The 72,089-nt window shown below is 43.0% G+C and overlaps 4 protein-coding genes across 5 annotated transcripts in view; 1 reads left to right on the top strand and 3 right to left on the bottom strand.

The window, feature by feature from the left end:
- Positions 1-13,711, bottom strand: part of LOC307081199 (alpha-1,3-mannosyl-glycoprotein 4-beta-N-acetylglucosaminyltransferase B) — a gene marked incomplete at its 3' end in the record, with an annotated part of 19,020 nt that extends 5,309 nt beyond the window's left edge. The window contains exons 1-12 of the mRNA XM_079744289.1: positions 13,582-13,711; positions 10,760-10,903; positions 9,730-9,870; positions 8,477-8,610; positions 8,293-8,339; positions 7,476-7,589; positions 7,030-7,105; positions 6,650-6,764; positions 6,406-6,536; positions 5,744-5,851; positions 5,423-5,616; positions 4,640-4,718 (exon numbers count right to left, since the gene is read on the bottom strand). Of these exons, the coding sequence (XP_079600415.1) occupies positions 4,640-4,718; positions 5,423-5,616; positions 5,744-5,851; positions 6,406-6,536; positions 6,650-6,764; positions 7,030-7,105; positions 7,476-7,589; positions 8,293-8,339; positions 8,477-8,610; positions 9,730-9,870; positions 10,760-10,903; positions 13,582-13,672 (1,374 nt within the window). The 5' untranslated portion in view covers positions 13,673-13,711. The remainder of the gene's footprint in view (positions 1-4,639; positions 4,719-5,422; positions 5,617-5,743; positions 5,852-6,405; positions 6,537-6,649; positions 6,765-7,029; positions 7,106-7,475; positions 7,590-8,292; positions 8,340-8,476; positions 8,611-9,729; positions 9,871-10,759; positions 10,904-13,581) is intronic.
- A 12,616-nt stretch (positions 13,712-26,327) lies between these two features.
- On the bottom strand, positions 26,328-35,142 carry mmp17b (matrix metallopeptidase 17b; the record flags this gene model as incomplete). Its single annotated transcript, XM_079744915.1, has 11 exons — positions 26,328-26,704; positions 27,316-27,552; positions 28,932-29,076; positions 29,398-29,476; positions 30,045-30,129; positions 31,218-31,394; positions 31,858-32,035; positions 33,107-33,215; positions 34,027-34,189; positions 34,634-34,766; positions 34,984-35,142. The coding sequence occupies 11 exons, from the start codon at positions 35,140-35,142 to the stop codon at positions 26,328-26,330; spliced, it is 1,842 nt and encodes a 613-aa protein (XP_079601041.1).
- Positions 35,143-45,337: 10,195 nt separating this feature from the next.
- Positions 45,338-57,687, top strand: hars (histidyl-tRNA synthetase). Of its 2 annotated transcripts, XM_079745046.1 has the most exons (14): positions 45,367-45,505; positions 46,902-47,343; positions 47,450-47,539; positions 48,038-48,157; positions 48,240-48,335; positions 48,424-48,549; positions 48,883-48,990; positions 49,081-49,179; positions 52,086-52,179; positions 52,478-52,605; positions 53,865-54,134; positions 54,231-54,341; positions 54,426-54,572; positions 57,272-57,687. In XM_079745046.1, exons 2-14 carry the CDS (start codon positions 47,236-47,238, stop codon positions 57,329-57,331), a joined length of 1,557 nt encoding a protein of 518 aa, XP_079601172.1. In that variant the 5' UTR covers positions 45,367-45,505; positions 46,902-47,235; the 3' UTR covers positions 57,332-57,687. The 2 variants fall into 2 exon arrangements, with proteins under 2 accessions (XP_079601173.1, XP_079601172.1); XM_079745047.1 differs by lacking the exon at positions 46,902-47,343 and having other exon boundaries at positions 45,338-45,505.
- Positions 57,688-59,021: 1,334 nt separating this feature from the next.
- On the bottom strand, positions 59,022-70,592 carry dnd1 (DND microRNA-mediated repression inhibitor 1; the record flags this gene model as incomplete). Its single annotated transcript, XM_079745283.1, has 4 exons — positions 59,022-59,497; positions 59,703-59,835; positions 60,472-60,797; positions 70,487-70,592. The coding sequence occupies 4 exons, from the start codon at positions 70,590-70,592 to the stop codon at positions 59,022-59,024; spliced, it is 1,041 nt and encodes a 346-aa protein (XP_079601409.1).
- Between the last annotated feature and the right edge of the window lie 1,497 nt (positions 70,593-72,089).

Raw genomic sequence — 72,089 nt, 5'->3', positions numbered from 1 at the left:
GGTTATATATAGTTGAAATCAGAAAATAATCAGGGTTAGAGTCAGAGTAGCCCAGACTGGTGTACATTTAGGTATGCTGCTATTGCTGAGTTTACTGACACTTGAAATAGCACCTGAACGTAACAGTATACCTAGCATATTATGATTTTAATATATGCCGTTTTTATTATGATCTGAAATATCAATAACACAATACGCCTTTCACTAATCTAATGGTAATAATATATGGTTCATATAAATGGTCAAAAGAACTCGTCCGGGATGTAAAGCCGAGATTCATCGTCCATATATGGGCTCCCCGCTTTATGACAGAACCCATCGACCCGGCAAAACGTCTCACTAAATTACTGATCTTGCCTTAGGAACATTGCAGAACTTTGATTTGTGGTGATTCTGAGATGGCACCCTTGAGTTGTTGTAGTTTTGGAATGAAACTAATACTTGATACTTTTTTTGAGTGCCTGGGTACTTTTAAAAAACGTTGTACAACCTATCTTAACAATGTCAATTTATTTTAGGCCGTAGTTCATCATATCTGATTGTGTTTGCTTAAGAATGACAGACAAGGCGCCTGGCCCGGACGGGAACCCTGGCAGAGAACTCAAGGCCTGTGCAGACCAACTGGCAGGTGTTTCAGGACAGTTTAAACACATCCCTGCTCGAGTTTGTAGTCCCCACATGTTGCAAAAGGACCACCAATGTTCCTGTCCCCAAGACAACCAACTCCCTCGATTTAAATGATTCCCGCCCGTAGCATTCACATCTGTCATCATGAAGTGCTTCGAACAGCTGGTCAAAAACCACATCCCCTCTTCCCTGCCAACTCCCTGGACACATTTCAGCTCGCCTATTGCCATCACCGCCTGCTGGGGCAATTGCTCCTACCTGACCGTTATGTGTAGGCCACAACATAAACATTCCTCTCCATAGCATCGGTGCTACAAGACAATGTTTACTTGCACTGCGTTACGTGAACATAGGTTGCTTTGGATAAAATGATGTGTGCAGTTTATTTTTGGATACCAAAAATAAATACCATACCATTTTTGGAGAGTGAAACACACTCTACCTCACAGCCAGGAGAGTGAAACACACTCTACCTCACAGCCAGGAGAGTGAAACAAACTCTACCTAACAGCCAGGAGAGTGAAACACACTCTACCTCACAGCCAGGAGAGTGAAACACACTCTACCTCACAGCCAGGAGAGTGAAACACACTCTACCTAACAGTCTGGAGAGTGAAACACACTACCTAACAGCCAGGAGAGTGAAACACGCTCTACCTCACAGCAAGGAGAGTGAAACACACTCTACCTAACAGCCAGGAGAGTGAAACACACTCTACCTAACACCCAGGAGAGTGAAACACACTCTACCTACAGCCAGGAGAGTGAAACACACTCTACCTAACAGCCAGGAGAGTGAAACACACTCTACCTAACAGCCAGGAGAGTGAAACACACTCTACCTCACAGCCAGGAGAGTGAAACACACTCTACCTCACAGCCAGGAGAGTGAAACACACTCTACCTCACAGCCAGGAGAGTGAAACACACTCTACCTAACAACCAGGAGAGTGAAACACACTCTACCTCACAGCCAAGAGAGTGAAACACACTCTACCTAACAACCAGGAGAGTGAAACACACTCTACCTCACAGCCAAGAGAGTGAAACACACTCTACCTCACAGCCAGAAGAGTGAAACACACTCTACCTCACAGCCAGGAGAGTGAAACACACTCTACCTAACAGCCAGGAGAGTGAAACACGCTCTACCTCACAGCAAGGAGAGTGAAACACACTCTACCTAACAGCCAGGAGAGTGAAACACACTCTACCTAACAGCCAGGAGAGTGAAACACACTCTACCTAACAGCCAGGAGAGTGAAACACACTCTACCTAACAGCCAGGAGAGTGAAACACACTCTACCTAACAGCCAAGAGAGTGAAACACACTCTACCTAACAGCCAGGAGAGTGAAACACACTCTACCTAACAGCCAAGAGAGTGAAACACACTCTACCTAACAGCCAGGAGAGTGAAACACACTCTACCTAACAGCCAGGAGAGTGAAACACACTCTACCTAACAGCCAGGAGAGTGAAACACACTCTACCTAACAGCCAGGAGAGTGAAACACACTCTACCTAACAGCCAAGAGAGTGAAACACACTCTACCTAACAGCCAAGAGAGTGAAACACACTCTACCTAACAGCCAGGAGAGTGAAACACACTCTACCTAACAGCCAGGAGAGTGAAACACACTCTACCTAACAGCCAAGTGAGTGAAACACACTCTACCTAACAGCCAGGAGAGTGAAACACACTCTACCTAACAGCCAGGAGAGTGAAACACACTCTACCTAACAGCCAGAAGAGTGAAACACGCTCTACCTAACAGCCAGAAGAGTGAAACACGCTCTACCTCACAGCAAGGAGAGTGAAACACACTCTACCTAACAGCCAGGAGAGTGAAACACACTCTACCTAACAGCCAGGAGAGTGAAACACACTCTACCTAACAGCCAGGAGAGTGAAACACACTCTACCTAACAGCCAGGAGAGATAAAGCCAAGAGTTAGTTTTGGTGGGAGCTCACAAGTACGTTGTGACACACAAGTAACACTTGAGGCTGAAATGAAGACCAGCACTGTACCAACTGTCACACACACACACACACATACCCCCCCCCCCCCACACACACACACACACACACACACACACACACACACACACACACACACACACACACACACACACACACACACACACACACACACACAGGCCACTTACTTTGTCCGAAAGAATAATGCCTTACTTTTAGTTATTGAAAAGGGAAACCTCCTCCAAAAGAAGAGTGTTTGTTTTGTTCAAAGTTGATGTGCAGGTCATATATCAGACACCATCATATTTCTTTGCAGCATTTCCTCCGGTACCAGTTAACTGAGTGGTGCAGAATGGTGTAGCCCTAGAGCGCAGCAGTTTGTGGCAGCAGGTGTTCGGGTAGAGGCAGCTGGATGCGTACAAAGATGGATGAAGTAGTGTTATATTATTGATTTGGTCTTAATTAGGCGCACTTAGTTATAATAAAAACTATATTTCCGTTTTTTGCATTTAAAAACTGTCCTGTGTTTTATGATGCATGTGACCTACAAATTGACAGTGGAGAGCAATGGGCTTGCTGCATACATGCTTCTGTTGGGCATCACACCCGGGTCTTACGGGTGGCAATTCTATTCTACCATTCACCTTACAATGATTGATCAGTGGCGTATCAATGGTCGTAAAAATGTAGTTTTGATCATGCCTCATAAATCATGGCAAAACCAGTGCCCGGTCCGGGAACCAGTGCCCCGGCCGGGAACCAGCACGTGCGGAGGGTGGAGTTAAGCAGTGTTTCCTGTTGTTACGGAGATATTCTTGTCCGTCTTCAGTGGCAACTCTATTCAACAGGCTTGTCTAACTTGTGAGACAATGAATGAAGAAACTCTCTAGCCTGTTAGAACCAGAATATCCAGTCTCAACCGGGACAATAATGCTATAGAAGCATGGGCTGGTCACATCTTGTGGGAATTAATGGGAGGTTACGGTTGATTATCAGTATAGAATTGACATGATAAAGTACAACATTATTTTGCCCCAGTGCCATTGGTTGGCTTTTCTATAGTGCTTTACCATAATGAGACACTTTTGCTAAAAATATTGGTTCTCCGCATATTCATCAAAGTAAAAAAAAAAAGGCTCTTCATATCACTCTATGAATAGTTAGGGTCACGGTTAGGTCTGTTTTCATCGGCTTGGCATTAGCCTTGATGTGTCATGCTCTGCACATTGTTATTTTGTGTGCAAATGGCTAGCATCACTCCTACCAACACCTTTCCCTTTGAATGGAGGACGGGTCACATGACATCAGCACACAAACCAAAACACACTCAATCTGCAGCAGCCAGGAGAGTGAAACACACTTTACCTGCAGCAGCCAGGAGAGTGAAACACACTCTACCTAACAGCCAGGAGAGTGAAACACACTTTACCTGCAGCAGCCAGGAGAGTGAAACACACTCTACCTAACAGCCAGGAGAGTGAAACACACTCTACTTGCAGCAGCCAGGAGAGTAAAACACACTCTACCTAACAGCCAGGAGAGTGAAACACACTCTACCTAACAGCCAGGAGAGTGAAACACACTCTACCTAACAGCAAGGAGAGTGAAACACACTCTACCTGCAGCAGTCAAGAGAGTGAAACACACTCTACCTAACAACCAGGAGAGTGAAACACACTCTACCTAACAACCAGGAGAGTGAAACACACTCTACCTAACAGCCAGGAGAGTGAAACACACTCTACCTAACAGCCAGGAGAGTGAAACACACTCTACCTAACAGCCAGGAGAGTGAAACACACTCTACCTAACAGCCAGGAGAGATAAAGCGAAGAGTTAGTTTTGGTGGGAGCTCACAAGTACGTTGTGACACACAAGTAACACTTGAGGCTGAAATGAAGACCAGCACTGTACCAACTGTCACACACACACACACACACACACACACACACACACACACACACACACACACACACACACACACACACACACACACACACACACACACACACACACACAGGCCACTTACATTTCTGGGCAGCACTTCGACCGTGGTGTTGTAGAATTTGTCGAAATTAAACTCAAAATTGCCGCTTCGGAACAGGTATCTAGAATGTAAATACAAATGATGTTAAGGAATGACCAAAAATATATTTCTGATATCAACCTGGTCGATATGTAATAGGTATACAATGAATGGTAGGGATGATAATGTTATTGATAAAAAAAAAAGTGTAGATATTTGATAGGCCAACTATGGCTGAGTAAAGCCTGGAGGTGTTTAGGGCATAATTCAAACTTGGACTCTCATACACACACACTATCAAAATCTTCCATATATAAACTCTCCAAAACCTTACCAATCAGAATCAGTTTTAAGAGAGATATGTATCCAGATAACTGTATATTTATGTTTCGCTTCAAGTTTCACTTCAGTTCTCAGATAAGTTCGCAGCATTTCAAAAGCCAAGTCATTCTGACATTTATGTACACATAAATATATAGAGCTATATCCATATATAGATAATAATATATAGATATGATATATTTAAATATCTAGATATACGAACAGTTTGTATATATATATATATATATATATATATATATATATTGGGCGATATCATCCATGCACACTTAAAACAAGCAACTAAACACATCCTTTGTTCTGTGACCTTTAATATTAAAATATCTATATATTTGTGTTAGAATGTAAAAGTGTATCTCAAATGGTTAAGTGGGTTTGTGTGCGAGTACAATGGTTTACTGTATGTTAGGCCTGCAGTAGGCCTGCATTAGGCCAGCTCACACTGACCGTTTGATGTGGGTGGGCTGGGCCAAGTGGATGGTGACATGGTCCCCTCGGATGGGCGTGAGCCCCCAGAAGAAGCCCTGTCCCAGGTAGAGGCTCTCCAGGCTGTGCTCCTTGTAGTGGGCCAGGCTGGTGGACACTTTGGCTGGGGGATTACTGTGGGCCCTGAACAGGACCTGCTGACCGAAGTCCTCATCCTGCTCCAAGAGAGAAGAGATTGGGGGGGGGGGGGGGGGGGGGGGTCATGTCAGACACATCAGTATTCATTCACTGTTGAACAATAACTTGTTGTTCAACTTTAAAAGGAGAAGTAGGCGAGCCCACCTTGAGACTCTGAACTTTTCCAGACAGAGAAGAGTGCAGGCCCACATGTTGAAAGAGAGATGGCTTGTGTCGGTGTTTGATTAAGGATTTCTGTGCATTGCAGTGTTTCTGAATGAGGGAGCGTATCAACATGAATATTGGTTAGTTTGAATAATAACAGTTCATATTATTCATTGTTGGTTCATTTAGAAGACACAACTGATTTATTTGTTCACAATGTGTACCTAAGGAGCAGGTAGTGTTAGGCATTATGAAGCAACTCCTCAGATAGACAATGGACATTGAGGTTCCTAACACTAAATATATTTATACATAAAGCTTAAATGGTGTGTTCACAGACCAAATGGCCGGTTAACCAAACTTTGTTGGTTAAATAAACTCTGTTCTTTTCAAGATGAACCAGTTCAAAGCAAGACTTTTTGAGATTGTGAGTGATTATAAAAAAACATTTGAAAACCCATTCAAAGAATAAAATGTAGAGTTTGTGAACATCTAAGAAGATCAGAACAAGACGACAGAACTCCCACAGCATAGTTATTGTATATGTCATAGTTGGATCCTCTCGATGCAACTCATGTGTGACTTCATACTATTTGAAAACCTGTGTCTATATCTCATGTATTTGTGCCACGACAGGAGTTAAGTTATGCCAACATGCTCACCTCATCTCGCTCTGGATTACAGACTTTTACCCACAGGATGTGGTCTAGCAGCCAATCAATGGGCTTGTCTTTGTGGAACATCAGAAAGAACTCAGCTATCATCGTGAGGTCTTGGGTGTGGAACATCTTGCCTTGAACATTTTCACAAAACATTAAAACATGTTAGAGAAACAAACATGTCTGTGGAAATGGGGAATAAAAATAATGAACACACTCACACACACACACACACACACACACCTACCTATGAAACCAAGCTGTGAGAATTCCAGGAACAGCCATGGGTGTGCCTCTTGCTGCAGGGCATATCTCTGCATCATGTCATAGTAGTCGGTCGTCGCGACAATGTCATCTTCAAGCTGAACCAGAAACACAGCCATGAGGAAGTCAGACATGTACTGCAGGCATGGAAATGTACCACAGTTCTTACAGCAGTGTAGCGATGCCTGCGGTACTCTGACGTGTAACCTTTGCCTTGAAAATAATACATGATATGATTATGCTGCAGTTGATAAGGAGATTGAGGTACATTTCTCATTCACCACTCTGCTCACAATGATGTGACAGCTCAAGCATGTGTGTGTGTGGCTGTGGATGTGAGTGTGTGTGTATTTGCTTGAGAACCTGAAGATAGTATCTTCCTTTATCCTGAGCATAAAGCATGAGGTAGCTGTAGTCCAAAGTCTGCTTAGTTCTCCATCTACAAACAGACAAGTGTTGACATTTACAACATTCAGTCCTCCCGATTCATATTTATCATTTCCTTATTACATAGTAGGTTAGTTACAAGCAGTCAAACACTGTTTACCAAACTGTACAATGTATTTTGCTGTTTGTTGCCTTTGCCCACAACCAACATGCCATCACATTATGCAGCTGTCAGAAAGTATTTTGGGTCTATTTCTAGGCACGGAAATGACAAGCGCACTAATTCTTTCTTTTAAAACCCTTCTAATCAGTTTGAATATTCACAGTGCGATGGCCACATTTGACAAACTTTCAGCAAGTGGACATTTGGCCAATGTCCATTTGACACACTGCTGGTCTTCTCTCTATCGTATTTTTCGTACTTGACTCTGTCCTTGGAGTCCCCGAGGGTCTCGTGCAGCGTGCTGAAGTCTGGGTAGAAGGACTGAGATGGGGACACCACCTCCAGCAGCCCTGAGCCGGCCTCTGTGGGGAAACTGGGAGAAGGAAACAAAGAAAGTGTGAGAAGATCCCCGGTCCTCTATTACAGAGACAGCACCTCAGGCCACAGTGTAAGTTACTTCTAAAATGCACATTTACAAACAAAACTCAACAAAAACACAACCCAAACCCCCACTGCCACCACCAACAGCACCGTCGCCAGTCATGCCCCATTTCAACAGTTGATAAGAACAGATATATAGAATAGACTAGAAGAGGTGAACCTTTTTATATCATTTGTTAATAACATCAGGTTTCGAAAATGGAAACCTCTGAAACTTCTGTATGCAGTAAGCAGAAAATGTTGCTCAGGTGTATGATTCCAGGTCTGTTTCAGTCTAACAGTTTACATCCCTGCAGGAGGACTAACCAATTTGCCACACTAATTAGCATTGCCTCCATGTAAAGATAGGTGTGCTGGGATGGTGCTGGAATACATCTTCTTGCAGCCACAATAGTAAGCTAGTTAAACCTGTGCTGAAAGTAGTTCCTGTTTTCGATATATACTTTGTAAACATTCCAATGCAAATGTTTGACAAATTGCAATTGGCATCCAAATGTATCTACGGCTGTATAAATGTGATTTTTTTTTCCACAATCTGCTGTGTGTGTGAAACAGATAAAAAGCTGTTCATCACATATCGCAGTAATACTCTGAGCCCCCAACAGGCTGGGAGACGAACAAGGATCCCTTCCCACCTCTTGATGAGGAGGTCGGCCACAGTCTGCACGTACGCCAGGTCCGTCTGGGACGGACAGGGAGGAGGAGGATTATCAGGAGGGCAGATGTAACTGTGGTCATAAACATTTGCATTTTTCGATGCAAAGATATTTTTGCGTGTGTGTGTGTGTGTGCGTTTGTGTGTGTGTGTGCAAGTTTCACTTCTGCAACAAAGATGATGATGAGGAGGTCTTTGCACTGTGAGGGAGTCAGGCTGAAGAGTAGAGAGCTCAAAGTGTTGATCAGGTAGCTTTGCTTTTCCCGCCTTACTGTTGGCACGCCTAGGACCAAGGAAACTGGCACACACATCCATACACATATATACATATGTATACACACATGCATACACATATATACATATGTATACACACATCCATACACATATATACATATGTGTACATTCATACATACAAGCACATGGCTAGGGGAACTACAGAGCAAGATGTCCTTGTTTTACTGCATCATAAACATCAGCTAAGGATGAAGTGTAGGATACCAGGTCACAGATACAAGGAAGTAATACCAGGTAACAGATACTATGAAGTGTAGGATACCAGGTAAAATATAAAATATAAAAATGTAATATGGTTACGGATAACGTGCAATGGAGACGTAAAATGCTTAACGCTGTAGCATCGAAGTGGCATGATAATAAAATAGTATATTAAAGAGTATAACGAAAGAGTATACTAGTGTACTAAATCGTATACTATTGTACTATACTGTTTCACATGATAGTAGATAGTATACTATTGTACTATACTGTTTCACAACATAAGTGCTGAACAACATACAATGAGGAAAATAGTAACACAAATTCTGACCTACCAGGTGCATGTAACTTCAGATTGCCCAACAAAAACTCCTTGGAGCTCAGACAGTAAGTTATGGTTTGTTTGAGTTACGGTTTGTTTGAGTTACGGGTTGTTTGTCTGCGTTTGAATTACCTGGCCAGATTTGTGATCGGATCCCTTGTTCCCCCTAATCATTTATAGGGGTGTTATCATGCATTTTTGCCTTTTCAAAGAATAATAAGGGGTATTATTAACATACAGGAATGTAACCCTATTCTAGTAGTACCCCCAAGCGCAATTATTTACCCTAAAAAAAACATAATATGGGATCTTTACTAGTCAAAGGCTGTTGACTAAAATGGAGGAATGTTGAATGGTTTTATTGTGGCTACACTAAGCTGATCCCGATCAGAAAGTGGCCTGGACTGCCTCAGGACACGTCTTGGGGCGATCCTAAAGACTTATTCACGAGGGTCCACACTTGACAAGAAATGCATCCTGCCGCGATCGGGCCGCAGAGGTCGCATTGAAAAGACAAGTGTAACGGAGGCCGGCGAGAGCGGAAGGGGAAAGCGTAGTAAGAGAGTGTTTGTGTGTGATCTTATGAGTTAGCTCCATTACCCCCGCGCCGCCCCTGTCCCAGGACGATGTTGGGGGTCAGGCCGTCCACGTGCTCCTTTAGGTGAGGCAGGAAGCTGAAGATGTTGGGCAGGTGAAGAGTATTGGGCAGATCTGAAGAAGCCAGCTCCTGTCTTGACTGGCCTAAACAGAGATCACCAAAAGAAGAGGACAAGAAAGGTGTGTAGCTTACTTGTTGCAGTGACATAAAGATAGAAATGGTGTAATTTTGGCCTGTTGGTGGCTCTCTTTCCAATGTTGCTTCTCTGTGTATGCAATTTGCATGCTGCCAAGCAAATATGTACATTTGCATCTTGCTGGAGTCACTTGCTAAAGATATGATCAGATGTATTATCTAATTGTTGTGGACAGTACAATACTTCAACTCATACTTTATTTGTTGGTTTCCTGATCTTTCCTTGTTAAAGAATTGTAATAACTTTAACATAGTAGTATAAAAGCTGAGCTGGTCTGCAGAACACCTGCTTTTCCAGTTTCAGCACATCGTTTTAATACCCTTTATCAGTCATGTTACAGCGTTAGCTTTAGGCGAAACAAAGCAGGAACTGTAGAATATGTAAATGGTAGGCTACACCAACTATCCACATTTTATCTTGTGGTGTTTTTGAGTGCAAGGTAATAAAGTCTTGTCTGTAGGTAGGGATATGTGACACCTAATACACCTTATCACAGAGAGTTGGAGAAGCGGGTGATTTCATAACAAATATGTAGTTAAGTTAACGCTTTACAAAAAGGTTAAAATAACTTGGAGGTTACTTTTTCCCAAGTGCAATTTGCCGTTGAGACAGCCGTTTGCTTTATTTACAATAACCATAGCTCTATTGACCTGGCAGTATGTTTCATACCAAAGCAAAGCCTGAAATGATCACGGTTTTACTTTCGTTATAACTGGTAGGATATAAGAACGACTAAGGAAAAACAACCATGCTATGAAATTGAAGTTTATTTTCTGCAAACAGATAATGGGTCTATAAAAGGCCTTTAGCACCACTAACAGCTTGTAGACACTGACCTGAGGGAGTGATGGGCACCTTGGTGGTTGAGGAGCAGTTAGCGAGGTGTTCCAGAGCCCTTTGCAGCTCAAGGTTGACCTGCACTCCCGCTGCTTCAACCTTCAGCAAACGTTTGTAAAGACTCTGTATTTCCACATATGAATCTACAGGAACATTAAATAAAAGAGATTGTGAGAAAAAAAAAAGATGTTAAAGGATAATACCGGTCTTGTGATGAAACCATCGTAACCTACTTTCCTGCAGAGCAGCACGTTGTCACTTGTACCCATTTGGGTTGTAGCGCTTCCTTCAGCTTCCTCTGCGGCCTGCACTCTCAAGTGTTACCAATGAAGCAACAAGTATGTTGGAATTAATGTAGGAACCAGCGGGCTACTGGATTGAGCCAAGGAAACCCAGATGTTATTGGTATTTTTTACATTTGTTGCCAGGGCACATGCGCGTTAAATGCTCTTCAGCAGAACCAAGTTACTTTGTCAAATTATATTTACCATGGCTCTAGCGGAGCCAAAGGGACTGTTAGGGTCATGGTTAGGAGTTAGGGGTGAGAGGCGCCCCGTCGGCTCACCGGGTAGAGCGGTACCGCTAAGGCTCAGTCCTGATCCCAGCGACCCGGGCTCGATGTCCTCCCCTCTATCTCTCATACCCTCCTGTTTTCTCACTATAAAAATGCATACAAATAAAATCTTTAGCGGTTAGGGGTTAGACGTGAGGGTTAGGGGTTGGGGTTCAGGGTTAATCCGGTTAAGGTTACAGGGTCAGGGTTAGAGCTAAAACTAGGGTTAAAGCTAAAACAGTAACACTGCCAGCCATGGGTGCTCACTGCAATGATCTCATGCAACAATGAGTAATATGCAAATCCAATAGCCGTTTGGTGTGTTATTGTGATAATGCGTCCAAGAATGAGGTGCGCCTGAGCACAACGGACTGTGAGGGCGGGATGCATTCTCACCATTCTTAAGTGTTTCTTTGAATAACTAAAACTCATAAGGTTAGGCTCATCCCTCAATTATACAAAGCACACACATCTTGGATTGTGTTTTGCTTATATTTGTCTCTTGTAATATATTATATTATGTCGATTTAAATGCAGAATAATTACAACTGACGTGACGGTACTTAACGTGTTTGCAAATATTATGTTTGTACACACAAACACACACACAGACACACACACACACACACACACACACACACACACACACACACACACACACATGCAGTCATATACATGAGAAAAAATAGCCAAATTTTACACTAACTTTATGACACAACCGAGTGTATGCCTCGCATTTTTTGCTTGTCTTGTGGAAAGTGTTCCCGTTTCTTTCTGTCCATTCATGCAATTTGCATTATACACTATAGGGATTGAAGCAAATATATAAATAAATGCAATAAATGTAATGGAAAATAGCGACATTGGTCCGACCTGGTTATGTTCTACTATGGATTTGAAATTGAGAAATGTTGTGGGCGTCATATCACATTAGAGTGTGATCTCCCTTTCACAGAAGTACTATTAGGGTATTATATATATATATACAGGGTGCGATTTGTGAAAAAACCAGAGGGGGGGATAATTTTGAGAAACATTTTAAAATGTTTCAAAATGAAGACGGACCCTGTGTATTTTGGTTGTTAATTATTACGATGTAATGGTGAAAATACTTTGGGTGGGGGGGATAATTTTTATCCCCACCGAGGATAAAAATAATTCAGCAGAGGGTAGGACGTGTAAACCAGAGGGGGGATAATCCCCACCATCCCCACCGGCAAATCGCACCCTGTATATATATATATATATATATATATATATATATATATATATATATATATATATATATATATACTGGTAACTATGGAATGTATTAATTCAATTCAGAATTCTAGAAGTGATAAAATGATTCTAGTCGCTAATTAAATAATAAATAATATATAAATAATTAAGTAAACAGCCTACTGACGCCACTGTTTACCAGTATACAACGTTTAAAACTGAGCAAAGTCATGCCAAAAGAGGTTACAACGTCAATTGTCCAGATTTAGAAAAATACTAAAATAGCCGCGACTCGCAAGCCAACATCCGATAGGAAAACATTTTCCCACTACCTGTTATTCCGACATGGAATCGAAGCTCAAAATAATTTTCGAGTCCCTGGATCATGTGTCCACCATCGCGGACGTTTGGTCCGCCAAAAACAAAAGTTACTTAGGGATGACAGTGCACTGGATAGATGGCATTAGTTTTAAACGTGAGAAGGCTCTTGCCTGCAAGAGGGTGAGAGGAAGACTCGATGCCATAGCTTGCGAAATAGATCTGGTTCATTCAGCCTTTGGACTATCACATAAAGTAACAGCATGTGACACCGCCGCTTAAGTACATTTCTATTTGAATTTTATGGGATAAAGTTACCTTTATTTTTATATTTTTCATTGACCACTTCATTTTTGTTCTCATGTTTCCCAACGCCTGTTGTTTGTGGGTTTTACCGTGAGGCATATTTCTTTGTGCAGACAGGGATATTGTTCTTTCATATGGTTTTATATGCCATTTTGTATACATTTATACAATCAACACTAAGTGATGATATGGCTATGATGTTTGTCCATGTATCTACAGTACATTAAGAAACGGGAAAGTAAAGTAATAAGTAGTGAAGTTACTCTTCAAATGCAGTAACCAGTAAAGTAATTTCATTACAATTTACAGAAGTAACTAGTAATAAGTAACTTATTACTTTTTTTGTGTAACTAACCCAACACTGTTATTAGGTTATTAGGCTACTATGACTATATTCTGGTCCGTGTTTAACGGGTTAATTACCTGTCTCATTTGGGATCGAATTAATCCAAGTAAATAAGAATAAAAATCCAAGAGGGATAAGGAACACAAGCTGAATAGGGTGAAACTTCATCTCATCTCCAGCAAACTTCTGGTGATCTCCGTTTAGACGTGATCCGCAACTCAGGCTATAATCTCCAAACAGGTAGGCTTATCAACATGGAAACTCGCCTCCCTATTACTATAGCTGGTTGGTATATGTGTAATCTCCGCCCTGAGTAGGTGTCAGACTATAGCGTAAAGACCGCAGTGTTGATTCTCCTGGACGTCTTACGACGCCCACTACAGGGCAGACGAGGACGTGCAGCAATAAGGTGAATTCATAGGAGCGTGTATTACAAAGTTTATTACAATATTTACAATGGCCAACGTTTGTTTATACAAATGATTAAAACAAACAAGACATATATTAATAATTAATGACAACGTTTCAAATACCATAAGATGTAGGCCTACATACCTATTATTATATCATTAAACAATGACTTAGGCCGTTACCAATATTCGGTCATATAACAAAAAAAGTATATTTAAAAGTTATTATTCAACATGACATGAATAATCATCTTCATGTCATGTCTGTAGACTTAATCAACCTACATCGGCGTGTGACATTAAAGAGGTGAAAGTGGTAAATTAGCCTAATAAGTATGGGTTAAGTTTAAATATTGTCATGAGCAGCAGAACATTTCTTCATCGGTGGAGAAGTGAGGTTGGGTTGCTTTTCTGAGGTTTGGTTAAAATAGGAAATAAAAACGTTAAATAATTTGGTATTCATTCAAGGCATTGGACACAATCCAGGCAACATAATGGAAGAAAAATACCAAAGCTGATATCCACTCGCTTGTCACCAGCATAACTGGTTCTGTCACCAAGACAAGAAACAGTATAAAGTTCTCTACCCGTCGGTTTGAAACATTAGCTCAGCAGAACACATACCATAACCAACCATAATCCATTCACCAAAAGGTCTACTGAAGATATTCGACTGAATGATTGCCTCCACTGGCTAAGACTGGTCATACTTTTTGATTTCATGTATTTAATAAAATTTGTTTACATCATTGTTTTCTTAAATCAAAGCCTTACATTATAGACAGTAATATGTCTACCATGGGTTGTGTTGTGTTGTATTGTGTTGGTCGGGATGTGTTGGTTTTGTTGTGATTTGTTGTGTTGTGTTGTGTTGTATGGGTTGTGTTGTATTGGTTGTGTTGTGTTGGGTTATATTGTCTTTGGTTGGGTTGAGTATTGGTGTGTTGTGTTGTGTTGCATTGGTTGGGTTGTGTTGTGTTTGGTTGTGTTGGGTTGTGTTAGTTTGTGTTGTGTTGGGTTGTGTTGTGTTGGTTGGGTTGTGTTGTGTTTGGTTTGGTTGTTGGGTTGTGTTGAGTTGTGTTGGTTGGGTTGTGTTGTGTTCGGTTTGGTTGTTGGGTTGTGTTGTGTTGGCTTGGGATGGGTTGTGATGGGTTGTGTTGTTTTGGGTTGTGTTGTATTGGTTGGGTTGTGTTGTTTTGGTTGTGTTGTGTTGGCTTGTGTTATATTGGTTGTGTTGTGTTGGTTGTGTTGTGTTGGTTGGGTTGTGGTGTGTTGGGTTGTGTTGTGTTGGTTGGGTTGTGTTGTGTCGGGTTGTGTTGTATTGGTTGGGTTGGGTTGTGTAGGGTTTGGTTGGGTTGTATGTTGTGTTGTGTTGTGTTGGGTTTTGTGTTGTTGGGTTGTGTTGGTTGTGTTGTGTTGGTTGTGTTGTGTTGGGTTGTGTTGGGTTGGTTTGTGTTGGGTTGTGTTCTGTTGGGTTGTGTTGTGTTGGGTTGTGTTGGTTGTGTTGTGTTGGTTTGTATTGGGTTGTGTTGGTTGGTTTGTGTTGGGTTGTGTTCTGTTGTGTTGGGTTGTGTTGGTTGGTTTGTGTTGGGTTGTGTTCTGTTGGGTTGTGTTGTGTTGGGTTGTGTTGGTTGTGTTGTGTTGGTTTGTATTGGGTTTTGTTTGTTGGTTTGTGTTGGGTTGTGTTGTGTTGTGTCGTAAAGGAATTAAGCCGCATGGGGAAACTGGAGGCATGCAGCTTGCTTTTTGAAAGTATTGAAGTTTTCCAACCTTGATGGGCCCATACGTCCTATCTGGGAAACAAAGAGGAGTCATAGAAGGAAGAGGCCCATCCAAGACGTAGCTTAACAAGGCTGTGGGTGTTTGATGCACTATATTGTTAAGGTGCATGAGCAGTCAGGTGGCCCCTTGAGAATGTGGAGCAGACCCTAGTGTTTGGAGGTCAAGGGTCCGGCAGCTGGCCCTGATGGTGTCCCATGACGCGTCTAAAGGGCCTGTGCTGAGCAGCTGACTGAGGTCTAGACTGACATTTTCAACCTGTCACTAGCCCAAGGAGTTGTCCCTGAGTGAATTAAGTCCACCATCATCTGCCTAAACACTCTGCAGTGAGCCTAAATGACTTCTGCCCAGTTGCACTTACCCCCACCGGCACGAAGTGCTTCGAGAGGCTGGTCCTGGCTCAGATCAAAATGCCTTCCACCCACACTGGACCCCTTTCAATTTGCCTACCGCCAGAATAGGAGTACGGAGGATGCCATTTCCACGGCACTACACTCCGCCCACTCCTACCTTGATATACGCAACACTTTTGTGAGAATACTATTATGTGAGTTCATTGTTCAATAACATCAAACCCTCCCAACTGATCACTAAACTCGGTGATCTTGACATTGACCCATCCCTCCGCTATTGGATATTAGACTTCCTGACCAACAGAACGCAGTCTGGTAGGATTAATGATCACACCTCCTCCGCCCTCACCCGGAACACTGGCGTCCCGCAGGGCTGTGTGCTGAGCCCTCTCCTGCACCCCCTCCTCACCCACGACTGCACACCTATATGAGGTTCAAACACCCATTGTTAAGTTTGCATATGACACAATGTAGATAGGTCTCATCAGCGACAATGATGAGTCAGCGTACCAGGAGGTGGACCAGCACCTTACTGCGTGGTGTTCCGACTAGAACCTGTCACTCAACACCAAGAGGACCAAAGAGATCATAGAGGATTACAGAAGGTCTAAAGGTGGCCCACACCCCCCCCTCCACATCAACGGGACAGAGATTGAGCGTGCCACCACCTTGAGGTTTTCTCGGGGACCACATCTCTGAGGACCTCTCCTGGTCCATCAACACCTCCGCCCTGATCAATAAGGCTCAACGACGTCTCTTCTTCCTGAGGAGACCCAACTTTTGCCTCAGATCCTGGTGAACTTCTACCGCGGCACCATTGAGTGCATGCTGACCAACTGTGTCACAGTGTGGTGTGGTAACTGCTCCGCCTCTGACGGGAAAGCACTGCAGAGGGTGGTGAAAATGGCACAACGCATCACTGGTTCCCCTCTCCCCTCCATCAAGGCTGTCCAGAGAAGGCGGTGCCTGCGTAAGGCGCGCAGCATCGCAAAGGACAATTTTCATCCCAACCATAGACTTCACCCTCCTCCACTCTGGAAAGCGCTTACCGGTCTCTCGGCACCCAGACCAACAGGTTCAGGGGAAGCTTTTTCTTATTTTTATTTTATTTATTTTTTTACCTTTATTTTCCAGATAAAACATTAAGAACAGTTTCTTATTTACAATATTGATCTGGTCAAAGAGGCCCCACCAGGAATAAAGGTACAAATAACAAATACACAAGCATCACTCATTTAGACAAATATAAAACGGATGTACAAATGCACAGCCTATGTACAGAAAGAAAATAGAAAACACAAATGCACTAAAACTAGTCAGGGGACGGGTATAAAGGTCTGGACAGGGTGTAATTAATAAGAGACAACAGTTACCCTACTGAACTCCACATCCAGGTGAACTTTGCACTATCCCACCATATTATTTACACTATACTTCTATTGCACTATATGACAATATTGTTCAAAGCGCACCTTAACTGCGCTTTTGACCTTCTGTTTAAATCTCCAACCACATTTCACTTTTTCTATACTTGTACTCTGCACAATGACAATAGAGTTGATCTGAATCTGGATCAGACACGTCTCGTAATATTGTTATATAAATGATGTACCCTTAATCATTTTGCATTCCAGGTAAGTAATGCATATGTGTGTATATATATATATATATATATATATATATATATATATATGTGTGTGTGTGTGTATATATATATATATATATATATATGAGTGTATATATATGAGTGTGTATATATATATATATATATATATATATATATATATATATATATATATATATATATATATATGTGTGTATGTGTGTTTATTACACAGCTCTTCTTAATGCTGTAAAATGCCACATTCACTTGAATGGGCCTACCCAACGTTCGGTGGTCAATTATTTTTGCATAATTGACCATTGCTAATTACATCTTTCATAGTACTCCAAAAGTAGTCCAGTAACTTATCAACCCCAGCATATTCAGTTGCTAAGAGGCGTCAACGTCTTTGGCAAACTATATTTCTGCTGATCAAAACTACGAATTGTAACAAATAAATGATAAATAAATGTTTACTCTGGTCTGGATTTCACGGGTGTTAAAGGAACTTCTCAGTCTTCTACAGGTGAAGCAGCTGAGATCCTCTGTGTACCACCGCTTAAGCCATGAAGGCCATAGAGACTGATGGGAAGAACTGGGACCTCCCCTTGGTCCTGGTCGCCGGGCAAGGCGTACCTTAGGTCCCGGTGGGAGAGGAGTCTCACCAAGTTACCGTGAGGCATATTTCTTTGTGCAGACAGGGATATTGTTCTTTCATATGGTCAAGTCTAGCCCAGTCGTCCTGGTCCCAAAACCAGACGCATCACTCCGACTTCAGGAGGCTCCAGAGTTTGACGCCTATCCCATACCCCAGGTCGATGAACTGATCACCACCCTCACGACCCTCGACCTCACCAAGGGATATTTGCAGGTCCCCCTCACCAAAGACGGCGTTCGCAAACCCAGGGGGTCTGTATCAGTACACCGTACTCCCCTTCGGCGTCCATGGTGCCCCCCGCCACCTTCCAGTGCACGATGGACCGGCTCCTGCGACCACACCAGGCCTACGCCACTGCCTATATTGATGACATCGTAATTCATAGTGCCAGCTGGGACGTCCACCTACGGGCGGTCCGGGGGGAGCTGAGGAAGACCCAGCCAAGTGCCGTCTAGGCCTAGAAGAGGCCTCCTACCTGGGCTACCGATTCGGACAAGGGAATGTCCGACCACAGGAGTCCAAGGTCAAGGCCATCCTTGACTGGCCCCACCCACCTCCAAGAAGCAGGTGATGTCCTTTCTAGGTCTGGAAGGTTACCACAAGAGATTTATTCCCAGTTTGGCAAGCCCCCTGCATGATCTAAGAATAGTAATAATACTTTTATTTTAAATAGCGCCTTTCTCACACTCAAAGTCGCTTTACAGATTCATGAGGGCACGCGCAGAGCAAGACAATAAGCACGACATTAAGTAAAATAACACAAATGAAATTTCAAATAAATAATATATACAGGGGATCTATGCAGTGGTGGTAGAAGAAGAAGTGTTCTTGTAACAGAAAGGTCTTGAGATGATCTTTAAAGAGAAGGAAGGAGGGACAAGGGAATTCCAGGGGACAAGGGGGAGATTGTGATTACATGATCTGAGGGAGCAGGATGGAGTATTAGGGGTCAGAAGGTCACAGAGGTAAGGAGGAGCAAGGTCATGGGGGGCTTTGAAGGTGAGAAGTAGAATTTGCCTTTACGGCTTTAACAGACCGAAACGTGTGCTTTTTGGGAGGAGGCGGGTCACTCATAGAGCTGGGTTACACATACATACATACATATATATATATATATATATATGTATGTATGTATGTATGTATGTATGTATGTATGTATGTATGTATGTATATCTTTTTTAGTGAATGTAACATACATAATTCACGTTTAATTAAGTGTGGTTCTACACACACATTATAGACGCAGCACTTTGATAGCGTAGTTCTTCGCAGCGCAGTTGTAGACTTAATTGGTTGTATACTTATAATTGACTGTCCTATACTCACTTCATGTTAGTATGGATGTTCAGGGATCACGGTCCCTTTAAACGATAGGATTGTGTCATGACGTAGAGCCCCATGCAGGTTTTGCTGCTGGACAGCGCCTTTTCACTTCCTGGTTCTATTTCATGTAGGGTACGCCATCCAGGCTTCTTCTTATCGGCTTGTCCCGTAAGTGCACTGAAAATTTCAGCTATGCAGCAAATCGATGTGGGCACCGCCCACATTCCCCACGGTACTGTGTATATAATGTGGTGCAGAGCAGCGTTCGTCCTCCCTTTTCTTTCAGCAATTGCTGAAACCAGTCAACTACTTCGATTATCTACGATGAAGAAACGCAGCGGCGGCGTGACGGAGCCCACAGAGGTAAGGCCTCTCTGCTCCTTCTGCCCGGCGATGCTTCCAGCAGCAAGCCTTATGTTGCTTCTGCGCCCTGGCGGGGCCATGCCAGTCGCTTTGATGGTGCCAGGCATCATAGAAGAATACCTAACAAGGTGGAGGAAAAAACCCTAAAAGTGGGCTTCTGCCCAGACACCGGATGGCGTCCGAGCGTACTGCCGCTTACTCCCACTGTCCCCAAACAGCTCGCTGCTCTGTGTGATAGACATGTGTCTGTGCCTCACTTTAATCCGCGTTGCGGATCTTACGAAAATAACCTCTGCCTGTCGGCCTTGACAGTCTCCAGCCAGATGATGTGGAAAACGCTGTCGTCATCGCTACGTCGAGGGGGACAAGACCGCGGAAGGACCGACCTGTTTTATCTTTCTTTCCACACATTATATGATATATATGTTGTATATATAAATTTTGGAAAGTTATAAAGTCACACTTTACATAATCACGTGTAGAATTGTCGCCCTCCCTTCAGCCCAGTGGTTGTAGTGAGGCGTAGTATAGCCCTTGTTCGTCCGCCTCCATACGGCGACCCCTTGTGCTTCATTAGCAGGCTGGGGACTAGTCGCATGTTGCCGCAAGTACGGCCTTGTGTACCAGTCCCCTATACCCCGACATTTTTCCCCTTTTCTCCCTACAGTCGGTTCACTGTAAGGAGAAGTCGTGCTCGTGGCACGTTCCTCTATCGCCAGACTCTTCGACCTGCCTCTGCTTGCAGACGAGCCAGACATCACACACGATGTGAAGATGGGAGGGGCCAGAAGGCTTTTATCTGCCGTCTGCTCGCCCTCTCCCCGAGCGCTTTGCGTGTTGGCCAGAACAAGGTTATTTCTCAACATGGATGGATAACACACTGAGGTCGGGACCTCAGCGGGTTTTTTCCGCTTGCAGACAAGCAACTCAATCCCACACACAGTGTGAAGACGCCCTCCGTTGCGGTTGTAGGGCGGCGTAGTATAGCCGCGGTTCTCCCATCTCCGTGCAGCGCTCGCGTGTGCTTCATGAGCGGGCTGGGACTCATCGCCTAACGCCGTTTGTACACCCTCATGTACCATTCCCCTAGACCCTGACTTTCCCCGCTTTCTCGCTCTGCAGTCGGTTTGCTGCATGGAGAAGACGGAGCTGCCCCTTAGGCTCGTGGACCGGTCCTCTGTTGCTCCGGCCTGCCCTGCAGGGGTATTCTCTGCCTGTAGTCGAGCAATTCCATCAATCCGCTCGTCTCGTTGGGAGCGGATGTTAGAAGGGCCGTGTTGCTCGCCTTAGATGGCGTTTTCAGTTTTTTCCTAGCTCCGCCCCCAGTGGCGGACGTAGGAGAAGCTTTTTTGCTCTGCATCGCCCCTTTTTTCATAGATTCTATGAAATTGGGTTGACTGAGAAATAAAAGACTTGCTCTATTCTCCTGATCATCGCTTTGCCTGTTCTTCTGAGAATTTATGGTTATTAATATAGCCATTGTGATTTGCACTCGGCCTAGCTAATTTGCGGGAACCCCCTGCGAGCATGGTATGGAAGAAATTAACCCTATATTCTATGGCAAACTATGATCATCAGGCCTACATATCATATAAATACATTAATGGTGGAAAATAGCTAGTCACCTTTCCCCTATAAGTGGGGTTTGACACGAGTCGGCCCTAAAATGCTGATTCCATGTGGAGGGTCCAAGGGGTCAGGAACTGCACCATAAACAAAGGACTTTGAACCAATCTATTCTCTATACGTTATCTTTATGGTCTGAAAAAAAAAAAAAAAAAAAAAGTGAAAATAATATTGGGTATATACGGAGCAGGACGAGAATCATTCTGCAGTGTGTTTTACAAACTACGAGAAACATCTGGCAGTGTGTTTTGCAAGCCACTTGGCTTTGTTGTCGCCTGTTGGTGGGTAGCAATAAAGTCTTCTGTCATACTTGCTCGGACTCCTCCATTCCTCACGCTCTCTTATTTAGTTGAACTGATAGAATTTGGTTATTTTCTACCACAATGGCTCTGCAGCAGAGGTGGCTGGAGCTTGTGTCTCCCACTAATCAGTTGTTATACAGAAAAATTATCATCACCAAGGTGTTGCTCCGAAAGAGCTGTGTGCGAGGGGGCGCTTGGTTCACATCCTTGGATCTGAAGGATGTTTTTCTTCCCCGTTCCTATTCACAAGGCTCACAGGAGATTTCCCTGTGTTGGTGCCGCTCAGGGCGTAAAGGGATAAAAATACTATTTTATATCTCGACGACCTGCTTATCCTGATCCACTCAGAGGGAGCTGTGAGACGTGACACCATGACGGTGATAAACCATTTACATTTTCATTTAGGGCATTTAGCAGACTAGCCGACGGCTAGTCTGCTAGTCTGCTAAATGCATAGCTCTTCCTTGGGTTTAGCATCAAGTGGGAAGAGCTCACTGCTCCCCAGCCGTCAGCTAGTCTACATGGGAGTTTCCCTAGACTCGGCTAGGATGACAACTAGGCTCTAGCCTCCTCTGTGGGATGCAGTCCTTTTTGCCCTCTCCCGCTTTCGCAGGAGCATGACCGCACTGTCCATCATGCACCTGTTGGGGCTGATGGCAGCTGCCCACCCTGTGGTTCCCCTGTGTCTGCCCCTTTTTGTTTTGACTACAGCATTGGCTACCCAGAGGTTGGATCCCCAGGCAACATAAGCTCAGGGTACTCTCCGTACCGGCTCTGTGTTGCCAGATATTGGGGAAGCCCCCTGGGACTTCTCAAGGGGATTCCCTTTGAATGACGTCTTACCTGGTGGTCTTTACAGACACCTCGTCTACGCATTTGAGAGGGAGTTACCTCCCCGACATGGTCGGAGGCGAGTGGCCGGCGCTCACCACTGCACGCTGTATTATTTTTTTAATATATTTATATATTATTTTTTTTGTCAAGGAAATCGTAACATGCCTGCACTTAACATAATAAGCCAGACTATGAGTTTAAATAAATACTACTACAATTAGAAGTTGTCTTTAATTTGGATTAAAATTGTTTCCGAGAGCACTGGCGGGAGGGGCTAGGGGCGAGGGGTCATTTAACGTTACATTTTCTGAAGGGTCGGGTTAGCAACTTGGCACTCGGTGGGAAGAGTTAAGAAATAGGAGACAAAAGAGGTTTGGCAGAACACAAAGTGAAATTGCAAGTAGGTTCTAATGTGAAATTGCCTGAGGTCTACTTAAGGGAAAGAAAAGGCTATATCTACTGTAATTTTAGAGTAGCCGCCCTAGACTGAAGGTGTGTTCCTGAATCCTTGGATGCCAGGCTTCCGAGTTGCATTTATAGCATTCCCGTTCGTCTTTGTGATTGTGTCATGAAATTGGCTAGTCGTTGTTTGTTGTTAGCTACATTAGTCTCTTAAGACAACCAGCCCGAAAACAAACAACACAACTTTAAATTGTATTCAACATTAAAATGACCAACGTGATACAAATACAAAGAAAATAAATCTCTTCACGTGCGCAGCCATTTTTGTTGAGAGCGTCATCACTGCTATCGGTCTACTCTCAGAATTTGAGAGTTGAAGACAAAAAGGGGGCATGTCTCAGAGAAATGCCGCAAGAAAGCTGGGAGATCTTCCGACTTCCGAAGGCGGCGTCCGAGGACTCAGGAACACAGCACAAGTTCAACAACGTAGCTGCTAGCCTATGACAGCTATCAGTCCCTGCAGATTGGCTTGGTGTCACTAATGGTATATCATTCAACTCATTGACTAGATGGATATACAAAGGTACTTGACGAGTGTGAGGGAAAAGAAGCAGAGCATGGTGAGTGGCAGAGGAGCTGGGGCTGACAGAGCCTGCAAAGTCAGTCAAGATCTACTAGGTATACAGGCCGAGTTTGTTTTACGTTATTCCAACAAGGGGTCTTCTTGTGTCCATGAAATAACGACCAGCCCAAACTACTGTTTATTATTTCATTGTAAAATTTCATTAGGGCTTGAACTAAGTACAAGCGACTAAACTAATTCAGGGATGCACCACACCATTATGTTACCCTCTGTTCAATGTATAGACTGTTTTCAGACACAATAGAGAAGTATCAGTGGCAGGCAGGAATAGAGAGGAAAGAAGGAAGTCTTACGGCAGGTAGAGAAAAGAGAGTGAGCCAGAAAACTGGCCCTGATAGATGCTCTGCTATACTCTCTACTGTAATAAATGATGAATTAAAGAACCACTTTAAAGATGAGATGAAAAAATTTTGGCTTGCATTTCGGAAACTGCTAGGGGCTAAGGCCCCCCAGCCTCTAAATCCTAGTGACGTCCCTGGTTTGCCGTGGGTCTGCCTGGCACAAATGCTCCTGTTGAGCTGATCTTTTCCATAATGAGCAATACTTGTACTGATGAGAGGCACCGCATGACCGTTCCCACCTTAAAGGTGTTGCTTGTTACAAAGGCCAATATTGATGAAACCTGTCCACAATTCCACAGCAGGAAAAAAACAGGAAATAAACATTATAAAGAGAGTATTTTAGCAGCAATCACTACATTGTCAACCTTGTTTGGGTGCAAGTTGATTTTACGGTGAAATATCCACCATCTGGCAGCCAGGATGCCAAAGCGCTCTCCACCGTCCTCCTTGCCCCTGGACAGTCTATAATTGTAGATTTTCTTGGGATGGGTCAGATTCTGCCCAGGGTAGGGTCTCATGAGGTGTGGCTTCAGTGGTAATGCTGGGTCACCAACCATGACGAATGGTACATCGCCCAATTGAGCTGCTCAAGGCAGAGAGAGATTAGGGGGCACATGAAGGGTTTTGCTTTCCATTCCCCTTCCTAAATCTGAATTGGCATATACCCCACCATCACTTGTGCGTCCAAAACCCCCCACTTGAATCTAAACCGGCAGTAGGCATCCACTAGTGCAAAGAGTACTATTGAGAAAGATCTCTTGTAATTGAAATACTGACTCCAGAGGTGGTGGTGCTTGAATTGTGACGTGTTTTCCGTCAATTGCCCCGATGCAGTTTGGAAATTGTGGTTTTCTTAGTATTGTGTTTTGTGAAAGACTTAATTCATATTGTGTGCATGATTCGTTTTACATCACTTGTTTCTCTAATTCTGTATTTATTTAGTTGGTTTTTTGTTTCTAAATTACAGAACATTTTGAACTCATTTTGAACAATATATTATCTAATCATTTATATTGCTAAAAGCAGCTACAAATTTATTTTTCCTTTTTATTATCTTGGTATCTGTGTTGGGAATTCCATTACACTTTCTATTGTATTATTAGCTATGATCCAATTTGAAAAGTAACTGGCACTGAAGGATGATACAGGTTGAAAGATATGAAGACAAAGGGAAAATTATGTTGATCTATTTACAACCATTTACTCAGCAGAAACAATATATACATATATGCAACATAGATTTAGTTCAATTGTATTGCCTAGTTGATCTGAAAAGTTTGTGTACAATTGTTACCATAACACATAACACATATTCTCCACATCTATATAGTTTACACATACCTCTGTTTATTGTTTTCCTACCATTCCACAATGTACAACATGCGAGCATCCTCCAACACAAACCAAAGCCTTTTCTTTAGTTTGTTTACTTGATGGTGCAACTTGGACATGACAAGTTGTCATATTTATGGAGATTCTCTTGACATCCTTACAGCATTAATAATTAAAATGCTCTGACAAAAAATGAACAAATCTGCTTTCTATGGCTAGCTGTCATAAGCTGTCAATCATTACTTTCTGCCCAATCAATCATTGAATGGCCTTTCTGTCTGTGTGTCTACCTACCTGTCTTCCTGTCTGTCTGTCTGTCTACCTACCTGTCTGTTTACCTTTCTGTCTGTCTACCTAGTTGTCAGTCAACCTGTCTGTCTTTCTACCTACCTGTCTATCTCCCTACCTGTCTATCTACCTAGGGTTAGGGTTGAGGGCCCTTCAATTCTTGTTCATGACTCTTCCTCCAGGGGGCAGACCTGCTGCTGAAGCTGAGTCATTTGATAAGGAGGAGTGTCCTGGATGGATGGAGGCCTAAAGGCCCTCAGTCCCTCAGGTCTGGCTGGTTCCTCCAAATTTACAACCCTAGCTTTAGGACTTGACACGGAATTGAGTTTCATTACAATTTGTCGAGGCAAGAGTACTGGTCCAGTAGAAGCTCAGAGACCAGTTCAATCATGCCTCAATTCAGATCCCCCCACTACCTCTACTTTAACCGTAACCTCTCCCTTCCCCTCTTTCTTTACCTTAACCCCAGCTGTTACCTTGTATACCTATAGTTGAACTCACAAAGTCTATTAACTGCCACAGGCTGGTTTTAAACGGTCTCTGAGAACTTTCACTAACGGCCATCATTACATAGCGGACAGGATCCAAGTTCCTAGGAGTAAGGCCATACTGAGGGCGGCGGTCCTGGCCGCTGGCGCTGTACTGCAGATACAGGCGCGGAGCTGTGGTCTGCTCCTTTCTCCGTCTCCATATTTGACCCTGTTTTGATATTCCTTGTCTTTTCCTTCTGCCACATGTCCGACTCTCTCCTCTCTCCATTTCTCTTGGACCCCTTGGCGTCCGACGGGATGAAATGACAGAGATGCGTCGCCTGGCATGGGTGAGGAGGTGTCAGGGCAGTCGAGCCAATCAGTGGCCATCGGTCGTGGGTACCCCGGCTCTGGGGAGGACCCAGGGAACAGGAACTTCCAGTAGCGGTCACCTTTGAAGAGGAAGATGGAATCTAAACAGATGGAAGGTAAAGTGCCAGTTTTGTTTATGTTTCGTATGTCTTCTAGGATTTTGAACATTGTATTCCATGCCATTTTGGCACACTGAATTAATATTATTGCCAAAAACTGGATTTAACTCATCTGTTTCGGCCAGTCTTTGCCAAACTCAGACCTCAGGTTCTTCTTAGGACATGTAAAAGTGGTTCATGGTATTTTGAAGTCACAATGACACATTGCGTCTGAGAGATACTTTAACTATAAGGCCTTTATTATAAATATACCAAGGGCCAATGGGGATAGCAAGTCCCCCCTCCTTCCTAAATCTCTACGCCAAAATTGCAATTATTTTTTATCTCATTGTTTGAATTGGAGCTGAAACAAGGGGTTCACTAACCCCATCAAGACTCGATGGGTGGTAATTTTAAAGGAGCGTTCATAAATAACAACAAACTCATGGATGCTGTAGTCCATCGCTTCTCCTGCAGTGGTCCATACTCACTAACCACTTACTATGTCCCTCATTTCAACTAGTATTGTCATTTCTCTGAATTATTGTGTTGCTCCCCATGCCAGCTCCCCAACATAGGACACAGGACATAGGCCACCGGACATAGTGTCTCACCGCCCGTATCCGTGGTGATGCCGTTGACGCCCGCCTGGAGGAGGCTAGCCCAGGTGTCGTTCTCCTTCTCTGCTGGTTCCCTCATCACCCCCCACACAGGCCCTTCTTCAGAGTCCCACACCAGACCCTTCAGCCCAGGGGTCGTTTCCCCATCCCTGGTGTCCAGGCTGAGCTCTGAGAGGGGTCTAGGGTAGCCCTCCTGCAGAGACAGGTCCTGGAACAGCCAAACCCTGGAATCTGCAGCCAGCAGAGGAGGGAATGTGATCTGAGTATGTTCTACTATGGTTTTCTGTAGAGATATTTGTATTAATTCAACGTATTGCTTAAAGCAGGGGTGTTCAATGTTTTCCAGGTCAAAGACCTCCAAACTGATGGAGAGATGGAGCTGGGACCCCCTACTTAAACATTGTATAAAATTGTGTTTTATATTAAACTGGTCCTATAGTGCCATGTATTATTATTATAAATGTACCTTGTTATTTTGCATTCAATACTAAGATGTTCAAATAATACACAGGTTCATATATTCATGTTTTTATTTCAAACATGTGCAAGGTACAGTGAGTAGGGTGGCCATGCCACTGCCACTCATAAACATAACTTAATAAACTGATACCTGCCAAGATCAACAATGTCTGTCAATTGCATGTAATCATGCAATCATACATTCAAATAGACATTTTTAAAACATAAATGTGGAAACGAAAATTAGTGATGTTTGTTTGTTGTTTGTATTATTGAGAAAGTATTTCTCTGCTGATCGCTTATTTTCCCGATAATAGCCGGCGTTCTGTACATTAACCCTTGCATAACAGCACTCTCTCTCTCCCAACAGTCTTGGCTGCGCACTCTCATCCAAATACGTATTGTTTGCGGCTGAGGAGGGGGTAGATATAAAGACCGGACGAGAAACTGACGTTGCCGTGCTGTCCTTCTTCTTAATTGAAGGAGCAGGCAGAGAAAAGCTCTCCCTGCTGAGCTTTCATTAAAATCAAATGCATAAAAATGTCACAGCCAGTCCTGATATTTCAGGTGTGCGCGAGGGACATGCGAACGTACGCTTACCACTTTTGTAAATGCCATATATATAGTACATTCGGATCGCATGATAGTAATACATCTATTCCGATTATTAATCTGATCAAAAATGTCCGTGTAGACGCGGCTAGTGTGTTGGATTCATGTTAATGTGTATTTAAAGACATTTCAATTTGTGGAAAAAATTGCGGGGGGAATATAAAAAAAATGATTCAAAATCAACCAAAGCTTTCGCGACCCCCCCTGCTGTACCTCTGCGGACCCCCTGTTGCAAACAGACAAACAGTAAGAAACCATACACTCCTGACTTAATCAGCCCATTGATAGTCTTTTCTCCACATGCATTCTGTGGCACCAGAATCTGGACGCATCCCTCATGCAGAGGGGGATAACATGGATGAGAGGACCACCCTTTCTCCTCTTTTAATAGCTGTTTCAAAAGCTGGATAGCTCTTATTATTATTCATCATTTAAAATAAGAATTCAGAACAAAAGAGTTTAGCAAGTGCCTTTTTGCCTTAAAAGCCATTTGTTTAAGGTTAGGGGTTAGTGGAGCCAGTAGGAGTGTACAGGCTTACCGCTGATGAACATAATGCCATGGTCCCATTTCCTCTCCAACACAGCCTGGAGGGTGGGCAGGGGATCAGGTAGGCTGGCCCACAGCCTCCTAATGGGGGCTCCATGGCCTGAGACCAGGCCTCCGCTGCTGACCCTCCACATGCTCTGCCCTGAAGCACCCGGCACAGAGAGGGTTCAGAGGGAGGAAGGAGAAGGGCGTACCTTGAAGGTTGGACACCTATGCTTCAAATCTTTACTCTGAGGCGATCACACATTTGCCCAAAATAATTTCAAAGGGTACTTCATGGACAATCGTTCCAGAGTTGCCCTTAATTCATTTCAATAAAATAATCGATTGAAAGTTTTATTGCCACTTGACGAGCCATATATTTTGGCTAGCGATCACTATAAAAGAAGCCCAAATTGCCCAACAAATGGAGTGTGAGGAGAACATAATAAGTAATTCTCTAGAAAGTAGTGTACAAGCTGACCTTTGAAGAAAAATGTCTCTCCTCTGAGCTTGGCTACTGCGTCGAAACTGGTGTTGCAACGATCAATGAAATCACTTGGGTAAAGATAGAAATGAACAGTAATGTTAAGTCATAGTTAACCTTCAAGAAGTGTGTGTATGTATCTATACACATAGGCCTCTCTTTCTCTAACACTCACTCACTCACTCAGTCACTCAGTCACTCACTCACTCACACACACACACACAATTGGTAGCTCACATATAGGCAAAAAATATAACTTCCAGATGCTGTTCTTCTCATGATTGTTGGAGGTTTAACATTCAGGTCGAGGTTGGTGGAAAGGTGAAGGTCAGTGAGTCTCTTTGAACCAGGGGGAGACTGGAGGCCAGATAACCAGGGTGGTAAACTACTCAAAAGTCTGTGAACAGGACTAAGGTCTAAGACTTAGACTTAGAACACCATTGAGGCCTATTGTGGTACAGCACAGAGAAAATACACGCATCACAAGAACATCACACACATTTTGATTGGAGAGGGCAAAATCTAAATGGGAGGACCACAGTGTGCACTCTGGTGTTATCGATATGTGAAGATGTTTGTGATGGGTTAAACCCTCTATGTCTGACCTGTGTGTGTGATGATAATAATGTTTGGGGGTACCCATGTCTGCCTGGTCCTCTGTGGCGCAGGCGGGGGTAAGGACTGAGATGAGGTGCGTCTGTAGTCAGCAGGTCAGCTCTCTTTCCTAGGAAGCACCGGAATGGGGGACAATACACCCAAACACACACACACACTCACACAAAAACACACAAACACAGATATACACGCACATGCACACACAGACACAACATGTGGAACATCTAAATTCAGATTACTTTGAATAGCCATTCTGCACAACCTATTTTTGTGAGTTTCTGCCTCAAACTGATGAGGTCAGTTTGTCATATACTGCATGGATAACAGCAATCAATAGACTGAGGATATGCTTGATAATCAACATGAATTCACACTTTATAAAAAGGCTTTTACTTAGGTGATTGGTCGTCCTAAATTTAATTTGTATGCAAAAGCAAGGAGTACTGTGTGTATACATATATATTCTACACAGGAGCAGAGGGGTAGGAAGGAGCAGTGTTGGTCGTGTTCAATCTATTTAAACACTCCATTGAACATATGGCACTTAGGCCTGCTGCCCAATAGTGCCAGCTGCCCCTGGAGGTAGGACCAGCCAATCAGCTCTCAGAGCCTCATTACTTAAAGAGCTCCTTGCAATTTGGCTTCTCCTGTTAAGTATCAGGTGGGGAAGTAAAGCGCATACATTTTAAAGCGATTTGGTTTAAATATAAATTCAAGTATTTTTGGTCTGCGTGTGCATAAAAAAATTAAATAAAAATAATGAATCAACCCCATTAATTAACCAGTGATTCAAACCTGCTAGTTACCCATACAAAATGCCAAGCAGAACCCGTGGGACCCTTGGGTGCAACAGAAAACAACAAGCGCAGAGTTTGGGTTCTGCCTTTATATGATCTTTAAATTATCTTTAAATGATCTTTAAATGATCATTAAATTATCTTTAAATGCTACTGAAACTACTTGGAAAAATTATCCAGAATATTGGCTCTAAACATAAGAGCAACCACATAGTTATTGGTTGTTTATTTATTGGTTATTAGGTCTTGGTTGTTAGTTATTGGTTAAGGGGGAAGCAGCCAACCCGGTCTCGGGTTGAGGGCATTCAGGATACAGGATGAGGATCACGCTAGAGGCGGACTAGGATCCATCCTGAAGTGTCTCTATCTGGCTGACCTCAGATCACATTGGGCTATTTACCGTAGAGGTTTGTGATGTGCTCCCGGTCGCGGGGCCCCAGGCTGTAGTGCAGCGGGTCCCCCGCGGGGCCCAGATAATACGGCCTCATGACAGAGTGGCGGTCGGAGGAGTGGGCCAGGCCCAGGGCGTGGCCCAACTCATGTACCAGTACGGTGAACAGGTCCGTCCCCTCTGACTCTGCACGAGGGGGGAAGGAGGGGTGGCCAGTGTTAGATACAATAAGTAGATAAGGGAGGGAAAGAAGGTCATTAAGGGCATAAGTTACTGATGCTTTGTTTCTGTCGTTCCTGAGCTCCTATTATTATCAATATATCATTACTTTACCTTACTTACATTCAATTATTTTTATATCCAAACGCTATAAGTACAATTACTTTCTAAATACATTTCTAAATTGATGAACACTTCAGACTAAAAAGAGCTTCTATGATCTGGCTTGGTGTTGATGCTGCAACCGTGCCTGCCCATTCCTGGGGCTATTTCTGCCTTCCTCCCCCAGGCCTCTTCCCTGATCATTCTGGGAGTTCTTGTCCTTAGAGGGCCCAGGGTTAGGGGGTGTTGGTAATGTGGGCCTGTGAATCCCTTCGAGGTGGGACCTGTGGTTGAGGGCTGAACTAAAGAGTGTGCTGAGAGAAGCTACCTGGTTCCCTGAAGGACCAGTCCTCCTCTGAGTCCAGATGAACGACGCCCGCCCTCCTGGGATCTGAGGGGAAGAAGGCGTGGCCGACGGCACCGCCTGGCCCTTCAAAAGGGTAACTATCCCCATGGTGACCATGGAGGAAGTCCACCTGCAGGTCAGCTCCATCTGGGCCTGCCACCTGGAGGAGAGAGGCTTGTTAAAACAAGGATGGACCATTATAAACTATCTGTGCCACCAGTCAGCAGCAAGCCAGGAGAATATTTGCAAAACGTTGGTCATGTCATAGTTTCCCCAAATGTACATAACTGCATTAAAAACTATTCTGGGATTCGTCTGTGTATTGAGATGTTTTACTTAGATGCTTACTGTGTTTCTAGGGTTTACCAGAATTAGATGAAAACATTGACGCTTGCATATGCTTTCTGGCAACGACAGAAATGCATTTAAATTATTAGCAGTAATTAATAACTCCTCATTTGTACACTCTCTTTGTATTTAGCTATGCACAAGAGTTTTTCAATTCATTTGATTGTTGACATTATGATCATTGTTCTACATTTTTCCTGGTGAATCCATTTGTGGTTTGGCTAACTTCCACATTATACCTGTTCTTTTTATATAGACAGAATCAATCAATCCAAAAATATGTTTGGATGCCAAGGTTTTCAATGTCTCACAGAAGCACAGATTGTGGGAAGACAGACAGACTGAAGACAAACAGACTGAAGATAGGCTGAAGACAGACAGACAGCCTGATGACAGCCTGACTGAAGACAGACAGACTGAAAACAGACAGACTGAAGGCAGAAGGACTGAAGACAGACGGACAGAAGGCAGACAGACTAAAGAGACAGGCAGTCTCAAGACAGACTGAAGACAGACAGAAGGCAGAAGGACTGTAGACAGACAGACTGAAGAGACAGGCAGTCTCAAGACAGACTGAAGACAGACAGAAGGCAGAAGGACTGTAGACAGACAGACTGAAGGCAGACAGACTGAAGAGAGACAGACTGCAGACAGACTGGAGAAAGACAGACAGACAGACTGAAGACTGAGGGCAGATTAAAGACAGTGAGACTGAAGGAAGACAGACAGACTGAAGACAGGCTGAAGAACGACAGACTGGATGCAGACTGAAGACAGACTGCAGACCGACTGAAGATGGACAGACTGAACACAAGCTGAAGACAGACAGACAAACTGAAGGCAGACTGAAGACAGACTGCAGGAAGACAGCAGACAGACTGACCTCATGGAACTCTAAGGAGGTTGGCTCCGCCCAGACCCTCAAGGCGTAGTAAACCAGCGACCGGATGGTCTCCCGGGAGAGATCAGAGGAGAAGGGGTAGGACCGCAACCTGCCAGATATTGAGTTTAATATTAGTGTCCATGTGTGTCCAATGTATGGCTGATAATAGGCATGATGATGGACAGGCGAGATTTGAACCCCAGTCGCTGGCATTAGGGTCTTATACTAATCCACTACGCCACCGACGCTACATCTCAGTAGTTGAAAACATATGCTATACATTTCTTACATAGGGTGTATTTAAAGTGAATTCCCTAAATTATAGAATAAAGCAGGTTGGACTTTGCTTTTGCATTTTGAAATCATCATCACTCTATTGAGATTAATGGCGAAAAATTTTGCATTTGCCATAGATATTTTTTAGCCAATATGCAGAATCTTTTCAGTTACGAATTCAAACGATCAGCTATTTTTATGCCAACACGCCTCCCTTGCCTTATTATGTGCAACTGTGTTTCCTCTAGCTGTTCTTGAACTGCTCATTGGAGTTCATTATGAGTATCTGTTCCTCTTGATTGAAATATACTGCTCTTGATCTATCCATTGGTAAAGGTGAGTGAATCTATGCGATAAACGCCTCATTTATGGGCACACGCATTGAATCTAAAGCGGAAAACCTAGCTTGACAAATTGACTTAAGTAAGTGAGCTTTGTGTTACCATTTAACTCTGATTGCAAGTTTCGTATTTGTCTATCCAGTTTTTTCCAAAGAAAGCCTGGGTATGTTCAGCGCGCTTCGTAGTATCCCACATGTCTGAGTTTAGGTTGTGCCAGGTTATGTTAGGTTGTGACCATGTCTACTCAGTTTAGGTTGTGCTAGGTAAGGTAAGGTTGTGACCGTCTACTGAGTTTAGGTCCACCTCCAGTTGATGCTCCGCCGGGTCCATGTCGAACCAGCCGTCCTCCTCTTCCTCTTCCGCAAGCTCCTCCCTCCTTGGTGCTGATTGGCTGGCTGTCCAGGTGGCTCCTCCTGGTCAGGTAGAGAGCACCGTGGTGACTTCATCAAGGCAGTCGTCTCCTGGTCTGACGATGTCCAAGGTGAACAGCAGAATGCAGTCAAACAGAATTAGGTATATAGTCATTCAACCCAAAAATTATAAATGTAGGCTTAATGCTTTCCGTCTACTGAAATACACCATTTGTCCACAGATGTTAAGAGTAAACAAACACAGAATACCGGATCTGCGACTGCTCTCATTTATTAGATAAAATGATCAGGTGGTGTCTCTTGCTATAGTTAGTTTGTATAATAATCACCCAAATGTGAGCCAATCATTAACAGCAATCGCAACAAAACGTAAAAGTTGCTGTTCCCATGGTGTACATTTATGTTGGATTCCCCTATAATTGAAAAACGAATTCACATCTTTTGTGTACCAACCGAATCATGGGCCAAATAACAATGTTTTCAGTGGTGAAAAATAGCTATCGTATAAAACCATCGTGAGGGGCTTCTGTCATTCTCACCCACTACTCCAGTTTCCATTAGGCCAGCAAACCTTTGCATGGATTTCACTGCATGAGTGACAGCTGTCCAGGCCTGTAGCTGCCCAGTGGATGGATCTGGGGGCGGGAGGTATCCATATCTCATCAGCCAATCCTAACATAAGAGAAGAGAATAAGCTCGAGGAAATCCTGTATTTTTGTATCATCAGCTAATTCTCTGGACCCAACTGCCCTTTCGTTGCGGCTAAAACACACCAGAGCCCACAATATAAGCTGAAAGTTAAATTCAAAATTGTCAGGGACAGTTGACTGGATGGGATGCCTCAAGTATAGGCTCAGGTTCATGCATGCTGAAGGAGAGTTGATCTTACCACAAGTTCACTGCTTTCGTCTTCAACCGGCGCCAAAGACACGGGTGGTTTTGTTGAGGGGGAATTCTTAGGGACGGTCAAACTTGGACCACTGTTGCTTGACACCATTTTGGTACATTTGCAAAACAGGCACAAAATGAGAACGCTCCTAAACGCCATCTCCTGTTCATGTTCATACGTCCATCTGCTGAGCCAACGGTTCTTCAGTAGGGGGGGAACCGTCCACTGTCCACTGAGCCAACCGTTCTTCAGTAGCGGGGGGAACCGTCCACCGAGCAAACGGTTCTTTAGTAGGGGGGAAATGTCCACTGTCCACCGAGCAAACGATTCTTCAGTAGGGGGTACTCCCAACGTTCTTCAGTAGGGGGAACTCAATGGGAGGACGGGGGCTCTAAAACAGCCGGATCCTGGGTGTTATTTGTTTCAAGGTCTGTGGGCCAATCACAGAACATTGCCTCAAGTCAAGGTGTCAAGGAAATCATGGTATCACAATAAGTTAAAGTAAGCGAGTGGGCCTTGGACTAATTCAAATGGAAACGGTTTGAGACGCAACAAAACGCAGATCATTGTCTTTGCCACGTGTTTTTATCTAGCATTGGACCTCATCCCAAACAAGAAATAGCCTTGATTCAATGACTAAATTGTACTGTATTTGTCCTACGACATTGAACGTCAAACAAGAGTGATTGACATTGTCAATACTGCAGTTGAAAGCAAATATTCATTTGACAAGCCCATGGGGGGTTGGGGGTTTCATTATGAGATGGAAGGGGGCGGGGTGCTGAGACAGCTGTGGTCGCAGTGATGGCAATAGGGGGGCTGTTAAACTCGTTTTCTAAAGAGAGAGGCGGCAATGGGAATAAGCAGGTCGTGTGTCAAGAGAAGATGCTGCACTTGTTTAAATTATGGGGTGGGGGGTGGGGGGTGGGGAGGGGGGTTCGGACAAGAATCCGGTGGATAAATAGGAATGAATGGGAGGACAGCTGTAGGATGTGAATATCATTAAGCCTTGGGATTGGAGTGGCACAGCTTCTGCAAAAGGTCAGAAGGAGGAGAGTTCTCGTTTGGGACAATGAAAGAAAAGAAAGCTTTTAAGAATGAATGCATGTACCTTTGTGGAAGGGGCAATTGGTACTGCACTCTTGTTTTTAATTATATGATGTTGGCCCTTTTTGTATGCGTAATCCTGGATGGTCAGTGTGAAACGCTTGCAGTCGTGTAAATGACTGTTTGTCACGGTCCAAAATAAGCTTATAATGCTTCTAAAACAATTTTAAGTTTCAAGTTTCATACATTTGATTGACAAATTTTAAGCAGCACCTACTCATGTCTTGCATTACATGATACCATTAAAATACTTTGTTGAAAAGCTCCTAGTAAATGTGGTCTATTTCATTTTCTTCCTTAGTCACCTAGCAAATGAAGTTGACAAACAGTTTGTTAAATAAAGACACATTTTAAAAAATGCAGGCTATTTGCTTACCTTGAATGTTCAATTCCTTCTTTAACATGTTCAGTTAACAGATGTCTCTTCCTCTCGGTGTGTCCTCTCTTTCCTTTCTGTACACAACTACCCCGTTCAGCCCTCCTCTATCCCCCCTGCTCACACTCAACAATGCTGGTCTCCGTCCGCCCTCCTGCCACACCGAATCTGTGTCTGTCTACATGAAAGCGCGCGCACACACACACACACACACACACACACACACACACACACACACTCACCGAACACACACACGCACACTCACACTCACCAAACACACACACACACCAAACACACAGACACACACACACACACACACATTGACACACACCAAACACACACACGCACCCCTACACACACACACTCTCAGTGAACATACACACACACACCGAACACAGTCCGAGCACACACACACACACACACACACACACACAACCAACACACACACATACACACACACAAACACACAAAAACTATCTACAATGAAATGAAAGACAATTTTCCATGAGATTAAGAAGATTGATTGTGTGTATTTGTTTGTGTGTTTGTGTGTGTGTGTGTGTGTGTGTGTGTGTGTGTGTGTGTGTGTGTGTGTGTGTGTGTGTGTGTGTGTGTGTGTGTGTGCACGTTGGCACATTGGTGCCTTCATGAGAGAGGCAGGCATATTTTCATGTAATCCTCTTAACAAGAAGATTAAAAGAGAGTGGATCTCCTCTGTCTTCTGCCTTTGCTACACATTCAGTCTTTTCTGTATCGTCGTGCACTTTGTGAGCTTGGAAATACATCTGGTATTTACTGCTGCATGCATGCACGCACACACACACACACACACACACACACACACACACACACACACACAGACACAGACACACATGCACAACTATTAAAGCTTGGTGAATGGTGGCCCTTTCTTTAACTGGGACGACAGACCAGTTACCAATGGGTGCTGTGGAAAGGGTCAGAGGGTACTTTCTGCAGAGGCCCCAGGGGGGTCTGTGTCAAAGGGGTGGTCTTTGAAAAGTGTGAAAACAATTGTGTGTTGAAGAAAATGGGTTCTGTCGGTGTCCTTTGTTCTAATTTTAGGAAACGGAAAAGAAGCTTGTCTGAACTACTTATGAGACTCACGTGTAGAGCGCGGTTTGAGAGAGCGGTTCTAGAACAGACTGATGGAGGGTCCTGGTGGGCACAGACCTGCTGGGACTATTGTAGTCCATAACATATTGGGACATTCCTCTGGCCTCAACTCAATCTCTCGGTATGTTTGGTAAATAGGAATGCTATATGTGTAATACCTTTCCAAGTATTTCATGCCTACCATGAACGTATTCATATTTACACGATGCATATCTCGTGCCTGGAATGAAGGGAATACTAATATTAAACTGTGTGCACAAGGATTACAAAGACCACATTGTTCTGCAGGAAGTCTCTTGTTGCCAATGGCGATGTGAGAGCAGAGGAATCTGATGCAGTGACCTATGGTCTAAGCTGTCTGTGAGCATGCAGGACAATCTACATGCCTGTAGACTGATTATCCAGTCTACAGGCTACATCAGTGGGTATATAGGACCTATGGTCTAAGCCAGGGGTGGCCAACCATCCAGAGACTAGAGCAGGTTTTTACTGCTCCACAAAGTGCTGTACGTAAACACGGAGACACTGAGAGCCTTCTCCGTCATCGGAGACCCTCTCCGTAGCACTACATGCACATCCAATAAAGTTTGCTATCCATCGAGGCAACGGATACGGACGGAGATGGTAAGGGCTGTGATTGGTCCTCTAACAATATCATTTGCGGAGTCACTTTTCCGGTTTGTCTCCTCTAACAACAACAACAACAACGCCATTTTTGAAAGAGTTGGCTCTGTGACCGGTTTGATTTTTGAGAAGAGAGAATGATCAAATCGAAGAAGAGTTACAAGGAAGCCCAAATGGCAAATACTTCCGACTCTGCAAGCGTCCGTACAGCAGCTAACCAAACGTTTTAGAGACTGTGGCAAATTTCACTTGTAACAGTTTTTTGTTTTTAGCCATTAATATTTACATTACAGTTAAAGCATTTCATTTTTAATTATCCTTGCCTATTTGTATTATTTGTGCATTATTTGTGTTAACTCTTGTACTTCTTTTGCACCTTGTTTATTTTGCACCTTATTTACTTTGCACCTTATTTACTTTGTACCTTAATTACCTTGCGCCTTCTTTACTTTGTACCTTGTTTGCTTTGCAAATTAAGGACCAATAAAACACCAAATGAGATTTGAAAAGGTTTGGAAGTTTATTTACAACACTATTTCATTTTTAGTAGTCAGCCTATAAAATCAATTGGTTCTGCTTCAGCTGTGTTTCAATATTTATCAACCCCAACTCGCAAAGCCGTCTTTCTGTCTTGGACGTCATTGTTCCGTCTCTTCACTGGCTGTTTCCCAAAGTGAAGGCTGCAGCCTTGCTAGAACACTTCCTTGCTAGTCTCGTCCTATGGAGATGAGGCTAGAGTGCTTCCTAGTGTTTGTAGTGCTCAGAGTTTGGAACGACTTGCAAGTGTGGAAGCGCTTCCGCTTTTTAAATATTGCTCCAGTGTTAAATATTTTAATATTTGAATTGTTGAAATTGTCGACAGTGTGTGTGTGAGCATGCAAGATGCCTTACATTGTAGACTGATTTTCCAGTCGGGCTACATCAGTTATAGAACATCCTGCTCGAGCTCATCTGGATATTATAGCCTATATTATTGATATTGTTCTATAGCATATGTTTAGTTTGTTACGATGGATAAAGTAAAGGTAAAGGTGCACTAAAAATATATGGACGTTAATATTATGTGTCTGTAAAGTGTGTTGAAATAGTTGTAAAGTGCTTTGAGTAGATATATAAAGTTAACTTAAAGTGTAATTCCGGCGAAAATTGAACCCAGGGTCTTTGTTTTGGCATGAAAACCCATCAAATAAGCCCTCCAGATACCTTTTTCATTGAAAATTGATGACTAGAGTTTACCCGGCGCAATGTTTGGCTATGGGTAGCCACACATCTGGTGAACTCTGCACATTGGCTTGGGGCATAGAGTTTCACTTCCAAATCTGCATTTTTGAACCACTAATATTGTTAAAAATAGCACCAAACCTCTGCAGTATAATGACTAGGGTCCCTACACATTAAACAAAGCACCAACAACTTTGTTTGCAAACCCGGAGTTTATTCAAAAAGACGAAAAAAAGTTTATCAAGCATTACCGGTAGGTCCGTGTTTACAGGAAGTCCACACAAGTCGATAACCAAATGCGCCGGAGTTCAGTTCAAGGAGGAACGTTTTGGAATTTATGATTTATATAATTTATATTTATAATTAATATATAGCAAGTGTTGACACGTAAATTAAAGGACTTGCATGTGTAAGTTACAGTTACAAAATATTTGTTTGTCAGGGCTGAAGAATAAGGCATCAGACTGTTTAACCTGAGGACGAATACAAAAAGAGCATTTTTTTAACATTAAAAAAGTAGTATAAAATCAAAGGGTGGGTTTTTTAAGAAAATAAGCTTTGTGTTATGTGTGGGGCAGTTAGTTGAGTTCACCAGATGTGTTTTGATATAGGTAGGTCAAAAGGCCAAGCCGCATAATAGATTTAAAGCATTTCCTTTACATTAAAAATATATATATAATCAAATAGTCGTTTTTTTGAGAAATTAAGCTTTGTGTTATGTGTAGGACAGTAAGCTGAGTTCACCTCATGTGTTTTGACATGCGTAGGTCAAAACGTTTTTATCTTTATATATTTTTTTGTTGTAACTTTCCATTTTTTTCCCGTAGCTGGGCAAAACACAAGCACGAAACATCTCTGTCTTGATTTCAAGCTGTAGATGGGTCGTCTTCTCCGGTGCTTGAGCTGTCCTTCACTCTATGCATCAATCACGTGTGCAGTGCTTCTTCTGTCAACAACCTGCCATGCTTGATTGTAGCGAACAAATATTTTGTACCTGTAACCTACATATGCAAGTCCTTTAATTTACGTGTCAAAACTTGCTATATATTATTTAAAAATATGAATTACATTAATTATAAATTCCAAAACTTTCCTCCTTGAACTGAACTCCGGCGCATTCGGTCACTCCAGGGCCATAGAGAGAGAAGAGTTGCGAAACTCTGATCTCGCCGACAGGGTGGTCACGTGGTTCATGTAAGCCTGTATAGTTCCAAAACAAGCGCGCTGCCGTGTTCTTCAATGGGACTGACAGCAGTGATTGCAATATTGAATGGTAAATATAAATTATAAAACACATACCCAAGTACTTTTCTGACTATTGTTGCATATTTGTAAATGTCAGTTTTACATTTGGAGTGGTAGGGTGACAACTGTACCCTAACCTTACATCTGTTCTGAAATCAAAGACGATTCATTTGTTCATTTTTGCACAACTGGACTATTGGATTTTCTTGATTTTGCTTGTAATTCCGATTCACTTACCCGTGGTCAGAGAGCGATTGAGAAAGCACAGTAGCAACAGCCCATTTAGGACTGTTGCTTTTTATTTCTTTTTTATTTCATTTTATTTCTAAGCCTAGCCATGATACGTTTAAGACTAAGCTATACACAAAGTATCACATATATTAAAGAATAACAAATCATTACGCTTGGATGAATGAAATAGTATTTTTTTTATTAAACAATGGGTGAGACTACAAGAATGTGTGTGTATCCAACTTGAAAAACAAGAACAAAGTGAAGGAACAGGGATGAATATCGTATATATAAGTGTTAACAAGGGAGGAATACGGTGAGGAAAGGAGACAATTAAAAAAGCAATACAAGTAAAATAGATCACTGGTTATAAAACCCTCCAGCAAATGCAGATTCCACTGCCTAACATCTGCACGCTGCAAAGGAGGATGCACCATGTAACGCTGGACCCAGTGTTTGAGATGAAGATGGAGTGTTAGAAAAAAATCATCTCCACATATATCAGGCTGAGGTTTGTGGAACCAAAAACAAGTGGGAACAAGGACTAAGAACAACGAAGCAAACATACAGTAAGTGTGAACAAAAACAGCAAAGTAGAGCCAGGGGATATCAATAAATAAAACAATGTTAGTCATGTGTGGAACAAGAACAACAAATGTGTAAACAGGTGTGCGTGTATATCTAACTTGTAAAACAAGAACAAAGTGAAGGAACAGGGAGGAATATTACAAGTTATTAATAAACAAAGAAAATACTCCACATACATCAGGCTGAGGTTAAGGATAGTAAAGTGCATCAGGTCGAAAGGAAGGACAACAATCGCAGCCGTCGCCGCCGCCACCACCAGCCACCAGCAGTCACCACTTGCAGCAGAAGTGGACACCACCAGCCAGCTCAAGCAGCCTTCGCCTCAAGCAGCAGCGACCTGCAGCAGCAATGTTTGCCGGCACCAGCCAGCTCAAGCCACCAGCAGCAGCAGCCACCGCCATCAGCATCCGCCATCAGCATCCACCATCAGCAGCATCCACCACCAGCCGCATACACCACCAGCCGCATACACCATCACCAGCACCAGCAGCCACCACCTGCAGGAGAGTGAAAATACTCAGACAAGACCTTGAATAGCATGTAGGTGAATGAGTTTCCCCACACATGGCCAAATTGCTGCCAAGTTGGGGAAGGGGTGGACAGAAGATTACATTTTGAAAAAAAAGAATGACACTACCTGTCTGTGTAATAACATTTGAAAGCTTGTCATGATGGCTTACATTTTTTGTGTGGAATAATTTCTATTCATATACGTAATCCAACAGCCTTTTCAAGGGTATAATTAAACAAAAGCAACCTTATTTCTACTACCTATAGCATCAGACACACAGTACTCCAACACCCTAACTACCACCGTCAGGGTTAGCAGAATAACCCCGTCGTTAATCAACCTTATTGATCCTAATAATCCTACATCAATAACTAACTAAATAAAAAATGTTAGAGATTCACTATTTAACTTCTGGTGCAGTGACATCTTCACAGCTGGCGAAATTGAGCTGACTAACTAGCAGGCAATGACAATCTGTCGTCTGCCAAGATAAAAAATATCTGTAATTACGCTGTGCACATACAAATAAGATCAAAAAAAAAAAAAGATCAGTATATGCATCATAAAGGCCCTCTGATATAATAAAGACAGTGGTTTTCAAACTGTGAGGCGCGCCTCCCCTGGGGGGCGCCAGAGTTCTTCAGGGGGGCCGCGACGTGAGAAAAAATAAACCAGAAAAATTAACAGAAAAAACAGACACAGCGCGTCTTCACAGCGAAGTCGAAAACGTTCCCTATTCACTCACTCACTCACTCACTATTCCCTATGTAGTGTTTATGACATAGTGCACTATATAGGGAACGAACAAACGAGAATTCGGACACTACGCTGAACATTTCTAAACGTCTTTTGCGTCAGTAAATGCGCCGGGTATTTGTGTGACGTAGACAGATGCGCCCACATCATGTAAACAAACGGAGCACCCACGAGGAAAACTGGAGATTGTATTGATGTTGAATGTTACATTTCCTTGATCAAGTTTTTTTAAATTAATTTTGAATGTTATACTTTCTATATTAAATCCCAAATAAATTGTTGACATTTCTAAACGAAAGACGGAGACTACATCATTAAATGTATACGTTTTCATTATTATTCAGACTCTTCTTCTCCTCCGGAAAAACACGACCGCATTGCATTGTGGTATACGGGAGTAAGGTGTAGGGAACATCGCATGTTCACTCAAATTTTGAGTATTTTAAGTCTACTTTATAGTGCGTGAAATTTACCAATGAGAATTCGAACACCACTAGAAAATGGCGAGCACCCTATATAGCGCACTAAATCCGTGATGGGGAACGATTTCGAACACAGCTACGCAAACTCATTGCTCCAACTAAAGTTGAGGTGAGCTAAAAAGGAGGCTAAACTGGCAGTTTACAGATTAAGGTTTTCAAATGTATTTCAAAAACGTTAAGCAAAAACATGCTTAGATAAAGATGTTAAAATGTGTTAAGAAATGTGTTTAAAAACGCACAAAGATGTTTAGAATGTTTCAAAAATATGTTTAAAATGTTAAAATTTGTTAAAAGAAATATGATCAGAGATGTTTAAAATATGATCAGATGTTTAAAATGTGTAAAATAATTAAAAGATCTTTCAAAACACAGGGATTTATAACATTTCTTTTTTGGGGTGGGGGGGGGCTCATCTGAAATTTGTTCTCTGAGTGGGGGGGGGGCTCACTATCTCATACTTTGAAAACCCCTAATATATAGAGAGTTGACAATTCAAAAGAGGTAGCAATTTAATCAATTTACCCGGGGAGATACTTCACAGATGGCGAAGTCGAGCTAACAAACTAGCAGGCAAAAAAAAAAGCATAATAACGCTGTGCATATACAAATAAATATCAGTATATGCATCATAAAGGGCCTCTGATACAATATAGACATTTGACAATTCAAAAGAGGTAGCTATTTAATGCAATTACCTCAGGAGTTACTTGACGGCCAGCAATGAAAATGAATGATCTCCTACGCCGTAAATGGATGTTTTGGAACTATGCGAGGCTCCATACCCCGGAAGTAGGCGGTAAAAAAACGCTACAACGGAGTACAATGGAAGTGACACCACTCTGTTATATCTATCACTCTGGGTCACTCTATGCGTCAATCACGTGTGCAGTGCATCTTCTGTCAACAACGTGCCATGCTTGATTGGAGCGAACAAATATTTTGTAACTGTAACTTACATATGCAAGTCCTTTAATTTACGTGTCAACACTTGCTATATATTATTTATAAATATAAATTAGAAATTCCAAAACTTTCCTCCTTGAACTGAACTCCGGCGCATTCGGTAATCAATTTGTGTGGACTTCCTGTAAACACTGACCTACCGGAAATGCTTGTTGAACTGTCTTTTTAAATAAACTCCGGGTTTGCAAACTAAGTTGTTGGTGCTTCGTTTATGTGTAGGGACCCTAGTCATGCTACTGAAGAGGTTTGGTGCTATTTTTAGCAATATTAGTGGTTCAAAAATGCCGATTTGGAAGCGAAACACTATGCCCCAAGCCAATAACATGGACGCCAAACATTGCGCCAGGGGCAAACTCTAATCCTCGATTTTCAATGAAAAAGGTATCTGGAGGGCTTTTTTGATGGGTTTTCATGCCAAAACATAGACCCTTCAATTTTTGCCGGAATTACACTTTAAACTTAAAATCTGCCGTTAACTAATTTAAACTTATCGCGAGACAATTAATTTGGACTTAATTAAAATAATGAATTTATTGTTTGTTTTTAATGAATGTTTTTTAATGAAAACATTCACCTGGAGATGCCGGGGATTGAACCCGGGGCCTCATACATGCAAAGCATGCGCTCTACCACTGAGCTACATCCCCACTGATGCGTTTAAGGAAAATAACGATATATAAATAAGGTATATATTTAACGTGACCAATCATGGATTGTTTCCTGTTGCTTGTGGACTGATGAGTAAGACATGAATCAGTGTATTTAACTTTAAAAACTTCACTCGAGCTACAGACTTTGTAGCTTCAGACGCGCAGCTCCTATTACAGGCTACTATGTGAAACGCTGTTCAGAATTCACAAACCATCATCATCCTCATCATCATCATCATCATCACCAGCATCATCATCATCATCGTCGGCCACTGCCCTGTCACTCAACCAACGAGCCCGAGGAGCGGTACCATGTGACAGTTAAAAGTCGTCATGTTTCTGCACGTGAACGACCCCATGCCCGTAAAAGCTTTGCGCTCATGTTGCAGAACATGCTCAGCAGCGCCCCCCGCAGTCACCCTTCACGGTGGGGACATAAAACGGTGTGACACCGGAAGTCTTTCACTTAATTCTTGCGGCTGCTTGTGCGGTAGTGTGTTATTCACATTATATCATATGACATCATATTATTAACATTATTAACATGGCGGACCGAGCAGAGACTCAGGAGGCCATTAAAGTCCAAGGGGAGGTCGTTCGTAGACTGAAGGCAGAGAAGGCGAGCAAAGATCAGGTTAGTACATGTGGCTCCACTCAGCGTTTCTGTTAGCCGACCCGACACCGTCTGCTAGAATACCAAGTGTCCTCTCACTGAAGATAAGATGAACTAACCACTGTCCGATCTACACCTTCAATTCGAAATAACCATTTTTATCATCTACTCAACCGTTACTTATTAAAAATATGTATATACTTTATTTATCCATTTGCGATGACTGATGAAGATGACGCCCCACCGGCCAAGTTATATTGAGATTGAAAGTAAGGCCGAGCTTCTGATGTAGCGCTTCATTTCAGACATGTCTGGCCTAAAATGCTGTGTCTTATATGAGCTGCTGATAGAAGTCATCATGTAGGATATGTCCGGCCAATAGTGCGGTGAGTCTAAAATGCAATTGGCCAACTTCGACAATTCCTGTCCTGTTGAAATACTTATGGCCAATGGAATAATAAATAGATGGGACATGAGCCCTTCTTCAAAAAAGTCGTTCCAAATCTCTGAGTAGGACCTACTTGTGCACTCTGTTTATTTGTATTCAGCGATAGTTTCCACCAATGTGCACATATGGCAAGTACGTTTAACCTGTTATATATTTATAGATGGATAGATAGATGGATTGATAGATGTAAAGATACATATAGTTATAGACACCTATCATATAGGTGTCTATAACTATGTAGATAGATAGATAGATAGATAGATAGATAGATAGATATACAGACTCTATCTACATCTATATGATCTATCCAACTTAGATTGATACATAAATATATCATATAGATAGAGATATAGTTGTTTATATATATTTATAGACATCTATATCTATATGATAAATCTATGTAGTCTATATATCCATCCATCTGATCTATCTGATCCATCTATCTATATAGTTATAGACACCTATATCGCTATCTATGCATCTATCTATATGATCTATCGATCCATCCATCTGATCTATCTACACCGTGTGTTATATACACTATATATACACCGTATATAACCATATAGATACATAGATGGATGGATAGCTAGATCATGGCCCAATCCCAAAGTGATCACTGAGGACTCAAACTTAATTGATTTCAGGTGCTAATTAACTTAAGCGAGCGCAATGTTTTCCCACTGTATGGTTAAGGTGGCCTTAACAACAATAGGGCCCCGCCTTGACTACCAATGTATAAAAAAAATACATATTAGAAAAAAAGTAAAAATAATAATATATATATATGTTTTTATAAATATTTTTTTATTATTATGATCAAATACTTACTATACTATTGACAATGACGGGAGTCTATTTCAGATGTGTATATCTGCCTGTTTGTTGGGAAGGGTTGTGGCTTGCTTAATTTACCCTGCATTTCATGTTCCACCCCCACTGTGATGTGATCCCCCTGCCCCCACCTAGTGCTAGGGTTGCTCTCACATGTTCTCCTGTTCTTCCTGCCGGGGCCCCTTGGACCACCACCTCCATCATCCAAACCTGGGTCTGATGCATCGCCCGCTGTTGTCCTTGCCTACCTCAACTATCTTCTCTCTCATCTCTAATCTGGACATTTCTGAAACATTGTGTGAAACTCCTATCCTGATTGGTGCCATGACTGAATGACTCTGTGACATGGCTGGCCGATGGACAATGCTTGACCTGTGATGCTCTTTTGAACTCCATCCCTGTACGGAAATCTGGGAATTGATCGACCAATTTTGTTATATTTATTACCGTTTAATTAACCGTTGCCGGGATGAATACACTTGGATCTTTCACCATCCAAACATTTACTGGATTGTCGGCTTTTCGAACTGGAATGTTCCGACTGCTGCGCTCCGTTTCTGGGATCACTGTTGCTCAGGTAATAAGGAGGAATACCATTTCAAGGTGCGACTCTCTTTTCCTAATTCGCTAACAGTGAGATGTAGGAAATTCAAATGCCTGCCTTGGTTTTTCTGTTTTTCCAGATTGATGAGGAAGTGGCAAAACTGTTGGAGCTGAAGTTGCGCCTGGGAGGTGATGATGGCAAACATCAATTTGTGCTCAAGACTCCTAAGGTAAGACCATTTCAACATTACTATGTGAAGTGTACTACTGTTCATTTACTATGTAAATGAACAGAGAAATGTCATACATTTCAATTGGCTAGATTTACCCATGTGTGTCATTTTTCACTGAATATAGCATTTTCTAATTTAATGTATTTGCACATTTAAATTACATAACATTTAACACACTGTCACTGAACACTATCACTGTATCTACAGGAGACTAGTTTAGTGCTTTACTAAAATATTTTAGGCTATAAAATAGTGAACTGCCAATAACATATTGCAGTAGGTTCAAATTGGACATGACAGATGTTAAGTAGGCAAGATATCATAGTCCAAAAACAAATGTATTGCCGAAACATACAAACCATAGTGTGATTTAAAACCAAAATAATGCAAATATTTTGTGTTGCACACCCACAAATATCAATTTCAAGACTGCTTGTATGGAACACATAATGCCTTTCTAATTAAGTTTCTTATGGGTCCTATACTTCTTGTCAGGGAACAAGAGACTACAACCCTAAGCAAATGGCCATCAGAGAGAAGGTGTTCAACACCATTGTCAGTTGCTTCAAACGCCACGGTGCTGAAACCATCGACACGCCTGTCTTTGAACTCAAGGTACCATGGGCACTGGTAGCATGAAACACAAGTACAGCCTTTCATCAGATGGCCAATGGTGGTTTCTTTGGATGCTGTGCAGGAAACCTTGACGGGGAAGTATGGAGAAGACTCCAAGCTTATCTACGACCTCAAGGACCAAGGAGGCGAGCTGCTGTCCCTGAGATATGACCTCACCGTATCCTGAGAGATCTAAATGAAGTCAATGTACTAACTAACACGCCTCCTTTTGAATATCCTAGTGTCCTTGACATGTTCTCTCTCAGGTGCCCTTTGCTCGTTACCTTGCCATGAACAAGATCAGCAACATCAAGCGCTACCACATTGCAAAGGTCTATCGACGTGACAACCCAGCCATGACTCGCGGGCGCTACAGGGAGTTCTACCAGTGTGTGAGTGGCATTCGGTAAACTCCATGACTGTTTGTTTGGTCTTCAGTGGTGTTTGCTAAAATTTGCCCTATTACATCCAGCATGACGAGCAGCGGAATTAACCCTGCGTGATGTGTGGGGTTTTATCCGTCTGTATTCATTCATAGGAGCAGGACACTGTCTACTCATACCAATTCCACTTGGTTGCTACAGGTGAACCACATGGTCATGTGTTCACAGTAAGGAAGCGGTGTACCTGTGGTTCGGGTTGTGTCTGCATTGAGCCGATCTCTTTGGAGAATTCCGTTATAAAGCCAAGTACATCTCAAACGTATGACTGACGTTCCTTCATAGGACTTTGACATAGCAGGCCACTACGACCCCATGATCCCAGACGCAGAGTGCCTGCGGATCGTGAGCGAGATCCTCAGTGAGCTGGACCTGGGGGACTTCCACATCAAGGTGCGGTCGCTGCACCCCCCCACCCCATGACGACATGATGTATAGCCACCAACACCAACCAACAACAATGAGTGTCTCCTTTCAATCCAGGTGAACGACAGACGCATCCTGGATGGGATGTTTGCCGTGTGCGGCGTCCCGGACGACAAGTTTCGCACCATTTGCTCGACAGTGGACAAACTGGATAAGGTGTTTTCCTGAATTCCCCGTCTTGGGTTATTAATGCGGCAATTTCATAGATTTCCGTTCTGTTCTTTCTGGTGACACCCTTGGTGATAAGCCGATGAATATGAACTTTTGCAAAATCTAGCACATCATTAACACACTAGAGCTGTCAATCTTCCTCTATAATTCCATTCAAATTGCATTTCTTAGTATTTTTTTGTATTTTAATTATATTCCAAATTTAGCATATTATTAAAACTTACTTTGTACTTATACACTGTATAAGGCTCATGCAGGCCAAAGACACTATCAATGTTCTGCCCACTAGGCATTCTAACAAAACAAATTTCTATCCTGCCTCCCTAAGTCAATAACAGTCACAAAAGGATGTTATGTTAACGCCTCCCCTTGACCGCTTTAAGTTAATAATATATCAATATAATCATGTCAATATAATTATCTGCGTTGTCCTTGGTAATGGAGAGCGCTGAGACAACTGAAGTTGACCACTCCTTTCCATTGAATGCCATTGTTGCGATTTCTTTACACAACAATTAAGTAACAAATCATTGAAGTGAATGACTGTATACACACGAGTTCCGTTGCGAAAAGGCAACTTTTATTTATTCACACCACGGCTCTCGCCAGCAAATATATCAGTTTAACCAATCGCATTCAGGTATGTTTGTCATAGTCACCATGGCAACTGTACAAATTGGAGCTAACAGCCTATTTACGTTTTTCAACAGTGTTCTTACTGCATCCATTGTAGTAAACTTCCATCATAGACCTATAATTATCACTATCTGTGATATGTTTTGTTAAAGCATAGTGGTAAACTATTATCATAGACTTATAATTATCACTAGCTGCGTTTCCATCCCCCTGCTTTTATGCGATTTTGAAGTATCAAATTAGTAAACGAAAAAAAAATTGCATATAAATCCTCTAATTCGCAAAAAGGTTTTTCCGCTCGCCTGAGGTGGTTTTTAACTTATGCGAAAGAGAGAAAATGCGCAAAATGGGAGATTGAAACACACTTTTCGAAACCGCTGTGACGTAGCGAACATTGGACACACAGGACTGACAACGTCCTTCCGATTTCCGCATAACGACCGGCCATAGCAACCCTGCCGACATCAACTTGTACCGTCAATATCAGTGGCGGCTGGTGATCAAAAATGTTGGTGGGGCACAGTAATAGACAGGGGGTCTGGGGTTCACCCCCCCTTCCATTTAAAAAAAAATAAAATAATAATAATTTAATAGATTTGATTTCCTGTATTCTGGTGCATTTTGGGGATGGCCACTACCTATTTACCTACTATTCATTCCGATTCATAGCCTACATCGTGACTTGCAGGGCCTAGACAAGCTTACACTGCATATACAGACCTACTTTATGGCCATTCCACCAGCCATTGCTATTTGACCCATTGTTGTTATTCTGATATTGAGACAAACCATGATCACTGTCCTATAGCGTCCATTTTTTGTGAGTCTCAATGTCTACTTCAATGATCATCACGATAGCGGTCGGCGCTACAAGTCAGTAGTCACGTTTCCGTCTAAAAGGTGAAGCGAATCTTTAGAAAGTTCGCAAAAAAGAAATTTGAATTAGGCGCGTTTCCATCAAGTGGTTGGAGTGGAACACTACACACATTCCAGGGCTTGTCGTATCCTTTTGATAACATCCTCTCTTAGGTCCTGATATATAGTGGAAATGCGTTGTTTTCCATCTAAAAAGCTGTAATGTTTTTTTCTTCAATGAGAGCAAGGAAAGGTTTTACCTCTTCAGCGGTCCACACGTATCTATTATTCACATTGGCCATCTGTTCCATGGACGTATTTAAAGGATACATTGTACATATTTATAAATCGAAATTCGCCCCAGCCTTAATACCACAGATACTATAGGGTCTATAGCATATAACCACGTTTTCTGATTACAGTTTAATGCATTTTCCACAATTTACCAGCTCTCGTTTTGAAGGCTGAACAGACAATTTGACTGGTATTACTTAATAGGTGTCCATATATCAGGGATTAGTGGACACGGTTTAATTCAAGGATATGCAAACATAGACATCCATATATGCTTAAAAATATATTGACGCTACAAGTTGATGTCGGCAGGGTTGCTATGGCCGGTGGTTATGCGGAAATCGGAAGGACGTTGTCAGTCCTGTGTGTTCAATGTTCGCTACGTCACAGCTGTTTCGAAAAGTGTGTTTCCATCTCCCATTTTGCGCATTTACTCTCTTTCGCATTCCTCAAAAACCGCCTCAAGCGAGCGGATAAACCTTTTTGCGAATTAGAGGATTTTTATGCAAATTTTGGTGTTTCCATTACCATTTACTGATTCGATACTTCAAAATTTGCATAAAATCAGGGGGATGGAAACGCAGCTAGTGTTTCCTTGCACTGCAGGACGTTAATATCTGTTGCTTTTGATAACATGACGATGTGCAGTAGTATATTGCGTACTATTTCGGAAACTATTTATTATAATCCTCTTATCCACAAATATCCATCGTGACACTATAACTCTTGGATTCAAAAGTAAACTCCACTATAATTGAATCCTCTACATACATAGAATATTAAGGTGAAAGGTCGAGGCATAAGCTCGTCTTCACTAGGCCATATATGTTGAGTATTCCATCAGTCTTTTCACCGGCATGATTATTATAGTAAATGCCCCATATTTGCATCATCTTTTAGTTGTTTTTTTTACTGGTATAGCTTCAGTTGGACGTTTGTCTAAGATCTTCTTCCACAAGCTGTATTTTTATGGCTCAGCCTATTTGGAGAAAAATTGAGCTATATGACCCCCCCTGGTGTGTGTCATGGGGGGGAGACATGGTTCTAGGAAACACTGCTATTGTAACCCTGCCTGTGTCTGAATGCTTTGTCCTGTGCTTTGCTAGATGTGTTGGGAGGATGTGAAGAATGAGATGGTGAAGGAGAAGGGTTTGTCCGAGGAAGCTGCCGACTTGATTGGGGAGTATGTTAGCATGCAGGGTAAGAAATCTACCGTCTGGATGTGGTTTTAGGGTGCCTCACTGCTGGGGGGGGGATTTAGAACTGATTAGTGGTTGTAATAGTACATTGAGGTCATTCATTTTTACTGGAAGAAGCTATCTGTATGGCTCAGTTTGGTACAACGTTTCACAGTGGACTGGTATCCATTCTTCAGAATTGTTTGTATTTTTCCCCTTCTATTTTACCTTTAAAAGTTCTACGATGTTTAATGTAGGCTTTACTGCTGATGTCCCATGCACTACTTCCTGACCCTTGTGTGTCTGCTCTGTTGTTGTAGGTGGGATGGACCTAGCAGTGCGCCTACTTGAGGACCCGAAGATGTCCCAGAGTAAACAGGCCTGCGCAGGGCTCAGCGACATGAAGCAGCTCTTCAGCTACCTGCAGCTCTTCCAGGTCACGGACAAGGTGAGACTGACAGGCCATCATTAACACAGCTACTCTCCAGTCTGAACACATTGCGACACATAAAATGTTGGATAATCGTTCTGAATTAGGCATGGGTTAAAACCGATTTTCTTGATATTTGCACCATTTATTATTATTTTTTGCATTAAAATTAACTGACACAACTAGAGTTGGTTCTTTACACCCATTATTTTCTTAAATTATTAATCATGCACAGAAAACACATATACACAAGCATAAATATTAATGTATGCTTACAAACAAACAGCAGTATGCTAATGCGTGGAGAACTGGGAGAGCATTATGTTACCTAGTTAGTTTAGTTAGTTACAGAAGCTGCTTTCACACATACACGTAACTCCTGCTATTAGCCCGCTCTTCTCCTGATGGGCCGTATATGTGAACAACATTGGTATCCTGAAAACATCCTGACAAGACATATGAGTGGGCGTGTTGATGACATTTCGGTCTGAGTGGCCCCCTAAATGATAATCAGCCTGTTGACTTTTGTTTGCTGAATGGTTAAAAAATATTTAAATGTTGGCACTGCTTATCAGTCATTCGTGGTGAACGCTAGATGATAGGTCTTATCCTAACCCTAAAAGTACACATCATACAATACATGAGTTCACAGCTGCACGGGTATATAGAAAATGTTAAAGTTAGCTGAACATGTTACGGTTAAAAGTTAGCTGAACATGATAGTGTCCCGTCCTTCCACTCCCTGTTTTCTCATTTAAAGTTCATTAGTAATGGCATGAACTTCTCTGAGGAATGTTGAATTTGCCATAATTTGCTGCAATTGTTTTACACAACAAATACAATTCAAATTTGAATCAGGAAAATCCAGATCATGTACACCAAGTTTCAGATTATGTAATCCATCGGGGCGGAAAAGCCAATCGATTTTAAGGTTTTCCGAAATTTTCACTGTACAGCAAAATGTATCCTGACGGACATTATGGGTTAAGGAGGCAAAAATATTCAGCATGCGAAATGCTCATCATAAGGACGGCCCTTCTCCCTTCAGCCATGCGGGATGAGGGTCAGGGTATAGCAGTAAAAGTGCCGAGGCTGTTTACGTATACCTCCTGCCCCCCCGAGGCTGGTACGCTCGGCGCAGGTTGAACTGTCGACTGAACACAGGTACTCGGAGCTCGCCGTGTCTTTAGTATCTGGAGGAAACCATTTTCAGAACTCGAAACTTCCGTTAGAGTTCCCGTCACGATCCAACTGCGGCCCTCTGCTCCCCCGTCCAGGTGGTGTTCGACCTGAGCCTGGCCCGGGGCCTGGACTACTACACGGGCATCATCTACGAAGCCGTGCTCGGCCCGGCGGGCGCGACGCCGCCCCCTCCGCAGGCGGGCGCCCCCAAAGCAGAGGAGAGCTTGAGCGTGGGGAGCGTGGCGGGCGGCGGGCGCTACGACGGCCTGGTGGGCATGTTCGACCCCAAAGGGCGGGCGGTGCCCTGTGTGGGCGTCAGCGTCGGCGTGGAGAGGATCTTCTCCATCCTGGAGCAGAAGGTGGAGGTGAGGACCGGCCGGTAGCACCCAGCACCCACACCGTTACGCTGTAGTTGCGCTGTGGGACACCCTCAGTACTCTCAATGCGCACTGCTTCCCCAGGCAGAGAAGGTGCGCACCACAGAAATCCAGATCATGGTGGCTTCGGCACAGAAGAATTTACTGGAGGAGAGGCTGAAACTGGTGACAGAGCTGTGGAACGCTGGAATCAAGGTAGGCACGGGGATTTAGACTGTTTGTTTTATTAAGATGAATGTGTATCTGAAGTATGGTGTGTGTGTGTGTGTGTGTGTGCAGGCGGAGTCGATGTTCAAGAAGAATCCCAAACTGCTGAGCCAGCTGCAGCATTGTGAGGACTCTGGCATTCCTCTAGTGGCCATCTTGGGGGAGCAGGAACTGAAAAATGGCATGGTCAAACTCCGCACCGTCGCAACAAGAGAGGAGGTTAGAGACACATAGTTATGTTTTAAATGTTGTGTGTGTGTGTGTGTGTGTGTGTGTGTGTTAAATTCACTTATAGCCATAAACTCCCTCCAGTGTTGATCTGCATTCCATTATGGTCTGCAGTTTAGATTATTCTGAACAATGTTCATTAGCTGTTAAAAACTCAATTGAGGTATTGGCTGATACTTTGAGTATACCTTAATAATAGATTAACTATATTTGTAAACAAGGTTTAAGTTAATTTAGTCTTGGCAATATTATATCAACAAAAGATTCAGAGAAAAACTAAATCATAACTCAATTTCGAAACACCTGCTTGTTTACCAGAACATGATCAGTGACATAGTACTTATTGTAAATGTTACTGTACATCAGTTTCGTAGTACCTACTAGGTAAGTAGTACATGCAGCGCTCAACTATTATTCTTCTTAGGTTTTATTCTTTCTTAATTATTCTTTACACATTTTGGGACACTACCCACTAAAAATGTTCACCTAGAGACTCTATTCGGATTTTAAAATGTTCAGATTAGCTTGGACGGCGGAAACTTGGGAGACTTAAGATATTCTACTTGCAATGACTGTCCGCCCATTCGGTGACACTACTTCAGACTTTGTCACTTTTAACAGTTAACCTTCGTTCAAACGTTAAAAAAATAAACACTTATCTTCGTATATTTTCAGTTGGTCGTCCATTGAGTGTAGAGTGTGACGTCACAAGCTCTATCCCTGGAGTCGGGTCAGAGCGGATCACGTGATGATAGCCAAAAGCTAACCATTTTGGTTGTCGTGGAGTAAATCTTTCGATAGTCATTTTTACACCGCCAAGCTGGTTCTGATTCGGTCTTGCCTGTGTGAAACCGAGGGGTCAAATCACGTCACGGGGTCGGCTTTCTTGATTCACTGGAAAGGCGGCGCGATGCCTTAACTCGTCACTTCATTTGTTTCCAACCATTTTACATTTTTAAATGGTGTGCATGTTTACTTGAGACTTCAAATCCCTTCACTTCACACACATACATTTCTTTACAACTTAAAGGGGTAGTTCGGAATTTGACATAGGACCACATCACCAAGTGAGTTCAGTGTGTTATTTATCATTGGAGACCGTTCAACACGTTTCATTCCATCCTTCTAGCTTCAGAGATCGCTGGTGCTAGCCTGCCAATAAAAACGGTCTTACCAACTCCACAGTACACCCGAGGCAAATAAATACTAACGCCAGGCTATCGATGTATATGCCTGTGTTAATAGAATAATGTTTGCATTGAGTGCAATGACCGCATTACATTTTGAGGGACTTGTTTCTCAGCAGTGGTGGCGGAATTTTACTTTGCTATGGTTAGTTAGTGGTGTAGCCACCAATTCACAACAGCAGAAAGTTAACAGAAACGCACTCCAGTCGGGACACCTAGAAGGCCACATGGTGATTCAGTGTACTTTTACGATTGGTAAAACATCTAGGTCTTAAACTAGTGTCCAGTTCTTGAATCTGTGGGATAACTAAGTCCTACTCCCTGCAGCAAAAACATAAGTCATCTGTCAGCATTTTTATATAGTTTCTGCATCGGCACCATCTGTCCCGGTTCTCTACTGCAGCTCTAAGGGCGGCTGTCTCTACATACGCTCTCTCTTTCTGCCTTTTGAGCATCCATCTTTCTTAGTTCTTCGTCAGTGTATTGCAGCTCGTACAGGTACAGTTTTTTGGATACAACAAATTCCTCATCGTCTTCAAAATCAGACCTTGGTATGTCTCTCAAACGTGGCCATGTCTTGTTTGTTGAATAGGCTAATAAAATCCCTTCTGTAGCAATGACAGCGGCAGGTAACTAAACTATAACAGATCTGGTTGCCTAGGTAATACCAACTATAGGGAAGTGTAAACTATGCTGCTACCGCAGTCCCAGTCCCCTACCGTTAGTCCCAACACTGGATATTGCACAGATGGATATTGCACAGATACATCTTACTATGAAACTACTTTGAGTTTAACTCTCTCTGCATCAGTAATCGGCTAGTCGGCGTACATTTGTGGAACTTCTGTTTACAGACCCGCCGTGGTTTGATTAGCAGCTTGGAAACATAGATCTGTGATATCGTCCGAGTAATAGTTTATACACTTTATGGTCAGAGTGCTAGCTTGTGGATATTGACATGACAGGGGCTATCGGAGGGTTAGTCAGTTTTAAGGCTGCCAGCCATGTATTAACGGCTGGTTTCCTATCCAAAGGTAGCTTGTGGAAATGTATGATTACCCCTGCTGCCTTGGCCCTATGTAATTCATTACTTCAGCCAGGGGCAATGCAATAAGATGATCCTCCTGTAGACCTGGTTGTTTGCTTTTCCGTAGCTGTTTCAGCGAGCCTCAGAGCCTGACTCATTACCTGCTATGGCTGCTAGAGCAAAAGAGTAGGAGTAGGTTACCATGCCAGTGACGTAGCTGATTGTTGAAATCCAACATGGCGGCGCCCTGTAACACATTCACCGTACAATTTAATCCCTTTTAGTAAGTTCAGCCATTTTTAGTTATTGTACCAATGAGAAGGCAGACAATACATCTGTTATATCAACTAAACTTCAAATTTCAGTTCAGTTCATCTTTAGGGGTGTAGACGATGTGGCCGTGCGGCCTCTTTCTGATGACGGCGTTTGGCTGCTGAGCATAACTTCAGACCCTCTGCGTGACTTTTTCTCTGCAGGTTGATGTCTCTCGAGCGGACCTCATAGAAGAGATCAGGAAGAGGACCTCCACTGTTTAAAACCCTCTCGGAACAGCCACCCGCTAATCCCACATGAGAAGCCACCGACCCTGCAGCACCGCTATGTTTCCTGTCCTCAACAAGGAGGAAAAAGAGCATCGACCAAATGAGCGCATACATAATCCTCATTGTAGCCCTTTACAGAAGTCAGATTCTCGAACAGGTGTGCTTAAAAAATGAAGCCATTTCTTTTTAAAGTAGACCAAAGTTTAGTTCAAGTCTAAAAATCTCCTTTCAAACACTGACAAAAGCAGGCTTACCATATCGCAGTGACAAGACTGGCTAATATTAGTCATGGAACCCAGGGCTTACAACTCTGATCAATCAAAATCATTTAAGTATATAAAAAAATAAAGTGCTGTAAAACATGCCTGGTGTCCTGTATGAAAGCAAATGTGTTGCTGTGAGTTAATCTACCGTGAGCCATCCACCAGTAGAGCTTTTGATGACTGAAGACCCTGCCCTTTAGGAGTGAAACTAATGCATTGAGGTTTCCCGGCAGTGGCGGTTTTAGGCACAGGCGAACCAGGCAGCCTCCCGGGGCGCCATATTTGTGGGGGGCGCCACGAGCAGTAAAAAATAAAAACGCGCAGCAAAGTGGTTTTCAATGAAGTACATAACATTGTGTGGGGAATTGGTGCATTGGCGCCCCCTCTGGCTGCAGGCGCACACCTGCTCGTTGAGAAGGTGCCGTGCACAGACGGAATGAACCATTTGACCATTAAATGCCTTCAGTGAGACATGGTATAAAACTTAAGTTGCATATGTTTCGTGTAGACCTGTGGGCTCCCAAGTTGCTGGTTGTCCCGTGGTATGGGAGTTTGGTCCTACATATTACTTTATCCTTACCGGTTATTTTCCCAACGCATAGTAGCGCCACACTTTACTTTTGAAATGGACAGGAATGTAAATTTCGATCTCCTCAGGGGCCGTTGTCGGTGTTGATGCCAACTACAGGAGCCCAGATGACCATTGCTAGCCTTGCTAATGAGCTCGCGATTCACAACTTCACCAGGCGTGAAAAAGCCTCGGAATCTGAATTGAAAACGTTCAAGCAAAGACACTTAGAAAAAATAATGCCCTTAACAGGTTTGAATATTAAGGGCTGCCTAATATTCGTTCGAATATTGATTTGATATTTGAATTATATTCGAAAAACGAAGTTCGGAGTCAAAGCCCTAACAAGCACTAATATGTCTAGGTCTACCAAAGCCCATAAATAACATGAAATACGTTTCTCCATGCAACCAACTTGTCCATTGAACCATTAGCCGATATGGTCACTACATTGGTCTCAGTCAGTTGTGCACTTATTTGCATCCCTAAACCCATCTTGCGCTGCCATGTTTTTTTGGTAGTTTCCCTTTTATCATATGTTTGTATGTCCTATGTAAATAAAATACACATTAACTAGCAGTGCAACACCAAGGTTGGTAGGCAAGACATTTAATCATGCAAGATCAAACCAACATGTCCAACACCAAGGTTCAGAATATAGAAGAATATGTCTTTGATAATATAACCTCCCACTGCATTCTCTTCTACAATGACAAGCAGCATCTTATTTGGATTAATATTAGGAACAAATAAAAACATTCCAAAACAAGTTAAAACATGCAGAACATAGAACCGAACAGTTTCTCTTCAAACATAAATAAGAGTAACACCCTGGGATGGTCCAGGTAAGTGTTTAACAAGCCCGGGCCGGTAGGCCTTCCGTGCCCGGGTAGAGGAGTGCAAGGACCTGACCGACCACAATATTGTTCACCTCTAGCAACGTCTTGTCGGCAGTGTCGCTCAGCCGGACCGTCAGCGAGCCGCTTACGGGGTGGAGCACGTTGGGCAGTTGTACTTTGTAGGAGGCGCAGACGTGCCCGTCCAGTTTCGAGGGGGAAAACTCCAGGGTATTGACCAGCATGGTGCCGCACAGCTGCTGGAGTATGGAGAGGAGGCACAGGGTCTTCTGGGGAAGCCGGGGCGTCCCGACCGGGTTGGGAAAGGGGGGTACATTGACAGGGGTCCCCACTGCTTTGTTGAAGGTCGCTGTGGTTGATGGGGGGCGGCGGAGGTGCAGGGGCAGCTCTCGAGCCACGGGGAGACTGCTGACCTTGGGATGGGAATAGTGCCACTTGACGGAGACCGTAAGGGAGAAACGCTTCTTGAAATCTGGAAAGGACATCACATGTTGAGAAAGGACACTGTACCAAGACCCCACATTTTATCCACTGATTTAGGCTCCAGGCATGTGCCTATGATTGGGTTTAATTTACTTCATACAGGAGAACCATTTGAGTGATAAATCACGATAAGGTTCCAATATTAGAACACTGTTAACTTCTGGAATACAGGGTTGACCCACTGAGCTACACACCTTCTCTAAGAGTCTTCTTGGCCATGGAGGCTGCATGGTGGGAGTCATAAACCACACAAGCAGTCACGCCCTTGATGGCCATCCCCGACATCAGGGATACATCTTCCACGCCGTCGCTCAGACACCTCAGCACCTGGTCGAGAGGAACAACGTGAACACTGAGCCACTGCACGACGAGTCCTGTAAGATTAGTGGAATAATTAAATCATTGGTCTGAGTATGCACTATAATGACCAACAACAAATGTGGCATTTAAGATCCAGGAAAAACGTAATCTTTTTAAAGATTGCCCTGAACCTAGAGCTAAGTGAATATTGCATACAATATAAAATATAGCATATAATCACCATGTGAGAGGAGTCTTCCTATGGGTTCAGTACAAGTTACGTTGCATTACAAAATCAAATACCCCTTTGGTTCCAACCCTCCCAGGAGAGGTGTCGCATCACTGTTCAATCAGCAGGTGACCACGACTGATATCTATTATAAACCACGCCAGCCAATCGGAAGTTGCATGCGACAGCTCGTGTTTCCCCTAGAGAGCGCACAATAGGATTTTGGTGTCGTCCTTTAAGAGGCCTTCCCGTATATTTGCAGGCTACACTGTGTCGGGCCTCTATGATGTCCCGATGCTTACTTAGCTATCGCCGTCCGGTTTAAACCCCGCCCTACCATAAGGGGACTGGTCGGCGGTGGACATGCGAGCCGCACCTAAATCGTACCACACCACTCGGTGGAAACACGCCATGGATCGTTCCCCCAGACCTACCTTCACCAGGTCCGGCCTCTCGGTGGTGGCGGGCAGCTCTTCCACACACAGCTGCCTCTTCTCGGTGCTGTGGCGGACGCAGAGCTGCACCCCGGACTGCAGCAGGTGGCCGTGCAGCCGGCGCACCGCCTCGGCCGCCTGGCCGCAGCTGCCGTACTTGGCGTAGGCAAAGGTGCGGTTCATGCCGCTGAAGTTCATCATGAGGCGGAACTCCCAGAGCGGGCCGACAGTGCTGAACAGGGGGATCAGAAGGTCCTCAAACACCTCCTTGGGCAACCGGCTGATGAACACCTCACAGCCACTGCCCGGGACCGGCCCCTCCCACTCTACACATGAAGGGGTTTATGAAGAGAAGGGGTCAGTGCGGAAAGGGCGGGGCTGAAGAACCAAAAAAACATTCTGCGTGCCTTTTATAGCTTTCTGCACGATTTCTTAAAATAGTAAACGATTATAAATGCTACTCTGCGCTGCCGTTAAAGTAGCATTTATAATAATTTACTACTTTAATGGCACCGACAATGCAAAACCCGAGCGGAATCTAGATGGAAAAAGTGTAGGTCAAAACGTGAGCAGCTTTTACTTCTTCGCCACCTACAGAGTTTATGTACGATCATTCAAAAAATGTTATTTCCCATAGACATTTGACCAATGGAACCAGGAGCCTCGGAGGCAGGACTTATTCTTCAGAGGTCTATGGGGCCAACCGGCAGCCCTCCACGTGGCCATGATGCGCTTAAATGAAATCCACCACGAGTCCCAAGTTCGCCAGGACTCACTTATTGTCGATCGTCCAACCGCATGTCCGACCCCGCGCTGCAAGACTCGCTCATTGGCATAAAAGTAACTGAAGTCAACTTGTGTCCCGTCCCTTTACACGCGCCGCGATCACACTCTAGCACACGTCCAGGGGAGCGTACCTATGTTCTCCGGGTCCTATGTTCCCCGCTTTGTATGTGACAGGGGAACATAGGATCCGGAGAGCAAATCTTTTTTTCGTAGCATGGTAGGGGCAAGTACCGCCTTTTTCGCCTCTGATTCGCCTGTGATTGGTTAGAATGGCTCTCCTCCTATTGGTTATGGTTAGGGTTAGGTTTAGGGTTAACCCTCACCATAACCCTAACCCTTCGCACCCGGGAACATAGGACCTGGGGAACATAGGGAGGACCCTGCGTCCAGCACTAGGGTTGGATTTAGTGATTTGTTTCCGTGATTCAGTTCACGTCGGTCAGTTCGCCAAGAGGAGTCGTTCGCGAATCGTTCGTTTAGTCAAGTTTCCGGTAGCGGTGAATCGAATCATGGAATGCACAGTTCTCAGCTGAGTCAGTCAGACTCAGCTCCTCCCTCGTTCTCATTCTCAAACGTCAACATTACAACTTTAACCAAACGCAGCGGGATGGGAGTGTAGTTGATTATTGGATGTTCAACATATCAGCAAGATAATAGACTTGATTTAGCAATGATGGTGGGGATCCCGGGTGTTTTAGGCTCTCATAAACAGAACCCTGTGCAGCCCAAGACTAAATCTAGCTTCTAAAATTAACACTGCCTTCAAAACGAGAGCTGGTTAATTGTGAAAAATGCATTAAATTGTAATCAGAAAATGCGGTTATATGCTATAGACCAGTGATTCTTAACCATAGGGCCGCGGCCCAAACTTGGGCCGCCAGCCCCCCTAGAGGGCCGCGAAAAACTTTCAGTTTTGCACCTGTGGGCCGCGGGACTTTGTAGATTATCAAGTGAAGACAGAGATATGTTATGCATGAGACGCTCAGTAACTTACAATGCCGTTTTCGACCACGCGGTGGCAGTAATGCATCACGCAGTTGTTTAGGTCCTAAACAACTGCGTGATGCATTACCGCCACCGCGAACTTTAGGAAGCGCGAATACACAGAGAAGAGTCTTCTTCGCTCGCTGCGGCAAATATGGATAAGTTTTTTAAAAGAAAACATGACGACGAACATCCTGACCCCTCCATCCAAAAGACAAAGTTTTTGCGGAAATACAATGTCGACTTCATTAAATACAGTTTCGTAAATGGATGAACAGAGGCAGTGCCAAAAGCCCAGTGTGTGGAGTGTGGGCTAATGCTGTCCAACGAAGCCCTCAAGCCCTCAAAACTACAGCGGCATCTAGAGACCAAGCACCCGATGCTCGTGGGAAAGCCGGTGGCTTATTTTAAGAGGAAGGAGAGTGGACTGCAGATGCAGAAAAGGTCTGTCGTGTCACTGACGAGCAACTCTAAATGTGCATTGAAAGCGAGCTACCTCGTAGCCAGACGTGTTGCACAGACTAAGAAGGCATTCACCATAGCGGAGGAGTTGGTTCTGCCTGCCGCTGTTGATATGTGCCGTGAGATGATCGGAGAGGCCGCTGCAAAAAAGCTGCTGACCATCCCACTCTCAAACGACACTGTGAGTCGCCGTATCGCAGACATGGCCTCAGACATACAGCATCAACTTATAGAAAGAATAAAAAGTAGCCCTTTTTTTTCTTTGCAACTAGACGAGTCCACGGATGTCACGAATGCTGCACTGCTGCTAGTTTTTGTTCGCTATCGCTGGGACAGTAGTTTGCACGAAGACATACTGTTTTGTGGAGAGCTACCAAAACGCACTACGGCTCAGGAATGTTTCCGCTGCATGGATAACTACTTCACTGAGAACGGCCTGGACTGGCAGAACTGCGTCGGGGTGTGCAGCGACGGTGCAGCATCAATGACTGGCAGGCATCATGGTGTCATTAGACAGATACTTGATCGTGCACCAGAAGCTAAATGGACACTGTTTTCTCCACCACGAAAGCCTTGCAGCAAAAAAGATGTCACCAGATCTCCACCAGGTGATGGATGTAAGTGTGAAAACCATAAACTTTATTAAAAACAATGCAGTGAACTCCAGATGTTTTGCTAAGCTTTGTGAGGACATAGAAGCAGATCATGTCCAGCTGCTATATCACGGTGAAGTGAGATGGAATGAGGAACTGAGGAATGAGGTCTTCTCTTTTCTCACTGAGAAAAAATCTCATCTTGCACATTACTATGCTGACACAATGTTCACAGCAAAACTTGCCTACCTCTGTGACATTTTTTCACTACTGAACCAACTGAACACCTCACTTCAAGGAAGAAACATATTTTTTGTTGCAGACAAAGTTGAAGCTTTCAAGAGGAAACTTGCTTTGTGGACCTAGAGGGCCCAGGAAGAGAGGATGGACATGTTTCCACTTTTGTCTGACATTTTGGAAAACTCCCCTCATGTCAATATCAGTGACTCAGTCTCCCAGCACCTCTCACAACTGGCAGAGAAATTTGGTGACTACTTTCCTGAGGATCCCAGAGAGGGAAACATGTGGATTTTGGACCCATTTGCATTGGATCCCACTGCAAGTGATGTTGCTTTGCCCTCACACCTGGAATCCCAGCTTCTGGAAGTTTCCACTGACAGCACTTTAAAGCTGCAGCGGGGCAAACTGGACCTGGGCTCCTTCTGGATTGCAGTCTCAAAGGAGTACCCATGTCTTGCACTGAGGGCTGTGAAACTCCTGCTCCCATTCACAACTACGTACCTGTGTGAATCAGGGTTCTCCATTGTGGCCACAACTAAGACCAAAGCCCGAAACAGACTCAGAGCAACACTGGAGGCTACTCTGAGAGTGAGCCTTTCTCCCATTCCGCCCAGACTGGATCTGATTATGTCTCAGAGGCAGGCCCAAGTGTCTCATTAAGAGGCGATGATAAAAAGGGAGTTGTTGTTCATTGTTGTTATTATTTGTGTCATTGTTCATTTGTCACAGATATAAAGATTCTTCTGTCATGAAAAAATGGAGACTGCTGAAGCAATTTTCAAATGGCTTTGCAGAATATAAGGCTATAGTTTCATTTGCACTTTATTTCAATTTTATTTACAGTTTATTTATTTAATTTAAAAATAGATTTATATTATTTGAATGCATTTATTTTATCACCCCCTTTTTTTTTTTTTAAAGTAAAATCCTAATATTGGTCTTTTTTTTAAATTATTAAAAATCCTGACTTGATTCTTGAAAATGTTCTTATCACAGCCTGATTTGGTCCAGGAATTATCAGCCTCTTCAGTGTCATGATACAGTATGTGTTACACACACATGTTTAATAAAAGTCTTTGTGATGATCCCATTTTATCATTTCATTTTATTTTACAAGGTTTTTGCTTGTTAAACAGTAAGTGGATTTGGTTTATTATTGAATACAAATTAAACTGAGAGTGAGCTCAGTTAAACCTATACAGTGTTAATATTTAGTGGGCCCCAGGCCACTTTGTACTTTAAAAATTGGGCCTCAAGGTCAAAAAGGTTAAGAACCCCTGCTATAGACCCTATAGTATCTGTGGTATAAAGTCTGGTACAAATTTCTAATTACAAATATGTACACTTTATGTTGAAATTATAGACGGTTGCGATTCCCATTGAAACGAATGGCGCGGTGACTAGTCTTCAAAACGAGATCTGGTAAATTGTGAAAAATGAATTAAACTGTAATCAGACAACGTGGTTATATGCTATAGACCAGGGGTGCTCACACTTTTTCAGCATGCAAGCTACTTATAAAATGACCAAGTCAAAATGATCTACCTACTACAAAAATGCTAAACATATTTATTCATGAATATATTGAGAATTCTCTATATGTACAATGTATGTTGATGTCCCTTGCATAACAGCATGAGCCCATATTGCACAACACAACACAATTAACCATGTACATTTTTTGCCATTACCTTATTCTGATGACTTGCACTGAATGGAATCGGCCAGGGATGCATAGTCCGGACAGTAGCTGCTGACAGCCAGCCTCAAGCACACTTCTAAATGATCAGTTATGGTGGAACGGTACTTGGACTTAATGATCTTCATGTGGGAAAAGGCTGACTCACATAAATAAGTGGAGCCAAATAAAGCAGTCAAGGAGGTAGCACATTTCCTCATATTGGGGTACTTTTCCTCTGTGAGTAAGTTCCAGAACTCTCCATGAGCTCTGGACTTCAGCTGAATGTCTGCTTGTAATGTCAAAATCTCATCTTCCACTCCAGAAGAGATCAGGTGAAACAGTGTTGAAATTTTTGATGCGAGTGAATCAACCTCAGCATCTTCCCGAAAAGGATAGCACATGAATGTAGCGACTGGCTCGAGCAAAGAAAAGTCTTGAAAGCGTTTGTCAAACTCTGACAGACATTTGTCAATCTGCTCTGTATAGCGTGCACTGTCAAGTTGCACACAGGCTTTCCCTTGCATCTCCAGCTCTGACGCCAGGTTCTGGACGTTTGCCAAATCATGGCGCCGCAGCTTTGAGGAGAGATGTTGCATCTTTCGTTTAACCCCCTAACCCTAACGCATTAACTGAGCTGATCATATTAATCACTGTTTTGTCCTTTCCCTGCAGCTCTAGATTAAGGTCATTACATAGGTTTGTCAGATCAGTTAAAAATGCCAAGTCTAACAGCCACTGACCGTCATTTAATTGCTTGTATTCTGCATGTCCAGCTACACAGAAAAACTCCTTAATCTCCGGACAGAGCTCTCAAAATCTTTGCAGGAATTTCCCTCGACTAAGCCATCTCACGTCAGTGTGTAGCAACAACTCAGAGTGGTCGCAGTCAGCCTGCTCCAGATGTGCACGGAATAGCCGTCTTTGAAGAGATCTGGCGATCCATGATCTCTTTCATGTTGAGCATTTTAGCGCATCACGCTTGGTGTATTATGCAGTGGTAATTCAGGAAGTCCGGGAAAGCATCGTCCTCCCTGCACTTGGCAATAACTCCATTCACGCGGCCAACCATTGCGGGTGCTCCATCCGTGGTGATGGACACCAATTTGTGCACTGGGAGCTGGGTTTTCGTGATAAAGTTAGTGAAAGACTGAAATATATCCTCTCCTCGCGTGTGTTCTTTCATGGGCAGTGTGACACATCAGTGAGAGGGTCCAGTCTACTCCCATTTTGATGTACTCACTGAGGACAATGCTTACATTCACACGTGTGCATCATCTCTGTTTGTATAAGGATAATATATGTTCTAAGGTCACATTGGGATTCAGAAGACAGGAGAGTATACTGACATCCACACAGTGTGACCCAGAAAAACATTCTATTCACATCAATATCTGCTGAAAGTCCAACTTTGTATTGAGTAAAGGATGGGGGATATAAGGAGCTGTACGGGATTCATTCGGGAGTGCTTTGCAAACCACTCGGCTTTGTTGTTGCCTTTTTAACGATAAAGTCTTTTTGTCAAATTCTCTCCGGACCCCTCTCGATTTTTTCAATCTCTCAGTTAGTTAAAGAATTAGATAAGTTGTTATTATTAATGCCACCACATTAACAGCTCCTCTTTTGCAGTCATGTCAGTAAACACCATCCGAATAAAAATGCACAACTGGGCTGTGTCACTCACGTCCGTAGATTCGTCCAACTGCAGTGAGAAGCACTCGCAATCTGCGATGTCCTTCCAAAGTTGCTGCGTCAAATCCTCGGCCATGGCTTCACTGCGCCGTGTAACTGTACTTCTTGACAGCTGGAAAGCTTTGATCGAAGATAATATTTCTGCCTTGTTTTTAAAGTCTCGGAACAATGAGTCAGCTGCTTCAACGAATGCCTCTTTTACCATCTCTCCGTCTTGGAAGGACTTCTTGTTCTTAACGTTTAAGTGGCTCACCCGGAACGATGCTTTGGTGGCGGCTTTGGCTTTTGAAGTTAGCTGTGAGAAAAGTGACTGCTGTCCGGACAACTGGCATTTTAGTTCCTTCACCGCTCCACATTTCCCTTCTTCGGTATTGCAATGGTAGACTGGCAGATGAGGCAAACGCACTTCGAAAATGACAGTGAAAAAAAACTCCTCCTCCCATTCCGTATGAAAGTGATACGTTTTTGGCTTCTTACTCGGTCCGGCTCCCCCACTCATTTTTATACCCTCTTAAGATTGAGAGAAAAAACAAGGGCTAAAAATTGGAGGCTAACTAGGCAACTCGCAAGCTTTTTTTTTAATTTTCCTGCACTTAGTGCCGTTGTTTGCGCATGCGCAAATTTCATGACGATAGGCTGACGTCTATTTTTTAATGATGATTTTTGTTTTCCTTCAATGCCATGCAATCTACCCACGCTACCTTTGCAATCGACCGGTCGATCGCGATCGACGTATTGGGCACCCCTGCTATAGACCCTAGAGTATTTGTGTTATTAAGGCTGGGACGAATTTCAAATATGTACACTTTATGTTGAAAGTATAGACGTCCCGATTCCCATTGAAACAAATGGCGCGGTGACTAGTCTTCACAACGAGAGCTGGTAGGTTGTAAAAAATGAATTAAACTAATCAGACAACGCGGTTATATGCTATAGACCAGGGGTTTTCAAAGTATGAGAGAGTGAGCCCCCCCTCAGAGAACAAATTTCAGCTGAGCACCCCCCCAATTTTATTTTCTAAATCCCTGTGTTTTGAAAGATCTTTTAATTATTTTACACATTTTAAACATCTCTGATCATATTTTAAACATCTCTGATCATATTTTACATTTTAAACATCTCTGATCATATTTTTTTGAAACATTTTAGAAACATTTTTATCATATTTGTGAAACATTCTAAACAACTGTGTGTTTTTAAACACATTTCTTAACATCATTATCTTTGCTTAATGTTTTTGAAATACATTTGAACATCTTAATCTGTAAACTGCCAGTTTAGCCTCCTTTTTAGCTCACCTCAACTTTAGTTGGATCAATGAGTTTGCGTAGCTGTGTTCGAAATCGTTCCGTATCACGGATATAGTGCGCTATATAGGGTGCTCGCCATTTTGTAGTGGTGTTTGAATTCTCAGTGGTAAATTTCACACACTATAAAGTGGACTTAAAATACCCAAAATTTGAGTGAACATACGATGTTCCCTACATGTTACTCCCGTATACCACAATGTAATGCAGTCGTGTTTTTCCGGAGGAGAAGAAGAAGCTGAATAATAACGAAAACGAATACATTTAATGATGGGAGTCTCCGGCTTTCGTTTAGAAATGTCAACAATTTATTTGGGATTTAACATAGAAAATGTAACATTCAAAATTTATAAAAAAAAACCTTGATCAACGTCAATTTAACATCAATACAACCTCCAGCTTTCCTCGTGGGTGCCCGGTTTGTTTGTTTACATGATATGGGCACATTTGTCTGCATCACCCAAATATCCGGCGCATTTACTGACGCAAATGACATTTAGAAATGTTAGCGTAGTGTCCGAAATCTCGTTTGTTTGTTCCCTATATAGTGCACTATATCATAAACACTATATAGGGAATAGTGAGTGAGTGAATAGGGAACGATTTCGAAACACAGCACGTCTTCGTCTCTGTGTTTTTTCTGTTACTTTTTCTGGTTTATTTTTTCTCACGTCGCGGCCCCCCTGAAGAACTCTGGCGCCCCCCAGGGGAGGCGCGCCTCACAGTTTGAAGACCACTGCTATAGACCCTAGAGCAGGGGTCGGCAACCCTAGGCACGCGTGCCACCACTGGCACGGGGCAGCATAATAATTTGCACACTTAAATATATATTTTTATCTTTTATTATTATTATTTAAAAAAAATCTCAGCACAATGCGGCAGCATAATCATTACTAACGATTTTTTTTGCACTTTATTCTGTTTTGGGCATTTCCCCCCAGTGCAAATATGTTTAAATTAGTTACAGGAACCAGTGTTCTGAAATGGGATCAATTAGTTTTTTAAACCTGTTTTTTAAAATGTTGTGAGTAATAGAGAAGAAAATATTTAAAATATTGTTGCAAGTGGCCTTTATGCATCGCCTTCACATGGTTTTGCAAAGCTGTACATGTCGTAAAGATATTGATGTGGATGGTTCCAACATTCTCATATATTCTCGTTTTTTACATTTCCACAGTGTAAATATGTTTTTGAATGAGTTTCTGAAAATGGTGTTTTAAGATGGGACATATCATAATGTGTCATAATTCATCTTAACTTTTAATATTGTGGCGAGCAGCACGGGGGGTCGAGACGGGAGCCCAGGTTGAACAATTATGCAGTTCCGTGCCCCATACACCGCACGACTACGGACTGCCTTTATTAACAACCCGAACGAAACACGGGACACCTGACCAACACACACAACACTCTCACTAATGGTCCCGATCACACTACACATCACACAACAATGGAACAACACACAATTAACACAACATCCCGAACCCATTATCCCCAACAACAGAACAAATCAACATAACCCCCTTTGTCAACTGACTACCCCAACTCCCAGAATACCCCGCGGCTCCGGAACATGGCGCCCACACCCGTGGTCGCTACAATATATTGTTGCTTAAGGCACACTCATTAACGAGAAAATGTAAAACTGGCACTGCAAGTTGAATAGGTTGCCGACCCCTGCCCTAGAGTATCTGTGGTATAAAGGCTGGGACGAATTTCAAATTATAAATATGTACAATATATCCTTTGAATACGTCCATGCAACAGACGGCCAATGTGAATAATAGATAGCTCGCTCACTAAGCCTATCGTTTTTTCCCCCCAAAGAAACAGGTTGATTTCTGTCTCATTGGCTAAAATTCAACGAGACGACGAACGAGAACGAGGAACGAGAAACCAGTTAGGGTTAACTGATTTGTTCGCGACCGAGCCACCTCTATCCAGCACGCGTCCAATATAAAGTGATACAAAGTTACCGGAGGCCAGCCACGAGGCCGCGCGTTTGTTCAGCCTATATTTAAATGTTAATGAAATGAAATGTAAATGACCCTTTTGATATTATGAATTTGGGGATATAATGAAGCATGTTCAATTAGCTTAGCATAAAAAGCAATAAAAGATGGCCTTAAAAAAAAGCCGGGCTAACCCTAACCATGCAGACTAATAACTAATCGAGTTAAATACGCAAGTGAAGAACATCAATCTGCATTCTGTCATACGCGCACAATGTTCCATCCATGTAAACAGAAGTTAAACCCCTGGGGGCTACTCACCGTCCGGGGGCCCTCCATACTTCCTCTGCCCGTTCACTTGAGACAGGGTGACCTGGTTCTCCTTCTGCCATGTCTCCAGGGCCTGCAGCCGTGCGGGGGACACCATCTGGAGACAGTTTAGTAACATCCTTGTTTACCAAGGGGATCAATACTAACCCCTTCATTGGACAAACACCTGCGCACTCTATTTCACAAACAAACAGCACACATTAATTTAAACAAAATAGCAGCGCGTACAGGACAACCAAATCCATGTCGAAACGAAGCTACAAGATAGTCGAGGTGAGGCTCGTTCAGGGCCTCGACCGTCCACTAAAGTTTGGATTTACGCTCTTTTTTGGTAAAAAAAAAAAAAAAAAAATCAATGCGTGAGGTAACATGGTATTACCTTAACCAGTCGTGATAGAAATAATGATCAGATTCACAACCCAGGCCAGATGTCTTGATAAAGCTCTAATGCTACGCACGTTGTGGCACGCGTCGTTCGTCAGTTTTGGGGGCAGGCCAAAGACTCCTTCAGCCAATTAATACTTCTCAACACGTGGATTTCACGTGTTTAAAAAAAAAAATGGAAGCGTGATGCATTCAAGAAAATAAATTATGGGTAATAAAATAAAATATGCTTTTCTGAATTATAGACATAATTATTTTCTGCGAAAAGTTTTAAACGTTGGGAGATGTATGATAAGTATTGATATGAGTTTGTCCACCTTGTCACCTCAGCAGTGGCGGTGGGTAAATAGAGGGCGCTAGGGCGCCGCCCCTCCGTGAAATATTCACTTGAATATATCTGCCAACTATTACTAAACTATTATCAATACGAAATAAGAACAAAAATACATAGCGTTTATCCTCGTTTAATTGTGTGCTATACTTGTCACTGCCAGCAACCATTTAAATGCGTCTGAACGTCAATGATTTGGGCTAGGCTAGTTATTGGTCATTCAAAATAAAACCCTCCTCCAAGTCAGGGGCGCCGGCCACGTTGAAGTCAATGTCAGCTCGCTAACTTTTTGCTGTCTATCAAGCAGAGACAGCTTTTTATTGGCGCAAGAAAATTCGCCCTCGGGTCGCACCAGTGTGCGCCCCAGGCCAATGGTATCGCTTTTCTTTTTTGTTATCAGCACATGATTGGACAATTCAGCGAATCAATCAAATAGGCCTCCCTCAGCAGCATTCGCGCAACACAACTACATGTAGAGAAGACATAGATCGCTAACTAGCAGGGAGTTGTAAGCACTGTCCACCCTTTTCAGTGGAGGAATTGGACTCCCCAAGCAATGTTATACTTAAAAGGAGCAATTAATTCAGACTTTCGGCCTGTAGCATATAAACAAAATGAAGCAACTGTCCCATATTTCTGACTGCATTTGAAGTAGACATTGAGACTCACAAAAAAATGGACGCTATAGGACAGTGATCATGGTTTGTCTCAATATCAGAATAACAACAATGGGTCAAATAGCAATGGCTGGTGGAATGGCCATAAAGTAGGTCTGTATATGCAGTGTAAGCTTGTCCAGGCCCTGCAAGTCAGGATGTAGGCTATGAATCTGAATGAATAGAAGGTAAATAGGTAGTGGCCATCCCCAAAATGCACCAG

The sequence above is a fragment of the Pollachius pollachius genome, assembly GCF_949987615.1.
Source record: "Pollachius pollachius genome assembly, chromosome: 10".
NCBI lineage: Eukaryota > Metazoa > Chordata > Actinopteri > Gadiformes > Gadidae > Pollachius > Pollachius pollachius.
This window is presented reverse-complemented; position numbering and strand designations above follow the sequence as displayed.

Bases quoted from the DNA above. Each gene is read 5' to 3' on its own strand.
- hars (XM_079745046.1), top strand. From the start codon at position 47,236: ATGAATACACTTGGATCTTTCACCATCCAAACATTTACTGGATTGTCG. The intron at 52,180-52,477 runs GTAAGAAATCTA...CTGTTGTTGTAG, and splicing joins GGAGTATGTTAGCATGCAGG to GTGGGATGGACCTAGCAGTG. The intron at 54,573-57,271 runs GTTAGAGACACA...TTTTCTCTGCAG, and splicing joins CCGTCGCAACAAGAGAGGAG to GTTGATGTCTCTCGAGCGGA.